The sequence below is a fragment of the Malaclemys terrapin genome, chromosome 3, assembly GCF_027887155.1.
Source record: "Malaclemys terrapin pileata isolate rMalTer1 chromosome 3, rMalTer1.hap1, whole genome shotgun sequence".
NCBI classification, from domain to species: domain Eukaryota; kingdom Metazoa; phylum Chordata; order Testudines; family Emydidae; genus Malaclemys; species Malaclemys terrapin.
In genome coordinates, this window is record NC_071507.1 from 142,179,492 (window position 1) to 142,251,580 (window position 72,089).

Genomic DNA, 72,089 nt, shown 5'->3' on the forward strand with positions numbered 1-72,089 from the left:
TCTTCCTTGCTAAGTTTTCAAGCTTTACAGTGAGCTTTTGTGTGGGAAATCCTTTATATTTATAGTGCCATAAATTTCTATGGCGCCTAATTGACACAAAACAGGCTGAAATCCTGTCCCTCTTGAAGTCAATGATCATATTGACTTCCATGTGGGACCAGGATTTCACACACAGTTCCTGCCCTGAACTGCTTACAATTAAGCCATGGCTTGTGTTGATGTGCAAAGTGTGTAGGAGGGACAAAGAAGCCTCTCACTGATGCAGGAACCATCCAAAATTGTTATTTATTGAAGTATCGTTACTGAGTGTGGGACTGTATACATACAAAATATAAAGAGTAGGGAGTTTACACTCTAATAAGGCAAACAGAATACCTGTACAAAGGTCCCACTGGTGAGTCCTGAGATGGGAATGACCAGGATGGTTGCAGGTTTTTTGTTGTTAATAAAATTATAAGTAACACACTTGAAGGTATCAAACCGGAAACGAGTGTACAGGGGGGATTTGAATGAAGAGAGTTGGCAAATGTGAATAGAGAAGGAATTCCACATACATTATGTTGATCATGGGAGTGAAAAGCCTGGGTAGAAGAGATCAATGAAGCATTGAGGATGGATCATTATTTACCCTCCTCTAAATCTCATAGCACAAAGCACTGTGACAAAGTCCAAAATCATCATAATTTTGATGTCTCTTTGAATGGGTTTTTTTGTAGGTAATTAGAAATGGATAAGACATGCAAATGTAGAAGAAATGTAGTGATGCTTGTTCCTGTGCAAGGCACCTTTAAATATGAGACACCATGCCTGTTTCAGTGGAGGGCAGTGCTGTGAGTCAATCCAAGACAGTTACCAGAGTAACACATGGTCCCTCCCAGGAAGACCTTATTTTGTTTGTTTCATTTACCTCCATCTGAGCAATTTATTATAGGTTATATGGTTCCTTTTTGGGTATGGAAAACATTAATGGCTTAACAAAATAAACACAAATAAAAAGGGAGCAAGGAACTCTTCTTTATGCAAAGCAACCGTTACACACTTATTTATTGCACTCCCTGTAACTGCAGTTTCACCGGCTCAGCTTCGCCACACCTGACAGTAATACAATCTCCAGTGATGAACCCAATGAAAGGATTTATTACAAAAAGAAACCTGCAGCCATTACTCATAATAACTTAACTATTGACTGAAAAGAATACAATTCTATATCAAAAGAGAATTGGAAAACAAGTTTAAAAATAATTTTGTCATGATTTCAGTCTCCCCTTAACTCTGGATGGTCTCAGAGGAAGCTACTACTCCACTTATACTACCTAATTGGGACTACTGCCTGGTGGTACAACATAGGAATCAAGTAACAAAGCACTATTGACATGCCTGTGGAAGTAGGGGTGAGAGTTGTGTTCTAATAATTAAAGAAGAAGTCATGGAACTTGTCTTACGGTAACTTGGAAAGATCCTGGTTTCTCATGCAATCAAATGAGTTGGTTTTCCTGAGTTCTACTCTACTATCCATCAGACTGTCAGGATGTCAGCTTCCGATTTGATTAATACATTCTTCCTCCTAAAAAGAGTCTACTTGTAAGTGTGCTGTACCCTCTTGCTTGTTTGGCATGTTTCAACTATCAGCACTGTGTGTACCAACACTGCATGGTAAATATTAATAAAAAGGCACATCATTAACTGGAGATAGAATGCAAATCAATTGCTAATTATGCACTCTGTTTCCACCTAAATTCCATGTCACTCTCACAGCATACTATCTGATTCAAAACCAGCACTACAGTACTCCATTACAGAAACTAATTTTGCTTTGTGAACATTCATCTTGCTCAGAACTGGGACAGCAATTTGTATCTATTGCTCAAAGACAAATATAGGGAACTGAGAACAAGAGAGAACCTTTCTATTTTTTTCTGCTAGGAATCATGCTGCTACAGGATTATAATATTATTTATTTATATTGCAGGACCAGTCAGAGGCTTAATCAGGATAAGAGCCCTAGTGTGCTAGCTAATGAACACACACACAGGAAGACACTGGTACCTAGAAAAGTCAAGGCCATATGATGTTTTTTATCTATGTATGTAAAAGGAGAGGTCTGGTGACTCAAACTGTGTAATACAGTCCTGCATGAGACCTGGTTTTAGACTAACCTCAGAGTTCAACAGCTCTGGGGATGTCTACATTGCAGGTGTGAGTGCAGCAGGTGTAGACATACTTGAGCTAGCTTGATCTACCTAACTCAAATAACAATAGCAGCAAACAGGGTCAGTTCTAAAGTCCTATTATTGTGAGGCAAGTGCGTATTTTGTGGCCCCTGAATGTCACTATTTAAAATACAAACAACACTCCAGGAGTTCAGGGGCTAGTTAGATCCCTGGAAAATCTTTGGTTGAGAGTTTTAAAAAAGTAAAATTTGGCTACTGTCAATATTTTGCTGTGATTTAAAATTTAGTTAAATGATGAAGACTCTCCATCCTGATCTATTCCGCTGCTTAGCATTTGATAACTTTGTACATATTTTGGCCTGACAATAATTCGGGCCCCTTTAATTTTGTTTTCAGGAGAGGACAAATGTCTGCTTTGTTATTTGACCTAGCTAGGTCAAAGGTAACTCAGGTATGTCTACATATGCTGCATTCACACCTTTGTTGACAGTACTCTGATGACGATGTAGACAGACCCTTTGACAAGAGCAGGTGCTGGGAGACATCAGAGCTACTTTCTATCTCAAGTGCATTGTTCATATCAATGTTACATAACTCATGCACACCTCCTTAATCAACAGTTTAGAATCCCAATCTCAGATTCAATTATCTTTTTAAAATCTTTAAAATTATTTGGGATCATTGTCATAACTATAAAGGGAAGGGTAACAGCCCTCCTGTGTACAGTACTATAAAATCCCTCCTGGCCAGAGACTCCAAAATCCTTTTACCTGTAAAGGGTTAAGAAGCTCAGGTAACCTGGCTGACACCTGACCCAAAGGACCAATAAGGGGACAAGATACTTTCAAATCTTGGTGGGGGGAAGGCTTTTGTTTGTGCTCTTTGTTTTGGTGGTTGTTCGCTCTTGGGACTGAGAGGGACCAGACATCAATCCAGGTTCTCCAAATCTTTCTGAACAAGTCTCTCTGTAGTGGGTCCTAGCCGGGGCTCGACCCTTCCGGGCAGGAGGGGAGCCACACCGACTCACTACTCTGGGAATAAGCAGTCAGTTAGTCCTGAAACTCCGGCTCTTTGGTGCAGAGTCGGAGCAACCACAGTTAAAGCTCAGGAGCCCAGGCCCTGGATCAGGGCGGGGCAAACACAGTTAGCTCAGACCCTTGCTTGCTGGGCTGAGCGGGCAAATAGTTCAGAGCCCAGGCCCTGGATCAGGGCGGGGCAAACACAGTTAGGCTCAGGTCCTTATGGCAGGGGCTGAGCGGGTAAATAGTTCAAAGCCCAGGCCCTGGATCAGGGCGGGGCAAACACAGTTAGGCTCAGGCCCTTGTTGCAGGGGCTGAGCGAGCAAACAGTTCAAAGCCCAGGCCCTGGATCAGGGCGGGGCAAACACAGTTAAGCTCAGGCCCTTGTTTGCAGGGGCTGAGCGAGCAAATAGTTCAGAGGCCAGGCCCTGGATCAGGGCGGGGCAAACACAGTTAAGCTCAGGCCCTTGTTGCAGGGAGCTGAGCGAGCAAATAGTTCAGAGCCCAGGCCCTGGATCAGGGCGGGGCAAACACAGTTAGCTCAGGCCCTTGTTGCAGGGAGCTGAGCGAGCAAATAGTTCAGAGCCAGGCCCTGGATCAGGGCGGGGCAAACACAGTTAGGCTCAGGCCCTTGTTGCAGGGGCTGAGCGAGCAAATAGTTCAGAGCCCAGGCCCTGGATCAGGGCGGGGCAAACACAGTTAGCTCAGGCCCTTGTTGCAGGGAGCTGAGCGAGCAAATAGTTCAGAGCCAGGCCCTGGATCAGGGCGGGGCAAACACAGTTAGGCTCAGGCCCTTGTTGCAGGGGCTGAGCAGGCAAATAGTTCAAGGCCCAGGCTTCTGTAGCCGAGCGTTGGGTGAGGGGGAAGCCTGCCACCCGTACGGAGGGTGGCAGGGGGGAACGCAGGCCCACCCACTCCACTGCGTTCCAGCCCGGGGCCCTAACAGCGGTTGCTGCCGCTGCTGGTCAGTGGGGTATCCAGGCCGCAACACACTGACATAGGCTCACACTCAGTTGCAGCCGGACCGGGGTCGGCTATCCCCGGGCTACTTCCGTGATCCCCCTCACAGCCTACCTCGGTCGTTGCGCCGGGATCGGGCCAGTCCACCTGCATGGGCTCCTCTCTGCCCGGGCTCGGCGGCAAGTCTGGTAGCTCTGCCGGGAAGTCCGGCCAATGGTCCTCAGGCGGCTCCTCTGGATAGCAGCAGGGGCTGAGGGGTTCGGGTCCAGTCTCACCCTCAGGGTTAGCGGGGTTCGGTTCCCAGGGGTTCTCCCAGTGGCGGGCGTGAACGGGCTCCGGCGGCTCCGCCTCGTAGCGGGCCCGGGGTAGCTCAGGCCAGCTAGGGTCTTCGACGGTCTCCTGGCCGGGAGCTCCCGGCCGCACGTCTGCTCCCTGTGGTGGCTGGCCGCCAACTGAGCTCTGGCGGCCGGCCTTTATACTTCCTGTCCCGCCCCTTGACTTCCGGGGGGCGGGGACAGGCGGTGGTGGTCCCACCCACTCTGGTGCCGGCACGTGGGCTCCCTCTTCTGGGCAGGAGGGGAGCCACACCGACTCACTACACTCTCATATTTCCAACTTGTAAGTAAACAGCCAGGCAAGGTGTGTTAGTTTTTATCTTTGTTTTCTCAACTTGTAAATGTACCTTTTTGCTAGAGTGTTTATCTCTGTTTGCTGTAACTTTGAACCTAAGGCTAGAGGGGATTCCTCTGGGCTCTTTAAGTTTGATTACCCTGTAAAGTTAGTTTCCATCCTGATTTTACAGAGATGATTTTTACCTTTTTCTTTAATTAAAAGCCTTCTTTTTAAGAACCTGATTGATTTTTCCTTGTTTTTAGATCCAAGGGGGTTGGCTCTTGATCCACCAGGAGTTGGTGGGAGAAAGGAGGGGGGATGGTTAATTTCTCCTTGTTTTAAGATCCAAGGGGTTTGGATCTGTATTCACCAGGGAATTGGTGAAGAGTCTCTCAAGGCTACCCAGGGAAGGGAATTAGCACTTTGGGAGTGGTGGCAGTGGACCAGATCTAAGCTGGTAGTTAAGCTTAGAAGTTTCATGTAGGCCCCCACATTTGTACCCTAAAGTTCAGAGTGGGGAAGCAGCCTTGTCAATCATCAATTCACCCACAAATGCTGCGGTAACAGGGTTGTCGTTTACTAGTGCTCCCTCATGGCAAAAGGTGCCTCTGCCATACCCTATCTCTCTCTGCTCCCCCTCTTTGGGACCCCATAAGAACTCCCACAGTGTTTCTTGGGATCATTAGCAACCACTGCCTAGTATGGATTTAATAGCTGAAAGCAGTTCAAATTAGTTCTCAACATCCCAAACACAAAGTCCGTCATAGCAACACAATAGTTCATACTCCTCTCCAGTTCTTCTGACACAGCAGAGCTCTTATTCTGCACCAGACTGGTCTTCCCAGCATCGTCAATCCTGTCCTTCCCAGCAGATGCTCACAATCTGACTCTGGCTTCCTTCTCTCTGTTTTGAGTGAGAAGACAGCACATATATGCCCTCCTTTGGAGAGCTTCCCCCCAGTTGATTAGGAGAGAGAGGGGAACTCTGCCTCACCTTACGTGACAAGGATCCCGGGCCTTAAAGGGACAGTATCCTGGTTTTCCTGTCCAACTAATTCTCCAAGATGGCTTCTTCTCTTCCTGCTACAAGGCCATTTCTGGGTCTTTATTTATTTCAACATCCCCGGAACAGGGTCTTCTGGACCCCTTTAGTGTTAAAGGGCCAGTATACTCCATTATCTTCTCTGTAACTAAATGTTCTTATTATTGTTAACTTTGATCTCCCTGCTTTCCTCCCCATGATAGTTTGTTATACTGACTTGTTACATCTTGTCTTAAATTAGGTTGTTAGCTCTTCAGGACAGGAATTGGGTCTTCCTATGATTTGGAAATGTTTATGGTGGAAGCTTGGTCAGTAGTTACTGGGATTATGAAGATTATGACTTTTTATAAGAAACCCCAGAAATCCCATTTTTGAGATGAAAATAATAATGAAGCATAACTCTTCAAATCAGGTTGCTGATGTGAATCCTCACCATTATGGATTCAGAATTTGCTTTCTGCATCTATTCTATACCTTTTAGTTAGAACTCCATGTTGTGGCAACCGTTCCTGCCAGTACTCAAATTCACTAGACTATTCCCAAAACAGTGTGAGAGCCCAACTGAAGTGAAGAAAGAAAAAATTCACACAACTAGTCATGACAAGCTGTTTGCTTCCAGATCTAGTCATGTAGTTTGTGAGAATCCTCTCTGAATACAGCCTAGAGAGTGTCAAGTGATAGAAGGGAAAACACACTCTTAGATGCCTGGATTTGGCTGGTGCTGCAGTGGCAATAGGCAATGAACTGAATCACAGCAGTGTGAATCAGAGCTGAGGACATAAATTGGGTGGAGTCTCCTGCATGGGCATGTAGGGAGGCGTGATATTTCGCTCCCCAGTGGTATTGCCAAAAGGCTGTCTGAGTTCTGTGGGAACAGTGCCAGCAAGTTTTGGCTCTGCAGACCCAATCAGGCTTTTCAGGAGTAAGTGTGGAAATCTTTGGCAAGTCTTCAGGGCCAAAACTGCAGCAGAGGTGCATCCAAGTATTAGAAGGAACAGACCCCGGCAGCTGGCAAATGGATATTCCAAAGCCACGGTCATGAGATTCGAACAGAACATGAAACAACATTTTAGTTGCTGGCAAATAAACCGTAACAGGTTGTGTATGAACAGTGGTTCTGTCTCTTTGAATGACACAGCTGTCACTACAGCATCTGTAGTGGGAGCCCAAGATTATTAGTTACACTGAAAAAGTAAAGGTGAGGGACAAAAACATCCAGTTTAATGCCACAGCAAAGGGCACAGCTGTAACAGGCTGATCAGGCAAACCCGGCTGCAGCTCAGGCTGGCTAGTGCTTGCTACTCGTGGGAGCATGGGCACACACACACAGACCGGCCTGCGGGCTAGCCACACCCCTTTAGCTGCTTGTGTTAGATAGGCTATTGGGATGCTGTGCCCTCCCCCATGTTAAACACCAGCATTTGGGGTTGAATTCTCAACTGCCGACAGTAAGCACTGGGTGCAGCTGGGGGGCAGCCACAAAGGAGCTGTTTACAGCTCTCTGATCCTGGGCCTGATTTTCTGCTGGTCCAATTGCCTGTGTAGTTTAGAGCAGCCTTAGAGCTGCTTCCTTGTAATGGTTCCCAACAGGCCATGCTCTATCTGATGCTGGGGTGGGTATGCCCCAGCTGCACACTAGCTGTGGGTTCACTCCTTGCCAAAATAAAATGGTAGTTTTTAACACCCACATTACATTCACTTTGCACAAACTCACAATGGCATGAGCTTGCAAGCCCATAATCTCTGCAGGAATTAAAATGTGTTATGTCTACCAGGATGATTGGATCACATTTAAACACAGATTTTTGTATGTAGAACATTTGTGTATTTGCCAATAAACAACCATCGATCTGACTCTTACCTTTGGTATCAACCTCCAACCTTCAGGCATTCAGGCACAATGGAAGACTGGTCCTTATCAGGATGATTAACCATTGGAACAAATGACAACGGGAAGTGTTGGCTTCTCCATCTCTTGATGTCTCCAGATTACAACTGGGGGCCTCTCTGGAAGAGATGCTTTAGCCAAACAGAAGTTATGCTTTAAGCTAACCATCCCTTCTGGCCTTAACCTCTATGAATCATCCTTATGTAACCCTTATGCCAGGAGGTGTTGGCAGTAGCAAGGCCTGAGTTTAATATCTAGGGTTTCCTCTTAATATTACAAAACGGGCTTGAGTACCCAGCCAGAAATCTGGGTAAAGCGAATACCACTTCTGGGCACCTCTAGTACGCAATAGTTCCCTATTCGCTAGCACTGAACCTGTGTATAATAAAAGAAAACTTTTAGTAGGGGAGAGGAAACACTGCATTGATTTGGGAAAACACTTTTAATGACTCAAATACACAAACAATAAGTAAACACCTGCCCCATAGTATCTTGGGCAGTGTCCTTTGCTTCACTTTCCACCTTGCAGTGTGAAAGTCCAGTGGATGAATGTCCTTTTAACACACCACTCCCCCTTTCCCTCCACTGAAGCTCAGTCACAGTGGGTTGTCCCAGCAATGCCCTAGAGTCCAGGGCTGCATTCAGGTGTGGTCACTTCCAGCTGAGGAGGTGGGAGGGGAAGGTGTGGGAGGCAATTGATGCATTTGTTGCTGCTGTTGCTGCTATGTTGTCACTGCTACCTCTGCCATTTCTACCTCCACTTGCTGCTCGCCTCTGCCTGTTGCTCATGCCTCTGCTGCTTAGCTGTGTCATTGGTCTGATCTGGTCCTATAACACCATGACCACCTTAGTAATCACAGCTGTAAGATTTGCTGATTGTTTTTTAAACCAGAGAGTATATTAATTTGTGTTCTACCTTGTGAAGCATACTGGTTTCTGTTTCAATTACAGTAATTGTAGTCCTTCAGAGTATCAAATGAGAACATACACACAAAAGGCATTCAAAGACTTATCTTGTACACTTCATAAGAGCTGTGTGGAAGTTTACAGAAACTGCAGAATGCCTGTAGAACTGAACAAGAGATATAGACAATATGCTTCCTGTTATTGTTTGTTTCTAATACTGTGCTGTAATCTGGTACTTCAGAAGAAAATTCAAGCAGCAATCGCTCTTTCAAACTTTGGGTTTTGCAGCTAGCAAGGCAAAGGAAAAAAATATTCAGCCAAATTTCTTTTATAACGTCTCATCCCTCAAAAGAGAAAAACAAAACTAAGCTGACCTGGTAATTCAAATGAAGTCTCATGTTTTTTCTCAAGCCGGATCGAAATGACATTTTTCTTCTCACATAACTTTCTGAATGTAAATAGTTTTAAAAGAGAACGAATGAATTGTGAGCAATATTAACCCCCCAACCCTGATAATCTTTCATTGTCCAACCCGAACGATACAAATTTTGCCTGATTTCATGTTTACCAATCATGCTTCACTTTAGCCTTATTTCATATCTGCAAATTTTTAAGATGAAACATTTTGCTCTATCTAGAGAGTCATTAAGCTTTGAGAGACTGGGTTTTGATAGCTCTTTTCTGCCTTGATTTTAGGTTTATTGAGTATCATTTAAATTTTGGTTTATTGGTGTCGGTCACGTGATAGGTCTTGTGGGTGCCTTATTGGCTAAGCCTATTCCATGTGATTGGGCAGCCAGTAATACTCCCTTAGCAGTTGCATATTGCTGGAGAGAAGAGGTGTTCACTTGAGCTCTGTAATTCCAGTTTACAAGAAGACACTAAGGAATTTCAGATACAAATGGTGTACATACTGTTTATAATATCTGTTTCATAAAACTTTCTTATCTCCCCCTCACCTCCAAAACAAGAAATTCAGCATGAGAAATAGACCTTTCATGCACAAAAGCGCCCGAAACAAACACATCATACATGTGAGTAATTTTACTTGTTTAGGATTGAAATTCAGGAATACTTTAATTAGAACCGGGCAGCTTTCTGCAAGGGATTGGAGCCCAATCCTAAGGTAGAGGTGCAGCAAAATAGTGGCAGACAGAAGCTTATAATTTTCTTTCGCCCACTGAGTAAGAGGCAGTGTGTAGCCATGCCATAACAGGAGGAGGCCAAGGAAAGAATTGCTACTGTCAGGCCATGTGTACCCTACAAACGTTGACCGATGCAAGTTATGTTGGCATAAAACCACTGCAGTTAGTATATCACTTATGCACGTGAATACTTGGGTCCTTGTGTTGGCGCTGCGTGTACTCACCAGGAGTGCTTGTGTCAATGCATGTTGCAGTAGGCATCTCTCTCTGCAACTCCCTACTCTCCAGAGCCCTGTCTTTTGGGAAGTTTTGGCAATGCATCATGAGGCAGAAACAAGTTGTGCAGGGGTGACCGGGAGTAAAGGGTCAAGTTCCCAGCATGAAACTTTCTCTCTCCCATAATGTTAGCCACAGCTCATAAATTTTGTGCCTTTTTAAAAAATCCCATGAACCTGTGCAGCCCTTATGGCTGTCCACCATCTTTGACAGAACCATGGATCCCGCACAGCTCTGCACTATTGTCATGAGCATTGCACAATCCTCTGGTATTTACAGAGCCACAAGAAGACCCACATCAGTGGAGAACATGAAAATTTTGTGGAAGACAGATTGTTGTGGGATGTAGTGAAAACCAGTTGAAGGTTGTTGTTGGCATTCACGGCACAGCTGCAGACGTTGCACTGTTTCTAGGCCCAAGAATTGAGCACTGACTGATGGGATTGCATTGTAATGCAAGTTTGGGACAATGAGCAGTAGCTGCAGAACATTTGCATGTGAAAGCCTACATTCATGGACCTCTACGCTGAGCTTGCCCAGCCCTCCACTGCATGGACACTTGAGTGAGGGCTGACAGTGGCGAAGTGATAGGCGATCGCACTATGGAAACTTGCAATGCTAGATGGCTACCAGTCAGTGGGAAATCATTTTGGAGATAGAAATCCACTGTGGGAACTATTGTCTTGCAAGTGTGCATAGCTATTAATTGTCTCCTGCTATGCAGGACAGTGACTCTGGGGAATGTGCAGGACATAGATGGATTTGCAGCAATGGGGATCCCGAACACTGGTGGAGCAATAGATGGAACACCTATCCCTATTTTAACACTAGCCCTCCTCGTCCTGAGTATATCAACAGAGAGGCTACTTTTACTCATAGACTCATAGACTCTAAGGTCAGAAGGGACCATTATGATCATCTAGTCTGTCCTCCCGCATGATGCGGGCCACAAAAGCTGACCCTCCCACTCCTGGAAGAATTCTCTCCCTTGACTCAGCTGTTGAAGTCTCCAAATCATTATTTAAAGACTTCAAGTCGCTGAGAATCCTCCAGCAAGTGACCCCTGCAAGTGACCCCTGCCCCATGCTGCGAGGAAGGCGAAAAATCTCCAGGGCCTCTGCCAATCTACCCTGGAGGAAAATTCCTTCCCGACCCCAAATATGGCGATCAGCTGAACCCCGAGCATGCGGGCAAGATTCTCTAGCCAGACCTTCTGGAAAAGTTCTCTGTACTAACTTTTAATATCCCATCATTGACCATTGTTATTGACTAAAATCACTGTATCCCATCAAACCATCCCCTCCATAAACTTATAAAGCTTAATCTTAAAGCCAGAGAGGTCTTTCGCCCCCACTGTTTCCCTCGGAAGGCTGTTCCAAAACTTCACTCCTCTGATGGTTAGAAACCTTTGTCTAATTTCAAGCCTAAACTTCCCGACGGCCAGTTTATATCCATTCATTCTAGTGTCCACATTAGTACTGAGCTGAAATAATTCCTCTCCCTCTCTGGTATTTATCCCTCTGATATATTTAAAGAGAGCAATCATATCCCCCCTCAGCCTTCTCTTGGTTAAGGTAAACAAACCGAGCTCCTCGATTCTCCTTTCGTACGACAGATTTTCTATTCCTCGGATCATCCTAGTGGCCCTTCTCTGTACCCGTTCCAGTTTGATTTCATCCTTCCTAAACATGGGAGACCAGAACTGCACACAGTACTCCAAATGAGGTCTCACCAGTGCCTTGTATAACGGAACCAGCACCTCCTTATCCCTACTAGAAATATCTTGCCTAATGCATCCCAAGACCGCATTAGCTTTTTTCACGGCCACGTCACATTGCCGACTCATAGTCATCCTGCGATCAACCAGGACTCTGAGGTCCTTCTCCTCTTCCGTTACTTCCAACCGATGCATCCCCAGCTTATAACTAAAATTCTTGTTATTTATCCCTAAATGCATAACCTTACACTTCTCACTATTAAATTTCATTCTGTTACTATTACTCCGGTTTACAAGGTCATCCAAATCTCCCTGCAGGATATCCCGATCCTTCTCCGAATTGGCAATACCTCCCAACTTTGTGTCATCCGCAAACTTTATCAGCCCACTCCTACATTTGGTTCCGAAGTCAGTAATGAATAGATTAAATAAAATTGGACCCAAAACCAAACCTTGAGGAACTCCACTGGTAACCTCCCTCCAACCTGACAGTTCACCTTTTAGTACGACCCGCTGCAGTCTCCCCTTTAACCAGTTCCTTATCCACCTCTGGATTTTCATATTGATCCCCATCTTTTCCAATTTAACCAATAATTCCTCATGCGGTACCGTATCAAACGCTTTACTGAAATCGAGGTATATTAGATTCACCGCATTTCCTTTATCTAAAAAATCTGTTACTTTCTCAAAGAAGGAGATCAGGTTGGTTTGGCACGATCTACCTTTCGTAAAACCGTGTTGTAATTTGTCCCATTTGGCATTGACCTCAAGGTCCTTAACTACTTTCTCCTTCAAAAATTTTTCCAAGACCTTGCATATTACAGATGTTAGACTAACAGGCCTGTAGTTACCCGGGTCACTTTTTTCCCCTTCTTGAAAATAGGAACCACATTAGCTATTCTCCAGTCAAACGGTACCACCCCCGAGTTTACAGATTCATTAAAAATTATCGCTAACGGGCTTGCAATTTCCCGCGCCAGTTCTTTTAATATTCTTGGATGAAAATCATCCGGTCCGCCCGATTTAGTCCTGTTAAGCTGTTCAAGTTTGGCTTCTACCTCGGATACGGTAATGTCAATCCCCACTCCATTATTCCCATCCATCTCGCTTCCACTGTTCCTCAGCCTTTCATTAGCCTCATTAAATACCGATGCAAAATATTCATTTAGATATTGTGCCATGCCTAGATTATCCTTAATCTCCACTCCATCTACAGTCTTAAGCGGTCCCACTTCTTCTTTCTTTGTTTTCTTCCTATTTATATGTCTATAAAAGCTATTACTATTGGTTTTAATTCCCCCCGCAAGGTCCAACTCTACTCGGTTTTTGGCTTTTCTCACTCCATCTCTACATGCTCTGACCTCAATAAGGTAGGTTTCTTTGCTGTTCCCCCCCATCTTCCACTCCCTGTACGCTTTCTGTTTTTTCTTAATGACCCCTCTGAGATGCTTGCTCATCCAGCTCGGTCTAAATCTGCTGCCTATGAACCATTTTCCCTTTCTTGGGATACAGGCCTCTGACAGCTCCTGCAACTTCAACTTGAAATAATCCCAGGCGCCTTCCTCCTTCAGATCCCTAAATATGTTAGTCCAATCCACTTCCCTAACCAGTCCCCTTAATTTATTAAAGTTAGCCCTTTTGAAATCGTAAACCTTAGTCTCCGATTTAATTCTGTTAATCTTTCCATTTAGTTTAAACAGAATTAGCTCATGATCACTCGAGCCAAGGTTGTCCCCTACAGCCATTTCCTCAACGAGGTCCTCACTACTCACCAGAACCAAATCTAAAATGGCATCCCCCCTCGTCGGTTCAGCAACTACTTGATGAAGGAATTCATAAGCTATCACGTCTAGGAAAATCTGAGCCCTATTATTGTTACTAGCATTTGTTCCCCAATCTATATCCGGGAAGTTAAAATCTCCCATGATTACACAGTTCCTATTAGTATTTACTTCCCTAAAAACGTTAAAGAGTTCTCTGTCCATATCTAGGCTAGATCCCGGCGGTCTATAGCACACCCCAAGCACTATCCCAGGGGAGGCTCTAGTAGTTCTTTTACCCAATGTGAGTATTGCCCAGACAGACTACGTCTTATCCATTCCATCAGTTATTATTTCTTTACAGTTTACCTCATTATTGATATACAATGCTACTCCCCCACCTTTACCTTTAATCCGGTCTTTCCTAAACAGCACATACCCTTCCATACCTGTACTCCAGTCATGACTACCGTTCCACCACATTTCAGTTATTCCTACGATATCCGGTTTCATTTCTCGGACCAGGAGCTCCAATTCCTCCATTTTGTTACCTAGGCTTCTCGCATTGGTGTAGAAACATCTTAATTTATGCCTTTTGGCCTTTTCTATGGTTATGCAAGTGTTATGCAAGTGTTGATGGGTCACCAGGGTCACCAGGGATGCTTCACCAACATCAGTGTGGGCTGGACAGAGAAGGTGCATGATCCCACATCTTTAACACAGCAGGACTGCTCAGAAAGCTTCAAGAAAGGACTTTCATTCCTGACCAGCGGATTACCACTGGTGATGTTGAAATGCCACTAGTGATCCTGAGGGACCTTGCCCCTTGCTCTCCTGGCTCATGAAGCCAAACAGCAGCCACCACAACAGCACCAAGGAAAGATACAGCTGCCATTCTGCTTTTGGTAGATTGAAGGGACAATGGCATTGTTCACTCACAAGAGTGGATCTCTGCGAGAGAAATATTTCAATCGTTATAGCTGCTGTATCCTGCATAATATCTGTGAGCCAAACGAGGAATATCTGCCACTGGGGTGGATGGCATAGGTGGAGCAGCTGTCTGCTTATTTTGAACAGCCAGACTAATATTAGGGCTATAAGAAGAGTAAAAGCGGAGCTATACAGCTGAGGGAAGCTCTGAAAGAGCACTATAACAGCAAGTTGCAGTAATGTGTTGTGGAGTACTGTGCCCAACCTGGCTCTGCAGTTTGGGGCCTGTTAGGAATTGTGCAGTGCTTGCTTTGCATCTATTGATTTTTGGGTGCTTCTTGTGCATTTATTATCATTAGACTGTGTTTGTCACTGACCGTATGAGTTGCGTCACTCTGCACAATAACATGTAAGTGGGCGCTTTCAGTACCACTAGGCACTCTGCAGCAAATGTTATGAAGTAATAAAGATTAGAATTTTATTGCGTAACAAAACCAGTGGAAAGAAAAACCTGTGCAATTTAAAAGCAAATACATTAAAAACGTAATAAACGAATGGAACAGAATTTAACAAGGGGAAGGAACATTCATGTCCATTTTGGCTACACATAGAAGAACTCTGGCTCTCACAGGTCAGTGTATATGAAGCTGTAGTTGTTCAGACTGTCTCTTGGTATGGAGTGGTAGGGGTGGGGATGTGACCCTGTGATGGGGGTACAAACCCCACACTGGGCAACAAGGGCTTATGGGCTCATTTTGAGCTGAGCCAGCCCAATCCTGCCACACCTGCAGCAAATGCTCCATCTGCTGGAGGAATTAAAAGGCAGCGAATTAGCTCAGTTAGGAAGCAGTGCTGAAGGTGAGCAGACCTGCAGCCCACAGCTTGAGCAGAGCAGAGTGAAATCTAGAGGCTCTGATGCAGCTGCTCTAAAGGGGTTTTCTATGAGGAAAGAGAGAACCCTCTGCAGAGACAAGCAGAGAGGGAAGTATCCTGTGGCCCTGGACAGTGGCGGCTTCCTTGTGATTTGGATTTTACCACCAGGCAAAGGCCTTGAACTGAGGTGACCCCAAGGGGGAAGATGAGAGGGGTATCACTGTCAGTGTAGTCACAATGGAAAGTGAAAATTAAGCTTCAAAACTTTCTTCCTTTTCTCCACTAAAGTTTTAAACAAAACATGCTTATTGACACTTCTGCTTCAGAGTGCTTCCACATGGCACCACTCACAGCACCCACCATGGTGAGTGTGGCTGCCTGGGGCAAGGGAAATGAGGAAGGAATTGTTCAGTTGCATGAAACTGTGAGTATAGGGCAATGGCATTGGATACTGGCACCATTTTCTACAGTTGATGATGATTTTAGCTGATCTCTCACTCCTGAGGGTAACAAAGGAACAGAAAGCACAACTGCTGCTGGTGTCCCAAAGCCTCTCTGCATGGGTGGTACATATAAGAAGCTTGAGGAGGGTTAGCCTAAGCCTCCCCAAAATAAAAAAGGCTGGCCATGCAGGGGACAAATGCCAGATGTGGGTCACCTCCCTTTGGAGGCATGCTGGCCCACTGCCCACACTGGGAGGAGGAGTGCCAGAAGCTCCCTAGAAGCTTCCCCCCATTCCACTTCTCCTCCCCCAAGGCCCTGTCCATGCTCAGCGCCGAGGCACTGCCCCTGCTTGGCCTATTCCCCTGAGGCCCCACCCTCACTCCACCTCTTCCTGCCCTCGCTCCGCCTCTTCCCCCAAAGCCCTGCCCACCGCTCACTCCTCTCAGCTTCCTTCCCTCTTCCCCCATCATTCGTCCTTCAGGCAGGAAAAATGTGGGCAGGCATACCCCTCCCACTTTTAAAAGTGATGGACCATTGCCCCATGATCCCTCCTGTTCCAGTGCCCCTGGCGATGGCCCCATCACTTTTAAAAGTGGGAGAGCTATGTCCTTCCACTTTTTTACTGCCTGAAGGCTGAGCGATGTGGGGGAGGGGCAGAGATAAGCAAGCAGCAGGTGGGGCCTCGGCAGAAGAGGTGGAGCATGGGCAGTGCTATGGGAGGCGGGGCCATGGGGCCATGGTCTGGGCACTAGTGGGCCCCCCCACTTCTAGGGAGCCTCCAACACTCCTGGAAATATCTTCCCCAAACAAAAAACCTCACGCCTATGCTTCCCAGGCCTATATATTGCTAACCTGCTTATTGCAGTGATGCCTACCAAAGTTATTGCTGTCTGGCATGGGGAAGTGTGCTACCGTGGAGGATGAAATAAGATAGCTATCCCTAGAAACCTTTGGGAGAGGACTGCAGAGTACCCCCTGAAAAGTTCACTGAAATCTTTTAGGAGGATTCAAGAGACATCCTTGTGTATATAAACAAACTGCTCCTTATGCTCCCCCCTGCCTAACTCTACAGGGAAATGAAAAGCAGATAACAACATTGCCTCTCTTTGTTATATAGCTACCTCTTCTAGTACGAGTAAAGCAATGAAAAATCAATAGCTGTGTGCATCATTGTAATGGGAAACACATTTATATATGTACCTGGTGTTCCTTCCCCTGCATCACGCTCGCCTGTGCTCAACTGCTGGGACTGTCTGGACTATAGTGGAATCTCAAACAAGTCCTGGCTTGCAGCATGGTAGACCTCATGATTGCATGTCCCCCAGCCTCCTCCTCTTCCTCCTCCTTGCTGTTCAAACCAAAGGCCTGCAACTCAGACTCCTCGGAGGTGATCACAGTGGTGTGTGGGGTGGTGGTGGTATCTCCACAAAGTTTGGCATGCAGCTCTTTGTAAAAGCAGCTGGTCTGCAACTCAGCACCAGATTGACTGTTGGCCTCCCTGGCCTTCTGTTATGCCTGCTGCTGTTACTTTGTTTTCGCATGGCACTGCTGCTGATCCTTCGCGTACCCCTTCTCCTGCATCCCCTTCTCCTGCGTCCACATTTCTTCAGCTTGTCCGTAGCTATGGTTGCACAGCCTCTTCTCCCCACAGGCTCAATCCAATATCTCTTGCCTACTCTAGGCTGGAGCGTGTCTGGAACTGTAGTTGACATGGTTGGCTGGGCAGTTACACACAACAGCTGCCAGGTGTGCTCACCAAGCTGGACAATCAGAAAAAGGCATTTCAAAAATGTGTGGAGTTTTAAAGAGGGCGGAGGGGGTGGTGGTGGTTCTGGTCTCTGTGATCCCTGGGCAGTGGAGTTCACAAATGTGACCAGAGTGGTCAAGGTTGGCCATTGTGGGAGAGGTGCTGGAGGATTGTTAGGTTTGACGTAGGTAATACAGTGTCTACAGTTGCACTGCGTCTACCTTAGTACATCGACCTTGGCTCAGTTCTCTTTTGGAAGATTGTGTTACTGCATCCCCATAATGGAGCACTTACATTGGTGGCAGACAAAGTGTAGACACATGCACAACTATGTCGATGGCAAGGTGACTTATGTTGACCAAACTTTGCAGTGTAGACCAGATCGTAGAGTGCCAATTCCCACCCTGGTTCCCTCTTGCTCCATGGAAGGGATATAATTTACACTGGATGGGGCTTGGCAGTGGAGGGAATGGTAAAATGACTAGAGAAGAGGCCAGATAGAAGCAGTGATTACCTATGCTTCATGGATGTGCTAATGATGTGCTTACCTCAGATTGAAGTCTGAACAGTGATTTTCTTTAAATGGAGAAAAGAGAGAAAGATCGTTTTGTCACTGTAAATAATAGTGCTTTAATAGAGACTTTATTAGCATAGGTAGGCAGCTAAACTGAAATATAAATGGGAACAAAGGACTAAATAAAAAAAAAAAACCTGGGCTACAAAGTAATTGATAAACCATTCTATAATTCACTGTTGCCATGTGTCGTGGCACTTCCTATAACAAAGGCCTCTATTGTTTGTGCAGAAACCCTGCCTGCTACTACAACAAAAAGAAAAGGTGCATTTACATAAAAATGCATTACAAAAGAATTCATGGGCCAAATTCATCTTGGGAGAAAGCTTCTTTGAAGTCACTGGAGATGCACCTGGAATTCTTTTGTCCTGAGGGGTCAGAATCTTAAAGATTGTAAATGTCTGGTTTTTTTGGCTGCCCTTCTGAAGATTAAAAAGCTGATTACAAAGTCAGTGTTAACAGTATGGACATTTAGTTCTCATTTGCGAATTTCAGTTAATCACTTTTCACCAAAATTTGACTTTACAGAAAATGTGACTTGATGAAGGGTTTCAAATAGAAACTGAACCTACAGTTCTGATTGAAACTGCCCAAGAATTTCTCGCGCAGATCTGATAGTGGAAAATTTTTTGCCCTGTAATTAGAATGAAAATAGGTTAACACAAGAAATGAAAGAGGAACATGTTGTTAGAAGAACACAGAGGGAATATTTCAAATATCCTTGCAGCCTTTCTTCAATAATATTGCAAAGTTTAAATAACTACCTTAAGAGATTGATTGTACATCAAAGGATAGCCATTAAATAAGAACGTTAACTGCCGTAGATTGGCAAATTCTGTTTCTCCTGGTAAACACTCCTCCCAAAAGAGCTCATGAAAAATATGTTCTTCTATTCTGTCCAGCAATAGACTTCCACATAGATTTCCACTCTTTGTTAGAAGTTTACTGTCTTTGGTTCAAAGTGCAGATAATGTTAGCAACATCTGGTTGGACTCAAATTTGGGATTGCAGCCAAAATATCCTTTGCAGCTTCTCCATTTCAGTTTGTTTGCTTATACTGCCATTTGTTTATTTGATACCAATATTGTTGATTGTCCTGCTTTACTTGTTTTTGTTTAACTAAATCACAAAGGTGTCATTCTCTGATAAACTTCCAGACCGCGACTGACTGATGATCCATCACTTGTTGGGGTGTGTGATGGGGCAGCTACGCCCCGCATTAGCCCCAGTGACGTCAGACCAGTAGCTCTGACAGAGGAAGTCCCGCCCCGTTCGAACTGGGCATGCTCCAGATGCTCACTGAGTATAAAAGGAGGGAACTCAGCTCAGTTGGAGCTGGCGGCCGCAAGGGAAGGACCTAACTGGGAAGCTCCTGCAGAGGACCAGCCGACGCTCTTGAAGCTGCCAGGAACAGAAGCTTCTACAGGCCGGCACGAACCCCTACTGCGGGAGGAACCAGAGGAGCCGACGGATCCTGAGAACCCTGGGATCCGTGGGGGACCCCAACTCCCCAGCTGGTAGGGAGCAACCCAGGGGAGGTGATGGACTGGTACCTTGACCCCGGTAAGCCTCAGCGTGTTTCGGTAGGACCCCCCCGCTGAGCCAGTAGTAAGGTCCTACGGCCCTGCAACCCGGGGCGCTTATATGGACTCTGGACTTTAGGCCGCGCCGCCCCGCAACCAGGGGCGCTCATATGGACTCTGGCCATTAGGCCGTGCTGCCCTGCAACTAGGGGCGCTTATATGGACAGGTTCTTTTTATTTTCTGACACCACAAGGTTTAGGGGAAGTATCACTAGGTGGGGGTGTGAGTCCTTTTATGCAGATGGAAAGTATCCTTTGGGTGTGACCAAGGGAATATTGTTATCACTTGAGCCCATCCTTTTCTACTGTTCAAAACACCTAACAAAAGATTTACCCGAAAAAAGGAGATTATCCAAATACTTCAGGAGTACAATGCTTCCCTCACATCCACCAGGATTAGTACTCATGAACTCCAAGACATGCGCTACAGCTATGTCTACACTGCCCTGCGCTTCGGGTTACAGGAGTGTGAATAGCAGTGGGCACCAAAGTGCTGAACTGCAACTCGCGTGTGTAGATGTTGCAGGTGTGAACTAAAAGGTTCCTAGTTTGCATTAATGTAGCCCTCTGAGAGGGCAAACTAGGAACCTTTAGTTCCCAGCCCTCTCAGAGGGCTACATTAATGCAAACTAGGAACCTTTTAGTTTACAGCCCACAGCATCCACGCAGGGGAGTTATGGCGCAGCACTTTGGTGCGCACTGCTATTCATGCCCCTGTAGTCTGGACTGTGGGGCAGTGGAGAAAAGCCCTAAGTCTCTCTATCCTTCGTAATATTTTTAAACTATTTTTATTTTTCCATGTGTAATTTCACATGGTCAGAGCAAAACTGGTTTACATGACCAGAGCTCACTCTCAGATGCAAAGGTGTGTTCCTGGAAAAGACTGATAGTACACACATGCATGCATTTACAGGAGCTGATTGAACAAGCTGAATCATGAAAGTCATTGTTCACCTCTATCGAGAACAGAATCTCAGCATCAAACAGTATCCTGTTCCCACTGAGGTCAGTGGAAGAAGACGTGTAAACTACTTTTGCTTTAAGACATCCAAAAATAACCTGCTTTAAAAATCAACATAACCAGTATGTGTAATATATAAGAAACAATGGATACATTGGGGAGTTTGTTACAGTGTGTTTTTCCTATCAGAATATTATGCATCGATCAGATAGTTAATATACACTAATACTAAAATAAACACCTCTGAACTTCTTAACTAAGCAAAATCTTATCTTTGATCTACTGAAGCAAACTTTATTCAAGTGCACTCCCAAGTTTGCTAATCAGTGAAATAGTTCATCATCTGCAGACAAATTTATTATTCCAAATGACTGCTTTAAATTGGAGGAGTCATTATTTATAGGTGACTTTAGAGTAATTTCTGAAATCACTTTGAAGTTTAGTTTCCCAAAGTTAATCCAAATTATTGTAGACCATGATTCACAGTGAAGTTATCATGACAGAATATTTTTACTTAGACCATCACACACTCATTAGAGAAAATAAAGTATATTTCTCACAATCTATCACATTAATATAGCTGCAGTTACAATAATTAGTCATTCATTTTTCCACTAAAATTTTCTTTGCTGCCACAAGATGGCTGCTACTAACTAAACCTGTCACATCTCTGCTCTTCCCTTTCAGACATAAGGACCCAATACACCACTATATCATCCTAGTGTTATGCTGGTGTAGCTCCATTCACTTCAGCAGAATTGTACCAGAATAAAACTGGAGCAAAACAGTAGTGAATCGAGGTCTAAGTCTTTAGAAACAATACACATCTTTTCCAGCCTTTTTACAAAAAGAAGAACAGGAGTACTTGTGGCACCTTAGAGACTAACAAATTTATTAGAGCATAAGCTTTCGTGGACTACAGCCCACTTCTTCGGATGCATATAGAATGGAACATATATTGAGGAGATATATATACACACATACAGAGAGCATAAACAGGTGGGAGTTGTCTTACCAACTCTGAGAGGCCAATTAATTAAGAGAAAAAAAAAACTTTTGAAGTGATAATCAAGATAGCCCAGTACAGACAGTTTGATAAGAAGTGTGAGCATACTTACAAGGGGAGATAGATTCAATGTTTGTAATGGCCCAGCCCTTATTCAAACCGGAGTTGATTGTGTCTAGTTTGCATATCAATTCCAGCTCAGCAGTCTCTCGTTGGAGTCTGTTTTTGAAGTTTTTCTGTTGTAATATAGCCACCCGCAGGTCTGTCACTGAATGACCAGACAGGTTAAAGTGTTCTCCCACTGGTTTTTGAGTATTTTGATTCCTGATGTCAGATTTGTGTCCATTAATTCTTTTGCGTAGAGACTGTCCGGTTTGGCCAATGTACATGGCAGAGGGGCATTGCTGGCACATGATGGCATATATCACATTGGTAGATGTGCAGGTGAATGAGCCCCTGATGGTATGGCTGATGTGATTAGGTCCTATGATGATGTCACTTGAATAGATATGTGGACAGAGTTGGCATCAGGGTTTGTTACAAGGATAGGTTCCTGGGTTAGTGGTTTTGTTCAGTGATGTGTGGTTGCTGGTGAGTATTTGCTTTAGGTTGGGGGGTTGTCTGTAAGCGAGGACAGGTCTGTCTCCCAAGATCTGTGAGAGTAAAGGATCATCTTTCAGGATAGGTTGTAGATCTCTGATGATGCGCTGGAGAGGTTTTAGTTGGGGGCTGAAGGTGACAGCTAGTGGTGTTCTGTTATTTTCTTTGTTGGGCCTGTCTTGTAGGAGGTGACTTCTGGGTACTCGTCTGGCTCTGTCAATCTGTTTTTTCACTTCAACAGGTGGGTATTGTAGTTTTAAGAATGCTTGATAGAGATCTTGTAGGTGCTTGTCTCGGATAGAGTGCCAGCAATGCCCCTCTGCCATGTACATTGGCCAAACCGGACAGTCTCTACGCAAAAGAATTAATGGACACAAATCTGACATCAGGAATCAAAATACTCAAAAACCAGTGGGAGAACACTTTAACCTGTCTGGTCATTCAGTGACAGACCTGCGGGTGGCTATATTACAACAGAAAAACTTCAAAAACAGACTCCAATGAGAGACTGCTGAGCTGGAATTGATATGCAAACTAGACACAATCAACTCCGGTTTGAATAAGGACTGGGAATGGCTGAGCCATTACAAACATTGAATCTATCTCCCCTTGTAAGTATGCTCACACTTCTTATCAAACTGTCTGTACTGGGCTATCTTGATTATCACTTCAAAAGTTTTTTTTCTCTTAATTAATTGGCCTCTCAGAGTTGGTAAGACAACTCCCACCTGTTTATGCTCTCTGTATGTGTGTATATGTATCTTCTCAATATATGTTCCATTCTATATGCATCCGAAGAAGTGGGCTGTAGTCCACGAAAGCTTATGCTCTAATAAATTTGTTAGTCTCTAAGGTGTCACAAGTACTCCTGTTCTTCTTTTTGCGGATACAGACTAACACGGCTGCTACTCTGAAACCAGCCTTTTTACAGTAATGAAATGCCCTTATTTGTATGGTCATCGACCAGTGATATTCTCTGGTGTGGCCATGATGCCATCTCTCCTCAGTAAACCCCATAGTGTATTTGGTAGTAGATAAGCCATGACATTCTTGATCACAGGGTAATTCATTGACGTTTCAGAGTCTTTACTCTCTTAGTTTCATGCCTGCTGTGCCTTTACAACTACTTTTTTTCTTGTGACTGGCTATAGATGACATTCTGTTGCAAGTTCTTTCTGCTGTGATACCCTCCAGGAATCAGTCCTTAGCTCCCTTTTCTTTTCTGACTCTCCTCCCTAAATTGCCACCTCTTTTGCTTATTGAACTTGGGTATCACTTCTGCACAGATGCTGCACAAATGTTTATATTTTGGTCCTTTCTATGCTTTCCATTACTTCTATTTTATCACCTCCTGGTTCTACAACCCTATTTCAACTCAGTTGTTTCCTGTTAACTGAGAAGAAGACCCTCCATCACACTCTATCACTAGTTTTTTTTCTACTAGACTCAAATCTCACCCTTCTTAGCAGGATGGAACCTTATTTGCCTTTCACTCTATCCCTTGTATCCCCTCTCCATCTCACACATTATGTTTACTCTTACATCACACAAGACTGTAAATCTGCCTTCTTACACTCATATTGGAGCCGTAACACTAGGGTGATCAGTCCTTTGCCAAAATTATTATTCATGCCTCAATTTCTTCTTGTTCCAGCTACTGAGTGTGATCCAAGGACCTCTTGATGAAAACTGGCAGAGGTCAGAGGGTTAAAGGGATCCCATAAGTTTACAAAAGAATGTCATATAAGGTCTGTAATGAAAGCCCATGCCTCATTGGTAATTATAGCCATTGAGAGATAAATGTGTGGAAAATATGTGAGGAGTTATGAATACATGCTGAAAATTATGTTTTCTGGCTTGTAGTTAAAAGCAGGTGACTCAAAGGTAGCGTGCCTTGAGCCAAACTTCCAGACTGGAGGTGGGAGACCCTTGTCTTCCTGGTGAACTATCATGTATTGTGAGTCTTACAATAGGGGGTTTGTTAGCATTCTGAGTCAAATGCCAATGAAGAGCTTGCAAAGACTTCAGAAGGAAATTCATAGGAAGAGCAACACAGTGGTGGGGGGTGTTCAGGTGAAGATCAGAGATCTTGTCTGGTATATCTGGGTCTCAGATAGACACCCTGCCATCCTTTAATCTGCAAAAACAAGCTGCTAGGAGGCTTAATCTCATGACGGGGGACCTCAGCCATCTTGGTTGAAAGTGCTGGGAAAAGGACTTGGGGGTACGTTAACCTGTAGAAAACTGGAATGTCTTGTGAGTTAAGCTGAGGCACTAGAAAGCATGTTATGGTTTTGTTTTATACATAACCATTTGTTTCCAATATTCTCACTAACTATCAATTGAATCTCTGTTCTTTGACAATAAATTTATTCTTGACTGCACTATAAATAAGTGCTATGTGTTAAGTGGAGTGGTTATCCTGAGTTAAAACTAGTAAGCTGGTGTCCCCTATTCTCTTTGGAGTAGTGGATCTGAGAGTTCTGTGCGTATGTAGTGGATCAGGGGCTGGGCACTACAGAGGGTCACTCCGAAGACTTGGGGGTTGGGAGTGTGCCTATCGCTTATGTGTACTGAGACAGCGAGGCCTGCGGAGGCCCAGAAGGGAGCGCTTGTGTTGCCAGAGACTGGTAGAGTCAGGGAGCTGATCCACAGCAGGTACAGACCAGGGTTCCTCATGCTAAGAACAGGTGGTAGGTGAGGTGCCTCACAACCCTGGATACCCCCAGGAAGTGTCACTCTAGGATTCCCGCCTCTTATCTGTCAACTCTCCAAACTTGAGTTTGTCCCAGATATAGTAGTTTATTCCCTTGTCTCTATGCTAAAGCAAAATTACATTAAGCTCCCACTTCAGAAACATTCAGTGCCTTCCTACCCATCCAGAATCTAATACAAAATCCTACTGTTTGACGTAATCCAGCTAGAATGCCTTGTCCACCCTATCTCGCCACTGCTTCTGATGTGATTATTTTCTGTTCTCCAGCTTTTGGTTATTATTAATTATTTGTACTGAAGCAGCATCTAGAAGTCCTGATTAGCGTACAGGGCTTTGCTGCACCAGACACTGGACACTTTTCTCTATGCTTTAAAGTACTACAATCCTTTCCACACCTAGAGTCCCCTCAGCCATCCCCTGAGCTCCAGCTGAACTGCACATGGTGCAACTTAGTGCTGCTCTGTGACGTTTAGAACAGACTAAGGCTATGTTGAACTATGTAGGGTAATGATGAGTCCAAGGTGCTGAAAGAGCAGCCAGAGATTCCCACCTACACACACTGATGCATCCTCTCCTCCTTCAAACCTCTCCGTAAAGCACCCCTCTTTTAAATGGTATATAAACTGTCCTCCCACTTAGATGGTAAGCTCTCGGCAGCAGAGATTGTCTCTTTGTTCTGTGTTGGTACAGTGCCTCGTGCAATGGGGTCCTGGTTCATGGCTGGGGCTGTCAGGTACTACTGCAATAAAAATAAGAAACCACCTCCACCCTCTTGGAGAAATGTTAACTATGGAATCTGAGGGAGAGCCCTCCAAATTTTAAAATTCCCCACTCATTTGCACTGCTTTTTAATTGCTTCACACCCTCTCCCTTCTTCCTTTGCTTTTTTTATTCTATTTATGTTATATTGATTGGTAGGTCTTTGGGCAGAGGCTTTCTCTTTGTACCTGTAAAGTGTATCGTCTGTAAAGTGCTTACCACACTGTTGGCACTAGTCAAAGAAATGCTAATAATTTGCCCCTGCAGAAGGATTCTCCCTCTAGAAATGTGTGTGCGCATGCAAGGTTAATAGATACAGAAAACTACAACTGACTGCACTGTCAGACATCTAGAGGGTTGGTGGGTTGTGTGTGTGGCAAATGTATCTGGAAATGAAGGGATTCAGGGAACCTATTAGGGGACAATTGCACTAGGGGACTGAAAAATCTCCAGGGCTTTGAGGATGATATTGTTTTTTAAAACAAGGTTGGGTGATACAAAGCGTCATTTTCATTAAGGGTACAAATAGAGGGACAAATAATGGCCCCACTAGTTCGATGCATCACAGAGAGCAGAATAGGAGAAGAAATGGGCTGTGCAGAGCCACACCCCCTCCTTGTGCAGGTGGTCAGAAGAGCAGTGGGTGGAGTCTCAGCTCCACCTCCCCCACCACCATGGTGCTCAGAGGTGCAGCTACACCAGTGTTGTGCTGTGTTGCATGTACAGGCTCATCATGGTTTACTTCCTCCTTGGACCATCGAGAGACCCTGAGTCACAACCTTGCTCTCGGGCTGCACCTGGGGCAATGCATCAACACCCTGCCCCTTACACTGGGCAGACTGTAATGTCACTATCTAGCCCAGAGTTTTCTTATTTATTTTCAGTGCATTTGATTATGTTCCCTGCAGATTTACCAATAATTTCTAGGGAATTGGAAGGAAAATAATTGGCAGCATTTTCTCCCATATAGCCTGTCACCCTAGTGGATACTGTAGATCACTGAGCAGCCATGAGATAGAAACAGCTTTCAGAGACTCATAGAAATGTAGGGATGGAAAGGACCTCAAGAAGTCACCAAGTTCTGCTCCCTGTGCTGAGGCAGGACCATGTAAACCTAGACCATCCCTGATGGGTGTTTGTCCAACCTGTTCTTAAAATCTTCCAATGATGGGGATTTCACAACCTCCACTGGAAGCCTATTCCAGAGCTTAACTACTCCTTCAGTTTGAAAGTTTTTCCTAATATCTAACCTAAATCTTCCCCACTGCAGATTAAGCCCATTACTTCTTGTCCTACCTTCAGCAGACATGGAGAACAATTGATCCCCATCCTCTTTGTAACAGCGCTTAATGTATTTGAAGCCTGTTCTCAGATCTTGCCTGAGCCTTCTTTTCTCAGACTAAACATGCCCAGTTTTTGTAATCCTTTCCTCATAGGTGAGGTTTTCTAAACCTTTTATCATTTTTGTTGCTCTCCTGTGAACGCTCTCCAATTTGTCCACATCTTTCCTAAAGTGTGCTGCCCTGAATTGGACTCAGTACTCTTGCTGAGGCCTCACCAGTGCTGAGTAGAGTAGGACAATTACCTCCTGTGTCTTACATACAACACTCTTATTCAGACATCTCAGAATGATATTAGTCTTTTCTGTAACTGTTGACTCCTATTCAATTGGTAATTTGCTGTAACCCCGAGATCCTTTTCAGCAATACTAGCATCTACCCAGTTATTCCCCATTTTGTATATGTGCATTGGATTCTTTCCTTCCTACCTTAGCCCTTGTCTTTAATTAATTTCATCTTGTTGGTTTCAGACCAATTCTCCAATTCTCAGTGACTACTGACCTTAGTTCAATTCCTATCCATGACCTAATAGTGAAAGGTTCCGCTATTCATTATCAGTCCCAAGCAGGAAGTCTTTCCCTTTTTATTTTCAAACAAATCAACACAACCTCTTCGTAGTCATTATAAGCATTACACTATCCAGCTCCAGGTCTGCTTAATGTGCTATATATAAAATGATCCCCCAGTCCATTTGAAAAATTACTGTATATTTTCTATCAGCACTTTCATATGGTGTGCACAGAACAATTAGGGAATCTCTTATGCAGGGGTGCTGGTACTAGGGTTCCTGGGGGGTGCTGCAGCATCCCCTGGCTTGAAGTGGGTTTCCATCATATACAGGGTTTACAGTTTTGTTCAATGATTTTCAGTATCCCCACTATAAAAAATGTTCCAACACAAGTGCTCTTATGTGATAGTCTAACTATAAATAACCCATAGGGTAACCATCTGGGGCAACTGAGGGCCAGATTTGTAAAGGTATTTGGGCACCTAACTATCAGAGTTAGGAGCCAAGATGCTTTTGAAAGTCCCATGAGGCACCTACCAGCATCTTTAGATGCCTGAATACCTTTAAAAAATTGGCCTTTAGCTACTGCACATACAACATGACTCTTGATTCTGCCAATGAATATTAGTGATTCTGCAACTGTTCAGAAGTTGCTTGTGCTATTTCCCTATCACTTTATGATTTACAGAACCTCTCTTATGAATTATACGATTGGGAGCCATATAATGCTATAAATAATGAACCATCACCATCATTAATTTTAATGAAAATGAATAAGCAATATAAATGATCTTCCTACCTTTTAATGGGATCATAAGGTTTGAAGGTTTATCTTGTGTGCACAGAATAAAACTGAACACTTTTTGGATTGTGTGAGTGTGTCACTGCTTCAAAAAATGCCAATTGCCTTGCAGGCAGATTCCATAGCTATTTAAGGATGCTGTCCACTGAAAATAGTTATAACATTTACCATTTCAACATTTTCTTCTGCTGACATGAGGACTTGCTACAATTTCTTGTGGGGTATAATGATATCTTAATAGATGCACTGGCAGAAGGGGGAGTGACTCCTTTAAGGGAGTTAAATGTAGCCCTACCTACCTCTCTTACCACTTGGGAAACAGCTAATTTATCAAAGATGGGGCTATGCACAACTTCATTAAAAGGGCCCACCCATCCTGTGACTTGCACTCTTTAAGGAGCAATTATCCCTCTAATATGTACCCGCATGGCCCCACAGTATGCCAACATTTTTATGGCTGACTTAGAACAACGCTTCCTCAACTCTCGTCCCCTAATGCCCCTACTCTACTTGCGCTACATTGATGACATCTTCATCATCTGGACCCATGGGAAGGAGGCCCTTGAGGAATTCCACCAGGATTTTAACAATTTCCACCCCACCATCAACCTCAGTCTGGACCAGTCCACACAAGAAATCCACTTCCTGGACACTACAGTGCAAATAAGCAATGGTCACATCAACACCACCCTATACTTGAAATCTGATGACCTCTATACTTACCTACATGCCTCCGGCTTTCATCCAGGCCGCATCACACGATCCCTTGTCTATAGACAAGCTCTAAGATATAACTGCATTTGCTCCAATCCCTCAGACAGAGATAAACACCTGCAGGATCTCTATCAAGCATTCTTAAAACTACAATACCCACCTGCTGAAGTAAAGAAACAGATTGACAGAGCCAGAAGGGTACCCAGAAGTCACCTACTACACGACAGGCCCAACAAAGAAAGTAACAGAATGCCATTAGCTGTCACTTCAGCCCCCAACTAAAACCTCTCCAGTGCATCATCAAGGATTTATAACCTATCCTGAAGGACAATCCCTCACTCTCATAGACCTTGGGAGGCAGGCCCGTCCTCGCTTACAGACAGCCCCCCCACCTGAAACAAATACTCACCAACAACTACGCACCACACAACAAAAACACTAACCCAGGAACCTATCCCTGCAACAAACCCCGTTGCTAACTCTGTCCACATATCTATTCAAGGGACACTAGGGTGACCAGATGTCCCGATTTTATAGGGACAGTCCTGATTTTTCAGTCTTTTTCTTATATAGGCTCCTATTACCCCCCACCTCCGTCCCGATTTTTCACATTTGCTGTCTGGTCACCCTAAGGGACACCATCATAGGACCTAATCACATCAGCCATACCATCAGGGGCTCGTTCACCTGCACATTTACCAATGTGATATATGCCATCATGTACAGCAATGCCCCTCTGCCATGTACATTGGTCAAACTGGTCAGTCTCTACACAAAAGAATAAATAGACACAAATCAGATGTCAAGAATTATAACATTCAAAACCAGTCGGAGAACACTTCAACCTCCCTGGACAGTCAATAACAGACTTAAAAGTGGCAATTCTGCAACAAAAAAACTTTAAAAACAGACTCCAATGAGAAATTGCAGAACTGGAATTGATTTGCAAATGGGACACCATCAAATTAGGCCTGAATAAAGACTAGGAGTGGATGGGTGTAGCGGGGTCGTCACCCTTTACTGCCTTAAAAGGCTTAAAACAGCCTGGGGAGAGGGCTGTGGCAGGGAAGGAAAAGCAGGGCTGATTGGGGAAAGCAACCTCAGCTGGGGGCCACACCCCAATCAGTCCGAGGCTGGCTTAATGAGGGCCCAGCTGGCCCTTATAAGAGGGCAGTGGGCCAGGAGCAAGCAGTCTCCCTCTAGCAGAGGAGGGAGACGGACCTAGCTGCCTGAGTGCTAAAGGGAACTGGAGTGAAGCAGGGCTGGGGAAAGGCCAGAGAAGCTGGGGAGCTCTGGACCTGCAACTCCCCAGGCTGCAGGGCCTTGTACAAGGCCCCTGGAGGTACTGGGCTGCAGGGAAAGGCAGCAGGTCAAAACCTCCCTTGCCTATGATGACTGGCTTACACAGACTGCAGTTAGCCCCAGTGAAAGGGGGCTAGATGGTGACTGGCAGTAGCCCATAGGCTGAGGCAAGGTGGGGATAGAGGGTGGGGGTTCCCCGGGGAGGGGAGACCCAGATCTGTGGGTAATGCCTAGAGGGGTAACACCCCAGGTAAAAGGGCACTGGGGTCCGGGAGGGACACAGGGGCCAGCGGCAAGCGGGACACTGCCTGCAGAGGGAGCTCCAGAGCTGGAAAAAAGGCTAATTCCCAGGACACCAGCAGGAGGCTCCGCAGGGGTGAGTCATGCACCGTTACATCGGGTTACTACAAAAACTAAAAACTAATTTCCCCATGCTAATTTCCCCCTGCTGTTACTCATACCTTCTTGTCAACTGTTTGAAATGGGCCACCCTAATTACCACTACAAAAGTGATTTTTCTTCCTGTTGATAATAGCTCACTTTAACTGAATTGTCTTGTTAGAACTGACCCCCACTTGGTAAGGCAACTCCCATCTTTTCATGTACTGTGATCTATATATCTTTCTACTGTATTTTCCACTCCAGGCATCTGATTAAGTGGGTTTTAACCCACGAAAGCTTATGCCCAAATAAATTTGTCAGTCTCTAAGGTGACACAAGGACTCCTTGTTGTTTTTGCTGATACAGACTAACACGGCTACCACTCTGAAACCACAGAAAATATAGTTTTCAATACATAAAATACTTCCTCTCCAAAATCCAAAATGCTTATAGCTATTGAAGTATTCTGTTGACAGCCATTTATTAAGTATTTACTCATTGCTTCCATTAACAAGTTTAAAATGCTGACTTAATTTCATTCCTAACCTGTAGTTTTTAATAGATTTTGGAAGGATCTTCAGTCGAGCTGGTCAAAAATTTTCTGATGAAACATTACGTGGTTGGAAAATGCCATTTTGTCAAAATTGAAACTCTGTGGGAATGTGTCAATTTCAACAAAATTTCATTTGGGAAAGAAATCAAAACAAAGCATTTGGATAAGGGGGAAACATTTCATTTTGAACTTCTCTGAATAGAAAATTTAAATTTTTTCTTTCAAAATGTATTTTATTTGATATTATAAATCATAACACAATTTTAAAATATCAGAATGAAACATGTTGGTTGATCCAAAATGATTTTTTCCCCTAAAATTCCATTTCATTGGAAATTTTGAAATTCTTTTTTTGGTTCAGGTTTAGGTTTTATTTTTTTTCCTTTCAAAATCATGGAATTTCTCACCAGCTCTACTGCTAAGGTGTTCCACGGTGTCTGTGTTATTCATAGTATTTAAAGAATGAAGGGCAAGGAAAAGAAACAGTAATGAAATGAAGAAGCAATACATCTTTCTCCTGAAACATTCAGGTGGCAAATCACAAAACAGAGAACAGAAAAGTCACTGGGAACGTCTTTAAATGCTGTAATCCACCTTTAATAAAATCCCCAACCCCGCCCCCCCAAAAAAAATTAAAAAAGGAAAAAAAGGTCAATTGAAAAATAGAAAGATCATCCAAAGGCCAAACTAACCTTCAAAAATGATATTTTTTTAATCTTAAATGACTGCAAACAGCAGAATGATTGAAATATCTGCCCATGTACATGGACACGTAGGAAATGAACTTTCTTCAAGGGTTGAATGTAAAGGTCGTGGCTGTACATTCTGTTGTCAATACCACATGCAGGTATTCTTGTTAGGTAAATGCTTAAAGATTATTTTTTTTTGCCATTTTTGAAGATGGATTATTATGTGGGTTTGGGTCCAAAGTGATTTGTGTCTCTGTAGTGTTGTTACTATGGCTACCTGTAGAAGTTTGTTAATTTGTTGAAGTTCAAAGCTACAGTATGTGACAAATGCATCATTTAATTTTTGGCTACTTATCTGGTGCTTTCTTTTTGTTTTACTCTTTCCCTTATTAAAACAGCATATTTAGATGCTTGACATTTTGGAGCATTTTTAGGACAGGTTTTCATGAGGAGGATTGCAATTTACAAAGGAGTTGTTAATCAGAGGTCAAAATGGAACTAAAGAGTAGTAATGGGACACTGTTACACTGTGTGTACCCACTGGGGCTGCCAGCATGAGATGCTGTTTGTAGTAGATTGTGCAGATCTTCATAAAACAATCGTCTCTCTTCTTCCTTGTGATCTTTGGTCAGCAGTGAAATAGTGCTATAAGCTTACCCGTAAATTTTCATTAGGCTTCATTGTCAATGCTCCATTGAGATTAATAGGAGCATGTCAGAGCTATTGTTTCAGGATGTCTGCAGTCTAAGACAATTTACACTTGGTTCAGAGGGTTTTCTTCTGGAACATAAGGGGTAGTGAGTTAATTTATATGTGTGTATATATGTGAAAGAGAGAGCAAGAGGTTGGATTTTAGAATACTAGCCTTAGAGGAAAAAATGCACACTGGTTCTCTGAACCGCTACTCAACAGTCCAGTCCAATCTCTGGCTGTACTACGGAGCCATAAAAGAGGGATCAGTAAGCAGCTTTTTGTTTGTTTGTATTTTTAAACAGATGGTTTCATAACGGAGAGGCAGTGTTTCTGTGTCTGGATCTTCTTCTTTTATATATTCTGACAAGTTATAAATGCCTTTAATTAAGATATTATTTTTTGACAATAAATATGCTGCAAATTGTTCACTTAGTATGTGAGGAAAGACTTGATTTGCTCATTTTTATGCTTACACTATGTGGGGTGGCATTTAAGAAACCTGTATAAAGAATGAGTAAACAGACTGTTTGGGATGGAAATCCATTGTCACCTGACTCGTGGGCAAGCTGTCAGGCTGCAGAGCTGTCACCTCCGACTTACATTCTAGCCTATGAGATGGATGAAGCCTGGTAGGCCCCAAATCTACAAAATTTACAATGCATGGGCAGATTGCTGCACCTGCAGAGAGCCACATTGTCACTGGGCCTCTATATGGCTCCAGTGGTTTGCCCCAAGTGTTATACATTGTAGACTCAGGTCCTTTGTGTACAAGACTTTTAAAGCTCCTCAGTGGAATCCCTAACTAGATTTTTTTAAATATATATATTTAGCTTCATAGTTATGCATGGCACTGCACAGAATAAAGAAAGACAGGCTGCCTAAGCAGAAGAGCTTGCAATCTGGGGCCCTGATCCTGCATGCTGGTCTATGTGGATGGAACCTCATTGACTTCAATACATTGGCTGCAAGCACCCAAGTAATCTTACTTGTATGTCTAGTTCCATTGGATTGAACTGAACCAGACATGTGTAAAGCTGATCACATGTGTAGAAATTTGCAGGTTCAGGGTCTAAGAAAAGACCAAGACAACAAGAGGAGATAATAAAGGGCTGGAATGGGAAAGCATCAGACGAAGACAAGAAAAACATTACACCCACAAGTAGGAGGGGAGCATACCCACTTGGTCATTACGAGGGTATTGTGAGTTATTAACTGTTTGGTTTTGAGCAATAGTTTACAGACAAGTTTGAAATAGTAAGTCTGAGATGGGACCTCTGAGAAGGAAGAGCTAGTTATTCTTTATGGCTCACTTTAGCATGGGGTCAAGGTTAGATCATCTATCTGACCTGTTAGCTGGATTTTGTTATGGGGATGAAGTTGAATGTGGATTTGGCTTTATAGTTTGTATTTTTGAATAAACAATGTATGAAAGTACGCAAGAGCCTGGGCCTGTTAGGTAGGTGTGTCCTCTGACAAATAAAACTAAATAAAATTAATGAATATATCTCTAAGGAATGTAATAAAATAAGTATAATAAAGTGGATAGTTAAAGAAAGTGGTTGAACCCCCATCATGTGACTCATTTTCAACTGGGTTCAGGTGGTGCTCCAGAATATACTATTATGAAGATATTTTTAAAGGCAAGAAGGACCTAATAGGTCTCTTCAATTTTTAACATATTGATTCTATGAGATAGTACCCTGGAGCTCAATTAAGGTCATAGGGGTTTTTAGTAATGGTTTGTCTCAATCAACAGTACTGAGCATGTGTCATAGAATTATGCACATTTCATATATATTATATCTATTTTGAGTTAAATGATATTTCTTTTAACTTGGTGCCATAATTGCTATATAGATGAAACCCTTCTAAATCAAGTTTATATCATGACATCTTATTTGAATAACTTGAGCTGAATCTGAAAATATTATATGCCTTACAAAGCATAGTTTAGAAATTAAAGCTTCTTTATATTTCAAATCCATCAAAATTAATTCTGAAAGGTAGACACAGAAGATATCCACAAAGGAAGCATATTTTCAGGTGCTCCTTACACAGCTCTACATAAATCTTCACTCAGCTTTATTAATATTCTGCATTTACTCATCTTTTCCTAGGCATACAACCAGAACTTATTTTACACATTTTCAGTACATAGGGTCTGCTTTTTCCACAACAACTGAAAGCGCCAGCAAAAGGGAGTTCATACTTCTCATAATAGTCTGCAGTGCTTATACAAGAGTTAAATGTTAGCTTTTTACATAGCACTTATGCTCTTTTGGTTTATAGTGTTGGGCGAAATCTCACCACGCTTGGAGACTTGGGTCAGCTATGCACCCATAAGTATGTGTACCACAAAGCTTATCCAAACTATTTCGACTGCCGGAGTCTACAAAATAGGGCTGCAAATCTCAGAGAAACAGACTCTGTATTTTGGCATTTCTGCTCCCACTTCTGAAAAGAAATTAAAAATAGGCAGGCATGGGGGGGAAGGGGCAGGAGGAATGAATTAATTACATTTTTTAAACTTCCAAAAATATTTAGGCAACAACTCAGTGCTCAGTGTGCTTCTTATTTTATCTCAACTAGCTTATCTATCTCTTATTTGCAAACTGCTCTTTTGTCTGCAAGAGGTGTAATATTTTCCTCCAAGCGACTAATTTTATGCAAGCTGTTGGAAGCACTGAGCAGGGCTTGAACAGGAAAACAAAAGTAGTGGTTCTCTAAAATGCTGTGTCCACAAGCAGTGCCAAAATGAGCAGGCATTCACTGTAGAGCATACAGATATTCAAATAGTCATCATGCAGGCATTTCACATCTGAGCACAGGTATAAATGACTACACAAGGGCCGAGGTAGTGGAGAGTCAGGCTCTTGTGATTCAGGAAAATATCTACACAGGTCCTTAAGTCCATTCCTTTTCAGGACAGTTCTTAAGCATGTGCTTGGCTTTAAGAATGACCTTCAGAATGTGTACACCTGTCCTGCATATGGATGCTTTCCCGGTCAGGGCCTAAAAGAGCAAACAACAAAAAATAGACTTTCAGAGCAATGCCCTCCTACTGGACCAGAAATCCACACAAATCTGAATTAGTGTAATTGGGCTTCTTGCTGTGGTCAGATACTTTGGGGCAGATTCAGTCCCTTGCTAAGGCCACTTATTGCTGGCAGACAAAATAGCACCGGAGAATTTCCCCCAGTTCAGGAGGGGCATCGGGTGTAGACAGCCCTCTGAAACCGCCTCACGGCCCCTGGCATAGGGGTTTGCGTGGGGAAGGGCTGGAGGCAGGAGGTAGTGTGTTGAGGGTGCAACTCCTCCACTTCCCACTCCTGACACACCTCCTTAGTCTTCTCCTATGCCATGGGCTGCAAAGGGGCAACCTAGGGGGCCTTACATAATAGACTGGGGCCATAGACTTTCCCTTGGGGCTGCTTTAATTTATATCAGGGACCACATCAGTCCCCTGAGCAATTCAGAATCTGGCAGGTGCTAAATTGGCTTAAAGTCAACTTTGCAGGCCCAGCCTCTTCCCTCATGGGCTACACCTTCTGTGCTGTGCATCCTGAACAGTGCAGCACAGAAACAAGCCTTTTCTACTGGAATGACTCCGTTCTTCAATACTTAGCTTTCCTCAGAAAATGTTATGAAACCACAAAAACTTAAAAAAAAATCCCTATATTTTAATGCTGTAATAATAAAAACTAGTTTGCGTGCTCCCTGAGGTGACTCTGTGGTGGCTTTCAGAAGAATGGATGCTGAAAAGCAGCTTTCTGACAATTTTATTTAAGGGCTTTTGTAAGGCAGGAACTACTTTAATAATCACCTATTCTTCCCAGCATTGCTGTTATGAAATATTTCTTTGTGGAGGCCGTCAGGAGACAATGGACGTGACACAAATATTAGAAAAACTTCTAGCAATGATAACACACACAGCCAAACTGGTGTGAGCTAGGGTATTGTTCTTTCATGTTTTAGGTTGTAGTGGTGTTATTAAACATTCAGCTGGTTAATTAAGGCAGAGCCAATGCTTTCTTCAACCTCTCCTAGGAGACACTGACCTCATCACAGTTCTCTATGCTTTTGTGACCTCTAGACCTGCTTACTGTAGTGTGCTCTACATGGGGCTACAGCTGGTTACCACTTAGAAGCTTTATTGAGTGTAGCATAGAACAGCCAGTTCACTTGGTGGTCTTGATCACATATTATCCCTGTGTTGCAGAGGCTAAAGTGACTTCCAATTAGTTTCTGGATGCCATGATATAAAGCCATTTTATATGCTGTGTATTGGGTATTTTAGGCCTCATTTCTACAGACACTTAACTTTATACATGTGAGTAGCCCCACTGAAATCAATAGAATTACCCACATGCACAAAGTTGAGTTTGAGGATTGGGACCATAGAAATGGCTTCTTTTTCCAGGCTATAATACAGCAATTGAGATTACCTGGAACACTTGGGCTAACTGTCTAATTTGTCCCTGTGATAGCTAGATTTGTATGACTAGAGAATGGGGACAGGGCATTCTCAGTGGAGGGCCCTTGACTCTGAAATCCTCCTACCCCCATTGCCCGACACATCCCAGATCTGTTTCAGGGCATGCAAGACTTTGGCCTAACTCCTCAGAAAGACACTTGGTAGATAACGAGGGGCGGTTTGCTTTTCATGCATACTTGTGTTTTAAATGTCACATTGTATGAATTAAAAACAAACCCACCATGTAAGCTGTGAAAAGCTACTAGTTAAAAGGATGGGGAGGGAGGGAGGGGATTTGTCCTTGATAAGTTCCATTGACACAAATAGGATTTCTGTGCATGGAAGTGAAGTCCATCCCAATGACTCTTCAGGGTCAGTCCATGGGGCCGTAAAGGAACTATTATTACCACAGGGAAGAACCAGGCTTCAAGAGATTCCCACACCTGCAGCCTCTGACTGGGCTTTGAAGAAAGAGAGAAGCAACTAAAGCTATTGAGGGAAAGTGGAGGACCAACAGGAAAGGGATTACATTGCCAAATTCCTGCTCTCTTGACTGATAGTGCTTCTATCCTACTTATCTGCTACCTCTTCCACATGTAGGAAGGCAGCCACTCATACAAGGCTGTAGCAGGGACTGGAACATCCACACAGGGCAGGTCTACACTTAACTTGCTGCGGCGGTACAGCTGCGCTGCTGTAGCACTTCAGTGAAGATGCTGCTACGCCGATGGCAGAGCTTCTCCCAGGGCTGGCCTTACCATGAGGCGAACTGAGGCGGCCACCTCAGGTGCCAGACTGTGGGGGAGAGGGAGCTCCACTAGGACCCTTCCACTGAGTGTTGAGAGCCACTATAGCTGGCACAGAACAGCAGTCATGAGTGAAAGAAGAAAACGCCCCTCTGGGGCAGCATTCAGAAAAAGAAAGAAAGCAAAGGAAGCTTTTCTATCTAAGCAGAAAGGAGCTCTTCTGAGATACATAGACACAAATGTTCACGGTGAGCCTTCTGGCCCCAGTGAGGATGTGAGTAGTGAGGAGATGCCTGATCTTCCAGTTAGTCAGAGTGCAGGTGACCTGGCAGCTACTGCAGCATCCGTATCTCCATCTCAAATGGATGTAACTATGCACATTCCTGAAGAAAAGTGTAGATCAGAGAAGAGTGTGGTGGAGGAGCAAGAAACAGCTCCTGCTGAGTTTAGTTCCTTAAGTCTAGATAATCCAGGACTGTGGACCCACTTGAGCAGTAGCCTGAGGGACTTCCTTGTACTGCATGAGCCACAGCAAGTGAAAAACTTCATGTTCCCCAATGACAATGAAAATAGAAGTTTCCATCCAACACATTACTGGCATGAAATCCCCAGTGGTGACAAAGTGGAGAGGCCATGGCTTATGTACTCAAAAAACCCAGAATGCTGCATACTGTTTTTGTTGCAAACTCTTCCAGTCTAATGTTCCAGACACATTAGATTCTACAGGAACAAAGGACTGGAAAACTCTGGCTAGAAATATGGCATGCCATGAGATGGCAGCAAATCACCAGAGAGCATTCCAGAGGTGGAAAGAGCTTGAGATGAGACTAAGGTTAAAGGCCACCCTAGATGATCAGCATCAAGAGAAGATTGCATCAGAGTCTCTTTACTGGCAAAATGTTCTGAAAAGGCTCATTGCCATTGTGAGAATGCTTGCTACCCAAAACCTAGCACTGCGTGGCACTTCAGATCAGCTGTATGTGCCAAACATTGGAAACTTCCTTAAAATTGTGAAGCTGATGGCTGAGTTTGATGCTGTACTCCAGATGCATCTAAGAAGAGTCACCACCCAAGAAATGTACATACACCACTACCTTGGAAAAACGATTCAAAATGAGATCATACAGTTACTGGCAACAAAAATCAAACAGAAGATTGTGGCAGATCTGAAGTCAGCAAGATATTACTCTGTTATTCTGGACTGCACACCTGACATCAGCCATATGGAACAAATGACTTTAATGGTGCGTTTTGTAACAACAGAACCTAGTGAAAATGTCCCTTCAATGGTGACTGTCAGAGCATTTTCTAGAATTTATTGACGTTGCTGATACAGGAGCTGGTATGACAAACGTGCTTCTTAAAAAGCTGGAAGATACGGGAATTGTGATAGCTGACATGAGAGGTCAGGGATACGATAATGGTGCTAACATGAGAGGAAAGAACAGAGGAGTGCAGACATGGATCCGAGAGTTAAACCCTCAAGGTTTTTTTTGTCCCATGCAGTTCTCATTCATTGAACTTGGTGGTCAGTGATGGAGCATCAGTTTCTAGTGAGGCTGCTGAATTTTTTAATGTAATTCAAAGCATCTATGTATTTTTCTCCGCATCAACTCATCAATGGCAAATTTTGAAGCAACATCTAGGAACATCCTCTTTGACACTGAAACCACTGAGTGCCACATGATGGAAAAGTCGAGTGGAGGCGATAAAGCCTATCAAACACCAAATTGGGAAGATAGATGATGCCATAGTTGCCATTATGGAGGATAATGCTATGACAGGAACTGTTCATGGGAGAACAGTGGCAGAGGGAAATAGAATCACAAGAAACATACATAACTTCAAATTTGTGTGGCTTAGTGTTGTGGCATGACATACTGTTTGAAATAAATGTTGTAAGCAAGAGACTCCAAGGTGTTGACCTTGATATATCTGGAGCAATGGAACAACTGGACAAAGAAAGTCATACCTACAGTCTTACCGGTCAGATGAGGGATTTCAAAACGTTCTGAAGCGTGTACAGAAGTTGGCAAAGGAACTTCACACTGAAGCTATTTTCCCACCCATTCAAGAATACAAGAGTCACCGAAGAAGAAGACATTTTGATTACAAGGCACAGGATAATCCCATAAGAGACCCCAAACAACAATTCAAAGTTGAATTCTTTAACCAGGTGCTAGATTGTGCAATACAGTCAGTTGAAGAACGTTTCATGCAGCTCAAGGAACACAGCAGTATATTTGGGATGTTGTATGATATTCCAAAACTCCTCACTATACCTGAAGAAGACCTACTCCAGCAAAGCAGGGCACTAGAGACAGTGCTGACACATGATGACATGCGCGATATTGATGCGAGTGATTTAGGCGATGAACTGAAAGCCCTTTCAAGATACATTTCAGCAGGATCAGCTCCAAAGGCTGTTCTGGAATATATGTGCACAAATGATGACCACCCTCTTTCCAAATGCTTTTGTTGCTCTGCGCATACTTCTAACATTTCCTGTAACAGTTGCCAGTGGAGAATGCAGCTTCTCCAAGCTGAAGTTAACAAAAACACATCTACACTCCACAATGACACAGGAGAGGCTGGTGGGCCTTGCAACCATCTCAATAGAGCATGAGCTGGCCCAGACTGTGGACCTTCAGCAGGAAGCAGTTCAAATCTTTGCAACCAAAAAGGCACCGAAAGCACCACTTTGATTATTCAAACAGATAAAAATGCCAGTGTTTACTTTGCAGACAAGAAAAGTTACATTTGCTGTTCAGGCATTTGAAAGTTAAGTGTTACTTAAAATTTTTGAACAAGGCATTTTAAGTTATTAGTTCTCCTTTATTGGGGTAGGTAGCAGAGCAGTACCATAAGAGGAGTAGAACAGGAAGGAGGCAGAATTGAGACCTTTAAAAGTTTTTGCCCAAGTGAGGGGGCATGGGGATGTCATTTGAGCTCCCCACCTCAGGTGCCAAAATGTTGTGGGCTGGCCCTGGCATCTCCCGTTGGAGTAGTTAGCTACCACCTCTCGCGGAGGTGGATTATCTCAACAGGAGAAACCTTCCCACCAGCATAGCGCTATCTATACTGGAGAGGTAGGTCAGTATAACTGCATCGCTCTGAGGGGTGGATTTTTCACACCCCTGAGCGACGTACTTGTAGCAGTGGAAGTTTGAGGTGTAGACCTGGCCACAGTGTAAGAACCGATAGCAGAGGTGGGGCAGGGTGGAGAGAATGACCGGCTCCATGACTGGGTGGGAGAGGAGAAGGTGAATAGAAAGGCAACAAAGAGTCTGGTGGCACCTTAAAGACTAACATCTGTTAGTCTTTAAGGTGCCACCAGACTCTTTGTTGTTTTTGTAGATACAGACTAACACGGCTACCCCCTGATAATAGAAAGGCAGAAACACTGGGGACTTAGAACATAAGAATGGCCATACTGGGTCAGACCAATGGTCCATCTAGCCCAGTATCCTGTCTTCTGACAGTGGCCAATACCAGGTGCCCCAGAGGGAATGAACAGAACAGGTAATCATCAATTGATCCATCCCCTGTCACCCATTCCCAGCTTCTGGCAAACAGAGACTAGGGACACCATCCCTGCCCATTCTGGCTTATAGCCATTGATGGACCTATCCTCCATAAACATATCTAGTTCTTTTTTGAACCCTAAACTTAGTGAGATAGTGGGAAGGTGAGAGGGGCAGAGCCAGCAGGGGCATGGTACAGTGAGTGACATCAAGGTAGTGTGGGGTATTTGGGGCATTTGGGGTAATAGGCAAAGGGATCAGGGCATAGGAAGGGGGGTCAATTCAAAGAATAGAGCACCCTCCCTGCCCTTTGAATTTATGCTTTGCACCCCATCAGAATATGTTATGCTGTGACTGAATCACGGTGTGATTAGAATCCCAAAGGAGGAACTAAGTTGTTGGGCCTGCTTTTGGAGGAGATCGAGGGGTTTGAAAGACAGTGCTGTAATAACACATGATGAACTTTCATTTCAAGCACTTTGCTACTGCATTCAGACAGTGCTGGTTTATATTAAGGGCTGTAAAACAGCCACTATACTTGGAGATGAGGGATGGGAGGGGTTGTTATAACTAACAATATACATAGTGTTAACATTTCATAAAGATATGAAGTTTAATTGCATAATGTGATGTATCAACATAACTGTGCTGCTTGATGTGCTGTCTTGCTGACAGGATAAATCTAAGAAATGCAAAACAGGGCATCACCACAAGTGCTGGTTGATATAATGATGTTTTCACTTAAACACAACTCCCACTTCAAAAATCTTTTTAAAACAACCAATGCGAACTTGGAAAAGTTTGACTTCAGATGTCAACAGCTTTTCCCAGTGTATCCAGATCACTAAGGCAGTGTAAAATAAAAGTAAAAAATAAGAGTAATCAATGGGAACTTGACTTTGTGGAGAATTATTCATTAGACAAATGGCAAATGTAGAGCACTGTACTTCCCTTGGTTAACACGCCCTCCCCCGCCCCAAAAGCAAACAAACAAAAAATAAAAATTACCTCCTATTGATGACAATGGGAGAGCTGCATGTGAACCAGAAATATTCTAGCCCTTATTGAGCAAAGCTAAAATACTTTGAGAGTTTGCTTCCTTTCCATTCAGGTAGATTAATCTCATTAAGATCTTATGGAAAAAAGGAAAGCATTACAGGGACATCAGTATACAGTACATGGGAACATAAAAGCAGGCTGGGAATTATATTCATGCCTTAAATGGAATATTTCTCTCTTAAAGCATTTGCATTATCTTTTAAAACATTTAACTCCCTTATGACAAATATGCCACACCAAGAGAGTACGAAAGAGAGAGATGTGTTGAATATATAGGTGCCAAGGAAATGGTTTCGCAGCAACAGCAACTGTGTGAAGACTGTGACAACTTGAAATGTGCCAAAAACCCTCTTTAGGAATGTCATGGTCCTTCGTAATATGCCAAGTATTTGTCTGGCCTGCTAGTTCAACACTATACATATCTTTTAAGTGGCTTCAGTTGCAAAACCCCTCATCTTAGTGTCAATATGGACAATTGTTTCCATTTCTTTTCTCTTTACATGAAGAAAAGAGATGAGGAATGCAGGGAAAAGGAAAGGAGAGATGCAGGAGCAGAGAATGAAAGGAAAGTAGTACATAAGAATGGCCATCCAGAGTCAGATCAGCAATCAATCTAGCCCAGTATCCTGTCTTCTGACAGGGGCCAATGCCTGATGCTTCAGAGGGAATGAACAGAACAGGGCAATTATCGAGTGATCCATCCCCTGTCTTCCAGTCCCAGCTTCTTGCAGTCAGAGATTTAGGGACACCCAGAGCATGGGGTTGCATCCCTGTCCATCTTGACTAATAGCCATTGATGAACCTATCCTCCAAGAACTTATCTAATTCTTTTTTGAACCCAGTTATATTTTTGGCCATCACAGTATCCCCTGGCAATGAGATCCACAGGTTGACTGTGTTGTGTGACGAAGTAATTCCTTACGTTAGTTTTAAATCTGCTGCCGATTAATTTAATTGGGTGACCCCCTGGTTCTTTTGTTTTGTGAAGGGATAAATAACACTTCCCTATTCACTTTCTCCACACCATTCATGATTTTATAAACCTGTCATATACCTTCCCTTAGTCTCTCTTTTTCAAGTTGAGCAGTCCCAGTCTTTTTAATCTCTCTGCATATGGAAGTTGTTCCATACTCCTATTATTTTTGTTGCACTTCTCTGTACCTTTTCCTAATGGTGCCTAACATTCTGTTAGCTTTTTTGACTCTTGCTGCACATTTAACAGATGTTTTTTTGAGAATTATCCATAATGACTCCAAAGTCTCTTTCTTGAGTGGTAGCAGCTAATTTAGACTTCATCATTTTGTGTGTATAGTTGGGATTATATTTTCCAATGTGCATTACTTTGTACTGACCTTACCTGAATTTTATTCACCATTTTGTTACTCAGCCACCCAGTTTTGTGAGATCCCTTTGTAACTCTTCGCAGTCTGCTTTGGACTTAATTATCTTGAGTAATTTTTGTAACATCTTCAATTTTTCAAAGTTCACCTCCTTGTTCTGATCATTTATGAACATGTTGAAGAGCACTGGTCCTGGTACAGATCCTTGGGCGACCCTACTATTTATCACTTAGAAATTTTCTCTCTGCATCCCATCCTGAGGTGACATATATATACCCAGGCAATATGGAGAGTTGAAATACTCCATTATTAGTGGGTTTTCTGTTTTTGCAGCCTCTCTCTCATGCCAGGGTACAAAATATATCGGAAGGACAGAACAGGTCATGCGGGGGGGGAGCGGCACTATATGTGAAAGAAAATGTAGAATCAAATGAAATAAAAATCTTCTTACGTGAATCCACATGTTCCATAGAATCTCTATGGATAGAAATTTCATGCTCTAATAAGAATATAACATTAGGGATCTATTATAGACCATCTGACCAGAACAGTGATAGTGATGATGAAATGCTAAGGGAAATTAGAGAGGCTATCAAAATTAAGAACCCAATAATAGTGGGGGATTTCAATTATCCCCATATTGACTGGGAACATTTCACTTCAGGACAAAATGCAGAGATAAAATTTCTCGATACTTTAAATGACTGCTTCATGGAGGGGAACCCACAAGGGGAGAGGCAACTTTAGATTTAGTCCTGAGTGGAGCGCAGGAGCTGGTCCAAGAGGTAACTATAACAGGACCGCTTGGAAATAGTGACCATAATACAATAGCATTCAACATCCCTGTGGTGAGAAGAACATCTCAACAGCCCAACACTGTGGCATTTAATTTCAAAAGGGGGAACTATGCAAAAATGAGGGGATTAGTTAAACAGAAGTTAAAAAGTACAGTGACTAAAGTGAAATCCCTGCAAGCTGCATGGGCGCTTTTTAAAGACACCATAATAGAGGCCCAACTTCAATGTATACCCCAAATTAAGAAACACAGTAAAAGACTAAAAAAGAGCCACCGTGGCTTAATAACCATGTAAAAGAAGCAGTGAGAGATAAAAAGACTTCCTTTAAAAAGTGGAAGTCAAATCCTAGTGAGGCAAATAGAAAGGAGCATAAACGCTGCCAGATTAAGTGCAAGAATGTAATAAGAAAAGCCAAAGAGGAGTTTGAAGAACGGCTAGCCAAAAACTCCAAAGGTAATAACAAAATGTTTAAGTATATCAGAAGCAGGAAGCCTGCTAACCAACCAGTGGGGCCCCTTGATGATTGAGATACAAAAGGAGCGCTTAAAGATGATAAAGTCATTGCGGAGAAACTAAATGGATTCTTTGCTTCAGTCTTCCTGGCTGAGGATGTTAGGGAGATTCCCAAACCTGAGACGGGTTTTGTAGGTGACAAATCTGAGGAACTGTCACAGACTGAAGTGTCACTAGAGGAGGTTTTGGAATTAATTGATAAACTTAACATTAACAAGTCCCTGGGTCCAGATGGCATTCACCCAAGAGTTCTGAAAGAACTCAAATGTGAAGTTGCGGAACTATTAACTAAGGTTTGTAACCTGTCCTTTAAATTGGCTTCTGTACCCAATGACTGGAAGTTAGCTAATGTAACGCCAATATTTAAAAAGGGCTCTAGAGGTGATCCCGGCAATTACAGACCGGTAAGTCTAACGTCGGTACCGGGCAAATTAGTCGAAACAATAGTTAAGAATAAAATTGTCAGACACATAGAAAAACATAAACTGTTGAGCAATAGTCAACATGGTTTCTGTAAAGGGAAATTGTGTCTTACTAATCTATTAGAGTTCTTTGAAGGGGTCAACAAACATGTGGACAAGGGGGATCCAGTGAACATAGTGTACTTAGATTTCCAGAAAGCCTTTGACAAGGTCCCTCACCAAAGACTCTTACGTAAATTAAGTTGTCAAGGGATAAAAGGGAAGGTCCTTTCATGGATTGAGAACTGGTTAAAAAAACGGGAACAAAGGATAGGAATTAATGGTAAATTCTCAGAATAGAGTGGGGTAACTAGTGGTGTTCCCCAAGGGTCAGTCCTCGGACCAATCCTATTCAACTTATTTATAAATGATCTGGAGAAAGGGGTAAACAGTGAGATGGTAAAGTTTGCAGATGATACTAAACTGCTCAAGATAGTTAAGACCAAAGGAGACTGTGATGAACTTCAAAAAGATCTCACAAAACTAAGTGATTGGGCAACAAAATGGCAAATGAAATTTAATGTGGATAAATGTAAAGTAATGCACATTGGAAAAAATAACCCCAACTATACATACAATATGATGGGGGCTAATTTAGCTACAACAAGTCAGGAAAAAGATCTTGGAGTCATCGTGGATAGTTCTCTGAAGATGTCCGCGCAGTGTGCAGAGGCGGTCAAAAAAGCAAACAGGATGTTAGGGATCATTACAAAGGGGATAGAGAATAAGACTGAGAATATATTATTGCCCTTATATAAATCGATGATACGCCCACATCTCGAATACTGCGTACAGATGTGGTCTCCTCATCTTAAAAAAGATCTACTGGCACTAGAAAAGGTTCAGAAAAGGGCAACTAAAATGATTAGGGGTTTAGAACGGGTCCCATATGAGGAGATATTAAAGAGGCTAGGACTCTTCAGCTTGGAAAAGAGGAGAGACTAAGAGGGGATATGATAGAGGTATATAAAATCATGAGTGATGTGGAGAAAGTGGATAAGGAAAAGTTATTTACTTATTCCCATAATACAAGAACTAGGGGTCACCAAATGAAATTAATAGGCAGCAGGTTTAAAACAAATACAAGGAAGTTCTTCTTCACGCAGTGCACAGTCAACTTGTGGAACTCCTTACCTGAGGAGGTTTTGAAGGCTAGGACTATAACAGCATTTAAAAGAGAACTGGATAAATTCATGGTGGTTAAGTCCATTAATGGCTATTAGCCAGGATGGGTAAGGAATGGTGTCCCTAGCCTCTGTTTGTCAGAGGATGGAGATGGATGGCAGGAGAGAGATCACTTGATCATTGCCTGTTGGTCCACTCCCTCTGGGGCGCCTGGCCTTGGGCACTGTCAGTAGACAGGATACTGGGCTAGATGGACCTTTGGTCTGACCCAGTACGGCCGTTCTTATGTTCTTATGTTCTTAACTAACACTGTTTATACAGGTTTGGCATATACCTGCAACACTAAGATAAACCTAAAAGTCATATGTGTAACTATAATATGCTCCCTACAGCCAACCCTCTATAAGAAGTCAGCTCATTGCATTGTGCACAAGCTGTAACTTGTGGGCTTCAAGGATAGTTCCATGTGAAATGCAATACAGTTATCCACTCTGGAGATCAAAAGGCATGGATAATGGTGGTGCAATACTTCTCCTTTGAGTGCAGAAATACTGGCAGGTTTATGATTTGGTTCTAATGAACTAATTGTGGTGAGGTCCACCTAGGAAAGAAATAATCACAATAGCTTAGCCAAGCACAGATGGATGGAGGAGCTTCTGGCCATCTCAACATCCAGAAGCAGAAGAGTGCAGATGTGGTTGCTCCATCTCAAAAAAGGTATATTGGAATTGGAAAAGGTTCAGAAAAGGGCAACAAAAATGATTAGGAATATGGAACAGCTGCCATATGAGGAGAGATTAATAAGACTGGGACTTTTCAGCTTGGAAAAGAGATGACTAAGGGGAGTTATGATAGAGGTCTACAAAATCATGACTGGTGTGGAAAAAGTAAATAAGGAAGTGTTATTTACTACTTCTCAAAACAAAAGGACTAGGGTCACTGAATGAAATTAATAGGCAGCAGGTTTTAAAAAAAACAAAAGGAAGTATTTTTTCACACAATGCACAGTCAACCTGTGGAACTCCTTGCTATAGGATGTTGTGAAGGGCTAAACTATAACAGGGTTAAAAAAAGAACTAGATAAATTCATGGAAGATAGGTCCATCAATGGCTATTACCTAGGATGGGCAGGGATGGTGTCCTTAGCCTCTGTTTGCCAGAAGCTGGGAATGGGCAACAGGGGATGGATCACTTGATGATTACCTGTTCTGTTCATTCCCTCTGGGGCACCTGGCATTGGCCACTGTTGGAAGACAGGATACTGGGCTGGATGGACCTTTGGTCTGCCCCAGTGTGACTGTTCTTATATGATACACAAGAATTCCATGATTGTGAACCTCCTTGATAAAGGGTGGACAAATCCTCTTAATAATGAGGCAGGCTCCACCACCATACCAGGCCTCCTACACTTACAGTTCCTGCTTCCCAGTATCAGTTTTGCCTTGCAGGGATTGAGCAGGAGTTAGTTCATTCTCACCCATGTTCATACCTCAAGCATTTGATTGCATAAATAGGCAAAATTTGAGTAGGACTAGAGAGGTTATTTTATGTCTGCATTTGGCACTGCTGCAACTGCTGCAGGAATACTACGTCCAGTTTGGGTATCCACAGTTCAAGAAAGACATTGATAAAGAACCATGAGAATTATTAAATGATTAGAAAACATGCTTTGTTGTGATAGACTTAAGGAGCTCAATCTATTTAACTTGACCAAAAAATCTTTAAGGGTTGACATGATCACAATCTGTAAGTACCTACACGAGGAACAAATATTTGATAATAGAGGGCTCTTCAATCTAGCAGCAAAGATATAACATGATCAAATTACTGGAGTTGTAGCTAGTCAAATTCAGACTGGACATAAGGTGTACATTTTTAACAGTGAGGATAGTTAACTACTGAACAATTTATCAATGGTAGTGCTAGATTCTCCATTGCTGGCAATTTTAAAATCACAAGGAATTATTTTGGGTAAGTTCTATTATACAGTTCTGTTATGCATAAGGTCAGACTACAATGGTCCCTTCTGGTCTTGGAATCTATAAATTTATGTGCAATAATGGTTCTTTTCCTTAGAGTGATCATGTACATTCAGTTCCCAGTAGTATCACTTGAATGTAAATATACATAGTGCGCTCACTGGTTTAATCAAGTTTTCTTCTGTTCTACTTGTCTTCGCAAGTATTTTCTGAGATTTACAACAAAACACTTTCTTTGGGAATTTAAAGTGTATTCATAAGCATTACTTAATGCCTAATTTCATTCTGCATATGTTCAGGTACTAGATAAAATCCTTGTTTCAAGCAGAGAGAAAAAAGATCCTTGTATCAGGAGAGTTTCTCTATTCGTGTCCAAAAGTCTTGTTAGATTCTTATCAAGTTGGCTTGTAAAGAACAGATTCAGGACATAATGACAAATAAATGTGCTTAAACCTTATGTAAAGAAACATTTTCTGTATTCCAGGAAAGCTACTAGAAAGGAGATTTGTGATCTGAACAATCATTAGTTGTGAATAAAGGATTAAAATGCTATTAAAATAAGATCTGAATATAAATTTGAGGTTATTGCTTATTTTAATAAAGCAGGACACCAATTTGAATGTGTTCTTGCAAATGTGCAATTGAAATTGCTGGCTTCACAGACTCTTGGGTTTGTTAATCAAGTGCCAGACAATTTAAGGACATAATGCCAGCCCAGACATTTATAGGAAAACAATTAGGGCTATCAAATGATTAAAAAAATTAATCACAATTAATTGCACTGTTAAAGAATAATAGAATACCACTTATTTAAATATTTTTGGATGTTTTCTACATTTTCAAATATATTGATTTCAATTACAACACAGGATACAAAGTGTACAGTGCTCACTTTATATTATTTTTATTACAAATATTTGCATAGTAAAAAACAAAAGAAATACTATTTTCAATTTACCCAATACAAATAAAGTAGTGCAATCTCTTTATCATGAAAGTTGAATTTACAAATGTAGAATTATGTACAAAAAATAATTGCACTCCAAAATAAAACAATGTAAAATTTTAGAGCCTGCATGTCCACTCAGTCCTACTTCTTGTTCAGCCAATCACTCAGACAAACAAGTTTGTTTACATTTGCAGGAGATAATGCTGCTCCCTTCTTGTTTACAATGTTACCTGAAAGCGACAACAGGTGTTTGCATGGCACAGTTGTAGCCGGCATCACAAGACATTTACGTGCCAGATGCTCTAAAGATTCATATGTCCCTTCATGCTTCAGCCACAATTCCACAGAACATGCATCCATGCTGATGATGGGTTCTGCTCGATAACTATTCAAAGCAGTGCAGAGCGACGCATATGCATTTTCATGATTTGAGTCAGATGTCACCAGAAGGTAGATTTTCTTTTTTGGTGCTTTGGGTTCTGTAGTTTCCACATAGGAGTGTTGCTCTTTTAAGATTTCTGAAAGCATGCTCCACACCTCGTACCTCTCAGATTTTGGTAGGCACTTCAGATTCTTAAATCTTGGGTTGAGTGCTGTAGCTATCTTTAGAAATCTCACATCGGTACCTTCTTTGCGTTTTGTCAAATCTGCAGTGAAAGTGTTCTTAAAATGAACAACATGTGGTGGGTCATCATCCGAGATTGCTATAATATGTAATATATGGCAGAATGCAGGTGAAATGGAGCAGGAGACATACAATACTCCCCCAAGGATAGCAGTCACAAATTTAATTAATGCATTTTTTTAAATGAGCATCATCAGCATGGAAGCATGTCCTCTGGAATGGTGGCTGAAGCATGAAGGGGCATATGAATGTTTAGCTTATCTGGCACGTAAATTCCTTGCAATGCCAGTTACAAATGTGCCATGTAAATGCCTGTTCTCACTTTCAGGTGACATTGTAAATAAGAAGCAGGCAATATTATGTCCCGTAAATGTAAACAAACTTGTTTGTTTTAGCGATTGGCTGAACAAGAAGTAGGACTGAGTTTTACATTGTTTTGTTTTTTTGAGTGCAGTTATGTAACAAAAAAAATCTACATTTGTAAGTTGCACTTTCACAATAAAAAGATTGCATTATGATTCTTGTCTGATGTGAACTGAAAAACACTATTTCTTTATCATTTTTACTGTGGAAATATTTGTAATAAAAAATAATATAAAGTGATCACTGTACACTTTGTATTCTGTGTTGTAATTGAAATCAGTATATTTGAAAATGTAGAAAAGCATCCAAAAATATTTAATAAATTCAAATTGGTATTCTATTTTTTAACAATGCAATTAATCACAATACATTTTTAAAATTGCGATTAATATTTTTGAGTTAATTGCATGAGTTAACTGCGATTAATCGATAGCCCTAAAAACAATGTAACTTTCTTTCATTGTGTAGTTTGCTTCTTTCCCAGTCAGTCTGGTTTATTCTATATCTGACCATTTCAACCAAAATATTGGTTGCTTGCTAGTTATTTGGATAATTCCATTTTAATACTTTAAATTCATCTTATTTAAGGAAAATTGAGTATCACTCACACACACTGATAGAAGAAAAACTTTTTGTTAACTCAAATTAACATTTAAGTATTCCTTGTGTTAGAATATGACTCTTAGAAGATTTTCTGCTTGTTATGATTGAAAACAAAGCAAACTTATGCTACAGGAAGCTGATTATTATCTGCTGAATCCAATTTTATTTAAATATCTTATTGTCAACAAGCACACTGTTGTCAGTATTACTGGTGTGGCTCTAGTTTCATATCCTTTTAAAAAAAATGAACAGAATTTTTGTTTTTCTACCAGGAAATCTGTCTATGGATTAAACTTCTACTGGCTTTCAATATGAGGGTCTGACATTAAGCAAAAACAAACTTCAATTATATTCTACAGTCAAAATCACAATCAACACTTACCACTGTTTTAATGCGCCCGTAATCTTTCCCCATAACTGTTACCATAAAACTGAGGTGTGGTAGCAAAATATCTGTAGCAAACAAGAACATTATAGGTGAAATCCTGGCTCTCTTGAAGTTGATGGCAAGACTCCTGTTGGCTTCAGTGAAGCCAAGATTTCACCTACAAGTATGAAGACTCCTGACCATGAAATACAAAGAGCCTGGTTTTCAGAAGTGCCTAGCACCCAAAAATTGAGTTGAAACCAAGAGGAGCTACAGGTACTCAGCACCTCTGAAAATTAGCCCCCAAACCACGTATTTGTGCTTAGCATTGTTAATAAAAGGGCACCACACAACACTTCGTAGCAGATTTGACCCAATAAGATTGCCCCCTTAAAGTTTATCTGATGCCTCCCTTTGGTAGAGACTCTACAATGTCCCTTCTTAACAGAAAAATGAGCAATAGTTAGGGCCAGATTTTTAAAGGTATTTAGGCACCTGACTCCCATTTACTCATTTGTGTACGACCTTAATGCATCTTTCTTGATAGCTTGTTCTGGCTATTCACACATGTTGTAGACCTGGATCCTTTGGCGTCCACAGGGGATTAGTCACTGTCTTCACTGGAACCAGACTGGTCTGTAAAGAATAATGAAAAACTGTAGTCCTGTCTGACTGAAACAGAAGTGAACAGCCAGGGCTGGCCTTTGGGGCCCACAAAGCCTGCAGTTGCAGGACACAGGATTTCAGCACCCTGTGAATTTTATACTAGCCTCAGCTTTCAATTAAAGTTTCTAGTCCTCTTTCTTCTGGCAAGTTAACCATCAACATGTACACTCCTCACTAGGGCTGAACTTTGACTCTGCCTAAGAGTGGTTTGTTATTCCAAGACCCCCCTATTGCCAGGCTGTGTGCATTTGGGCCCACTGAAACCCATGACTATGGATTCTCCAATTCTGAGGGAGAAACCTGCCCCATTTCAGCTGTAATATAGCCATCTTAGCTTCTGCCAATGGAACCAGATCTACTTCACGACCCCGCTCAGCTGCTGGCAGGCTGGCTGCTTGCAGCCGATCTAGCTCCTCCCCTGAGGGTTTACGTAGGATTTAAGTGGTACAGTGGCCTTACACAGCCCCACTGCACTGAAATGAATTTCACCCATTGCTTTTGGGAAGAGATTGGAAATTAATTCCAATGCATACTGAGGTAATGTGCAAAAGGTGGCAGAAACAGATGTAACTCAAATTACAGGTACTTAATCACTGACAGACTAATTAATAGTTACAGATGAACTGTCTCTCATGCAATTCCAGTTTGCCTGAGGAAGATCTGCATGCAGTAACAACTGTTTACATTCGAGACTCCCAGGCATAAAGTCCAGGTTTTAATTTCTCTTCTGAAAGTTGGAGAACCATTTTGCACAGAGGGAGATTGCTATTCATCAGCATTTCAGATAAGCTGGTTTTATTTTTCCACAATCAGCAGGACTATGCTAAATAAGAAATAAATGCTAATAAAACACAAATGAAGCACTACCTGTTTTTGATTCATCACAGGACCAAATCATCTCCAATTAAAGTTCCAATGGGGGTCTCCAAAAGTTGCCAGGAAGATTTATCAGAACCAAGTAAATCTCATCATGCATTTATTGGATCTGTTGTTTCCCCCCACAGTATATTTCCCTCATAGACCCTTTTGTTTCTCAACTACTATTACTACATTCACCTTACAGTGAGCTCTCCTACTCTATCATTCATATTTCTGCATTTGTTGACAATCAGGAATAATCAAAATGCAAGCAGAACCTTTCCATCAAAAGCAAGAGCATCATCTTTGCAAGCCTTCTGTTCTCCCACTGGCTCAGGCAAGGAACGAGAGCCCTAGAGCTACTTTCAAAACATTCTTTCCCAAATGGCTTCTGCGCCTCAGAGCCATTCATATTATTTGTCTGAAATAATAATTCATACCAAATGCCTTGCATTCCATTTTAGATCATTTATCATTATCCAGTGTGGTTTGCTTCTAGTGTTGATAATGTCTTGAACAAAGATGCACGGGGATAAAAATATCCATGTTCAGGAACATACAGTACTTTACCTCCTCTTGTAATGTGTTCTATATAAATAATAGATCTTGACTTGATTTGTCACATTGTGATTATATGTGGTGGAGATAGACTAGGATTTTTTCTGTTATTTTAAAAATGTGTTATTTTTAATAATGGCTTGTGAATTTTAGGAACTTGCATTTGAAACAGAGAAAGCCCTAAGCCATGTGTTTCAAATTACTGCATTGCAAACAGCCCTATGATCATTTTTGTTGCTCTTCAATGAATTTTCACATTGTCCATATCTTTCTGGGATAGAGGGGCCCAAATCCAGCAAAGCATGTGAAAAGTCCCATTGATTTCCTGAGAGGGGGTGGGCCTTAGGGCGGGGCCACACTCTGGGCACGCACAGCCTCCCCAAATGGAGAAGTCCCACACCACCCATGTGTGTAACCGTGTACAGTCCCAAGTGTAGACGCAGCTCTAGAGCGATATTATTTCATTCCACTTGATGTGGTTCTTTTGGTAATACTTCAGTTACTAATCTTATTGTTCTAAATGCAACAGTCTGCTGCTCTACCAACATGGCAGGCTATTGGTTTGCGAATACTTTTCAGGAAATACTAACACTGGATTCCAGCACAGCTAAAGCTTTGGTTTGGGAAAGACAGGGGTAATATTTTAACCAATACTACTACATTTTTCTCTCTCAGTACATTATGAAATAAAAATGGAAATATGAAACCGAGAGAAACTTCATAATGCATGTTAGGGGTGCCCAACCTACAGCCCACCAGAGCATTTCATAACGCCCGCAGCCTACTTCAACACAATATCCCAATGGCCGATTCGTTAGCATTGTGTCATGTTTACATCATTTTAGTTTACACAAGTGTGTAAATAGACAATACTATACATAGGTTGTTTCCATCTAAATACATATGAAACAAGCTGAACATTAATTTTAAGTCACCTGTCTTGATTTATAGTCTTATTAAAATATGTAGAATCTGTTTGGCCCATAAAAGGTTGTGCTTAGGTTAATGTGGCCTTCCTGTGTAATAAGGCTGGGCACCACTGATGTATGCAATTTCTTCATTGGAATTACAGGACTGTAATACCCCTGTGGTTTTAGTTTGGGGAATTGTTCTTACTAATGTGAGTGATGTGCCCAATTCCCAACAAAGCAATTGCAAATGTACCTCTTTGCACTGTGCTTTGTTACTAATAGAGAATGTCACTTCTCTTTGTTGTAGGCAGCGTTGTTGTAGCCATGTTGGTCCCAGTATATTAGAGAGACAAGGTGGGTGAAGTAATATCTTTTATTGGATCGACTTCTGTTGGTGAAAGAGACAAACTTTTGCGTTTACACAAGCTGGAAGAAGAGCTCTATGTAAATTTGAAAGTTTGTGTCTCACCAACAGCAATTGGTCCAATAAAAAATATTATCTCACCCACCTTGTCTCTTACTTCTCTTTGTTGTCATATACAAAGGCATTATCAGCCTTTTAGAAACATTTATAGCTAAGAACATGACAAAGGTACATCCCTGGGTCATGAATAAACTAATGCTGGAGTACCATAATTTTAATTTCAATGATGACCCAGTGGAGTTCAAAGTTTGCAGACTGAGACATTGTTTTCTAACCTGATTCAGAGGAGTATGTAGTTCAAATACAGAGTTTGCCTAGTGTCCTACAGGTCACTGTCAGGGCCACCGAGAGTGGGTTCGGGCCCTGGTGACAAAAAAATTTCGGGCCCCCAAGCAAGGGTGGAATCCCTTTCCGGAATTTTTTGGGCCCCCCAGAAAGGGGACCGGCTAAACAAGGCCGACAAGAGATGGGGAAGCCAGGGAAGCTGGGCCCCAGTAATTTGTACCGGCTTCCCCCCCCATCTCGTTGGCCCTGATCACTGTAGATCATTGTGTCAAGTATCAGAGGGGTAGATCATTGTGACTATTATAAGTCGACATATAGGTCTGCATCCAGTTCAGAACAAATGCTTTTGCTTTCTTAAACTCAGCACATCACATAGTACAGAGAAGTGGTGGCTCCTCTCCCTGACCTCTTTGGACACCCATTTATTAATTTAATTTTAAACTTGCTTACAAGGCAAAAATAAAAATGCTCAAGCTTTTTACCTTAATGGAGTCTCTTAATGTAAAAAAGTCAGATACTCGCTATAGGTCACAACACAGTTGGGGCAAAAATTGACTTTTGTTTTTAAAATGCAGATTTGGGTCAGTTGAAACTTTTTGTGTTGATTTCACTGAATTTTGGGGTCAACCCCCTCTGCCCCCCCAAAATACCTAACAATTTAAATGTTTCTTTTTGGCATTTACAAAATGAAATGTCTCAATTTTTTGATTCAAAACAACTTTTCATTTTGAAATTTCCTTTACATTTTAGTTTAAAAATTTTTAAACAAAAAATGCTCAAAATGAAAATGAAATGTTTTGTTTGATTTAAAACAAAACTTTGACATATCGATTCACCACCATTTCATTTTCAGGTTGATCAAAAATATTTTTTTGGAATTGCCAGTAAACCAAAAAAAATCCATTATTCACACACTGCTACTCAATAAAATTATATCCCCATACCTGCAAACATGGCATCACTGGTGGTAATGATAAATCGTATTTCCTAGAGGATAAAGTTCTACTTTTGTAATTGTGCCACTAGACAGGGCTTCTTTTTCTCTAATTAAGTGTAGCTGGAGATATTTCCCAGACACTATTGCAAGAAATCACTCAAGATCATCAGACTGAAGCTTTAGAAGTAGTACCAGAAAGCTATATTCATTGGCATGACCTCAGCCTTTTATTCTCAATCCCTACGTTAACCAGGGTTAACTAGCTAGGCAAACTTGGAACGCACAAGTATCAGAGGGGTAGCCGTGTTAGTCTGAATCTGTAAAAAGCAACAGAGGGTCCTGTGGCACCTTTGAGACTAACAGAAGTACTGGGAGCATAAGCTTTCTTGCATCTGAAGAAGTGAGGTTCTTACCCACGAAAGCTTATGCTCCCAGTACTTCTGTTAGTCTCAAAGGTGCCACAGGACCCTCTGTTGCTTGGAACGCACAACCACCCAGCTGTTCCAGGGAGATGACTTAAAGGACCAGAACGTAACAGAATAAAGGGATTGACTGGCAAAAACAGTACTGAACAAAACTTTTTAAATATCCTGATGCTGTTTACAAGAATGTTTCAAACCCTCTTTCACCAGAGTTCTGTACCAATGAAGGATGATGAATTTTGGTTTGTGTGTTTCCCTGAGGCCATTTAGTGGGATAACAAAATTAGCAGTTCAGCTCCCTGGATCCCCAATGCGTGAGATCTCATCACAACAGGAATAGAATCAGAAAAGCTGCTATCACTCTATGTGGCCTCCTCAATGCATTTATTGAACTCTTTGGGCTTCCTGTAAAAATGGGGGAAAAAATCATTCCTCCATACTTACTCTGCACAATTTAAATGATTTACAAGTTATAAATTGTAATTATTTTTAAAATTCATATTTCACTCCTAAAAGCTCAATTTCTGGGCTGCATGGTAGATACTAGCATTCTGACTCTATATATTGCCTAGATGCATAGATCTAGATACATAGGTGAAGGGAATAAGTTATCAATAAAGTCCTAAACGGTTTGAGACCTTCCTACTTAAGAAACCATGTCTGTTCTCTTGCGTTACTTGCACAGGTGTGATCAGCAGATGTGCTTGAGCTTGATCGCTTTTGATTTAGGAAAGTGGGGGCTGCAGGTAGGGAGTTTTCTATATGGGGTTCTCAGCTCTGGAACAATCTTCCCTTGTCTGAAATAGCCCTGGTCTATAGGTTTATAGTTCCTCTGTAGCCCTACCCTATCCTGAGGGCCGTGCAGTTTTACAGAGGACTGGAAAGATGCTTCCGATTAGCAAAGAAAGAGAGCCTCCAGTTGGAATCAAGCCACTGATGGTGCTGAGCCACCTGTCGGGACTGGATGTGATGGGGAGGAAATCCCCTCCTGCTGGCAGGGCCGGCTCCAGGCACCAGCTTAACAAGCAGGTGCTTGGGGCAGCCAAGGGAGAGGGGCGGCACCTGCGGCAATTCCTCTAGGAGCGAAGGACCTGCCGCTGAACTGCCATCACGGCTTTTTTTTTTTTCCCAATTGCCGCAGTTGCTTTTTTTTTTTTTTTTTTTTTTTGCTTGGGGCGGCAGAAATGCTGGAGTCCCTGCCTGCTGGAACCCCATTCCTTTCTGGAACTGGCTTTAAGTAAGCCTGATTCTCCCTTATGTTACTGTGATGCAAATCAGGAGTAAGTTCAATTAAGTCAATGGAGTTATAATGGTGTCATACCGGTTTAGCTCAGAGGAGAATATGGGCCAGTTGGCCTAACTTGTGAATTAAACAATGTGTGTCACAGTATTTCTCTCTCATGTGTTGACTATTTTTATGAATTGTTTTCTTTGTTTCCTATCTTATTTTTCCTGTACTAGGGAAAAGCATATGCTAAGGAAGGAATAGATAACACCATGCATACTTAAGTACTTAAGTATGTGAAGCATTTAATGTTTTGTTTATAAATCAATATAAGATAAAAAGAGACAAACTATATTTCTAGAAGAGCAACCTTTCTTCACTACTTGAATCAGTTACACACTGAAATTGCACAGAATATTTTTGGGATACAGATAATGATAACTGGATCAGAATAAAAAGTCAAATTATACTAAAAACACTACAAATATTGATTGAACACATTCTTTAACAGTGTGTTTATACAAAAACTGCAAAATTCATGGTCAGTAAGAGCAGTATTTTTTGTTTTGATTTTCAGATCGTTATGGATGAATATGAATAAGAAATTGTACTTGTTGTAGGTTAAACATATTTGTCATCACTAACTAGAAAGAATGTTAACTTAGTTTCCTGCTTAGAAGAAAATGGGAAAATCAAGAGATTTATTTTAATGGAGGACTACAACATGAAATGAAGATTTGAGTTTTGGAGAAGAGCCCTACATTTGGAAAATGTAAAAATAAAATTCACCTGTAGGATGTTATTTTTAAAATGACCATTGCTGGGTTGTTTTTTAAATGAATTAATTTGCAAACTGGACACCATTAAATTAGGCTTGAAGAAAGACTGGGAGTGAATGGGTCATTACACAAAGTAAAACCTATTTCCCCATGCTAATTTTCTTCCCCTACTGTACTCACACCTTCTTGTCCATTGTTGGAAATGGGCCATCCTGATTATCACTACAAAAGTTTTTTTTTCTCCTGCTGATAATAGTTCACCTTAACTGATTACTCTCGTTATAGTTAGTATGGCATCACCCATTTTTTCATGTCTTCTGTGTATATATATCTTCCTACTGTATCATCCACTGCACTTACAGGAGAGGAAAGTGATCAGGAACAGTCAGCATGTATTCACCAAGGGCAGGTCATGCCTGACTAACCTAATTGCCTTCTATGAGGAGGTAACTGGGTCTCTGGATGAGGGGAAAGCAGTGGATGTGTTATTCCTTGACTTTAGCAAAGCTTTTGTTACGGTCTCCCACAGTATTCTTGCCGGCAAGTTAAAGAAGTATGGGCTGGATGAATGGACTATAAGGTGGATAAAAAGCAGGGGGATCATCGGGCTCAATGGGTAGTGATCAACGGCTCTGTGTCTAGTTAGCAGCCAGTATCAAGCGGAGTGCCCCAAGAGTTGGTCCTGGGGACGGTTTTGTTCAATATCTTCATTAATGATCTGGAGGATGGCGTGGACTTCACTCTCAGCAAGTTTGCAGATGACACTAAACTGGGAGGAGTGGTAGATACGCTGGAGGATAGGGATAGGATACAGAGGGACCTAGACAAATTAGAGGATTGGGCCAAAAGAAACCTGATGAGGTTCAACAAGGACAAGTGCAGAGTCCTGTACTTAGGACGGAAGAATCCCATGCACTCCTACAGACTAGGGTCCCAATGGCTAGGCAGCAGTTCTGCAGAAAAGGGCCTGGGGTTACAGTGGATGAGAAGCTGGATATGAGTTGACAGTGTGCCCTTGTTGCCAAGAAGGCTAACAGCATTTTGGACTGTATAAGTAGGGGCATTGCCAGCAGATCACGGGACGTGATCATTCCCCTCTATTCGACATTGGTGAGGCCTCATCTGGAGTACTGTGTCCAGTTTTGGGCCCCACACTACAAAAAGGTTATGGAAAAATTGGAAAGAGTCCAGCAAAGGGCAACAAAAATGATTAGGGGTCTGGAGCACATGACTTATGCGGAGAGGCTGAGGGAACTGGGATTGTCAAGTCTCCAGAAGAGAAGAATGAGGGGGGATTTGATAGCTGCTTTCAACTACCTGAAAGGGGGTTCCATAGAGGATGGATCTAGACAGTGGTACCAGATGACAGAACAAGGAGTAATGGTCTAAGTTGCAATGGGGGAGGTTTAGTTTGGATATTAGGAAAAACTTTTTCGCTAGGAGAGTGGTGAAGCACTGGAATGGGTTACCGAGGGAGGTGGTGGAATCTCCTTCCTTAGAGGTTTTTAAGGTCAGGCTTGACAAAGCTCTGGCTGGGATGATTTAGCTGGGAATTGGTCCTGCTTTGAGCAGGGGACTGGACTAGTTGTCCTCCTGAGGTCCCTTCCAACCCTGATATTCTATGATTCTAAGTGGGTTTTAGCCCATGAAAGCTTATGCTCAAATACATTTGTTAGTCTCTAAGGTGCCATAAGTACTCCTTGTTCTTTTTACATATATTCATGTTACATTTGCTGCCAATATATCTTAGTTGTATTAATTTCCCACACTTTTAGATATGTCCAGTTCTTCTAAACTTTTCAGCAACTGAAATTCATTAGTAATTCATCCTTTGAATTGACTATTCAAACTAATCTCTGCATACAGTATTTGTATATATTTTAGCTCATCAGCAAAAACAGTTCTGTTGTCTGAGGAAGCTCCACATCTCCTGTCATTAAATAAAAACCAGTATCACTTTCTTGAAAACAAAAATCTTTTAGTCCTTCAGACATACATTCGGATACTGCTTGTTATGCAAAAGGAACTCATTTGAAGTTGTTTTTTTAGCAAGACTTCACATCTGTGTACAAGACCAGGACTTCTATATTAGTCCAATTCAGAAAGAACTATTTTCTGAATTGATCAGCACAGTAAATTGCTTTTATCTCATTTCTATGAACTTATTTCCTATTCTGAACATTTCGAGAAAAAAGTCTAGCCTAATGATTAGTTTAGAAGAATAAAAAGTGTTTAATGGTAGCAATTGCAGAACGGATTTCTGTCTCCGCTTGGCCACTGCAGCAAGTCCAGAATCATGCCAAGGAGGCAGAAAAAGTGTACCAGAAAAGACACCTAAGGAGGACCTCAGTGCACTCTGAAAGCAGAGATACCAACGTTTAGAGCCAGTATGGTCTGTAGCATATGCTGGAGTGTCCCATTCTTGTAAGATACTATAGGCATAGATGTCATTCTGTTTTTCAATTCACTTACATTATGAAAGTCCCAGCACATATCCGTGATCTTTAAACATTCCTGGTTCCTGCAACTTGGATTGATTGATTTATTTGTTGCCCCTTCAGCTTCTGAATACTTTTTATCATGGTAGTCTTTGGCATTTGGTGTGAACATCAATGGAGTTCAGTCTCGTACAGTTATGATGAGAAAAAATGACCCCCAAAAGGTATTTCTGTGGCAAAAGAACCTCTCCTTGCATTTATTCCTATTCATAGCTCCCTTCAGTGACATAAAATATGAGTTTAACTACTTTTTACTCCTGTTAGCACTCCAGAGCCCAGCCAGCACTGTGAGCATTAGTTGGATTCTATTCTGGCTTGCATGTCGTCTGAAATATTAATTAAATTCCATCTGCTGAATCTCACTCAAGGTGTTCACCTGAAAATAATGGGTGATGGATGTCCTAGAAATACCTCCAGTAGAGTTCAGTTGGATTAGGGATTCTGGTGGCTATGCATGAGAAGGCAGAAAGAAAACAGCTGGCCTCTAAAAATATAGGATGAGTTTTCAGGACCAACAGTGAGAAAAAATAAATAATAACAATATATTAGTATTTGTAAACTCAGCAGGTCAGATTCTGTGCCCTCAGAATCCAGAGGGCCACTTTTGTGAATATAAATCACTTTTAAGAATAGAATCATACTTTGAGACTTTTTTCAAAATCTTTTCATATCGAGTGAATTTCCAGGAAAACCTGTTTTTTGAGAATAGTGACAATAATAATCTTGACAATATTGTTTCAGGCAGCTATTTATTCTTTCGTTCAACATATTTCAGAGGAAGGTTCTGGCAGATTTGTCCCTTCCCATGCTATCAAACAAGAGGACATAAATCCTGTCGCATACAGATAATTGTGAGGATGTAAAAAGTTCTCTGCAAACATATTGTTTTGATTTATGTGTATGATAATTATGTAGCAGATGGAAAGAACGAAAGGCAGTTTCCTGAGACAGGATAATGCCAAGCAGGAATCAAAGTGAAGACTGCAAGCTAATGAATTTGTGAAGGATTTTTGTTAACAGTTAAATGATATCTGGCAAGAACCAGACAGCGTCTGATGGTACTTTGCATTTCAGTAATGTTTTTCATCTGAGCATCTCAAATCAATTTTACCAACGTTAACTAATTTAACCTCACAAAACTACTGGCCTTGTGAAGTAGGACATTTTTGATAAAATTTTCCACCATTGCTACCAGCTTATAGCTCCGCTGGTTGTGATCACAATGAGATCGTAAGTATATACAAGACACTGCTGGCTGTCAGCATTTTAAGCCCCATGACCTGCTTAAGATCTTTCCTTCTACTCACCACTGCCCAGAGTAGATCTTCATGACATTGTGCTTACAAGATCAGCAGCTGCCAGGAATTCTGTCTCCACTGTTTCTATCATCAGTGGAGCAGAAAAGATGGAACAGAAACTCCATAGTATGGACACAGACAGTGAGAGCTAAGTGAATAAGGCATAGACAGGACAAACCTGAACAATATCTGAAAACTTCAGGTAACAGGGGGACCAGTCCTTCTAGCTTTAAAGTCAGTACTCATAGTCAGAGAGCTCATCCAGTTATAAACATCCATCTACTTTCTCCCTTAGTAGCTCCTCAAAACTGAATTACATAAGAGTGCCAGCCATGCATTATTCCTAAGATATGGAGGAGCCGCTCCTGCAGAGTACCTAAGCTAAACAGAGCTCGAAATCTTTGTAGTTCATTCTGTGGAACTTAGGCCTGGTCTACACTAGGCATTTATGTCGAAGTTAGTGCCGTTACATCGAATTAACCCTGCACCCGTCCACACCGCGAAGCTATTTAGTTCGACATAGAGGTCTCTTAAATTCGACTTCTGTACTCCTCCCTGACGAAGGAAGTAGCGCTAAATTCGACATGGCCATGTCGAATTAGGCTAGGTGTGGATGGAAATCGACGCTAATAGCTCCGGGAGCTATCCCAGAGTGCACCACTCTGTTGACGCTCTGGACAGCAGTCCAAGGTCGGATGCTCTGACCAGCCACACAGGAAAAGCCCCGGGAAAATTTGAATTCCTTTTCCTGTCTGGGCAGTTTGAATCTCATTTCCTGTCTGGACATCGTGGCGAGCTCAGCAGCACTGGCAACGATGCAGAGCTCTCCAGCAGTGATGGCCGTGCACTCTCAGAATAGAAAGAGGGCCCCAGCATGGACTGATCGGGAAGTCTTGGATCTGATCGCTGTGTGGGGCGATGAGTCCATGCTTTCCGAGCTGCGCTCCAAGAAACGGAATGCAAAGATCTACGAGAAGATCTCTAAAGACATGTCAGAGAGAGGATACAGCTGGGATGCAACGCTGTGCCGCGTGAAAATCAAGGAGCTGAGACAAGGCTATCAGAAGACCAAAGAGGCAAACGGACGCTCCGGATCCCATCCCCAGACATCCCGTTTCTACGAGGCACTGCATTCCATCCTAGGTGCGGCCGCCACCACTACCCCACCACTGACCGTGGTCTCCGAGGATGGGATATTGTCCACGGCCGGTTCCTCGGACATGTTAGCGGACGGGGAAGATGAGGAAGGAGATGAGGAGGACGAGGCAGTCAACAGCGCTTACAACGCTGATTTCCCCGACAGCCAGGATCTCTTCATCACCCTTACAGAGATCCCCTACCAACCGTCCCCAGCCGTTAACCCGGACACAGAATCTGGGGAAGGATCAGCCAGTAAGTGTTTTAAACATCTAAACATTTATTTTTAACAGAACAGGAATATTAAGAATAACAACAATGGGTTTCTCATGATTAGTTTGCCCTAGGCGCTTAACGTTTCAGTCCTGGGCAGTGCAACTATTGAAAAAAAAATCTAACCATGTCCGGTTTAGCATGATTGTTCTGCCCAAGCCGCTCTACTGTTTAGTCCCTGCCAGTGCAGCTACAGTAAAATGCGGTCTGTATGTCCGGGGATAGAGCAGAAATCCTCCTGGGACATCTCGAGGAAGCTCTCCTGGAGGTAATTGGAAAGCCGTTGCATCAGGTTCCTGGGGAGAGCGGCCTTATTGGGTCCTCCGTAGTATGACACGTTTCCGCGCCACGAGACAATCAAGTACTCAGGGATCATTGCCCTGGAGAGCAGGGCGGCATACGGCCCTGGTCTTTGGAGGCTTTCCCGAAGCATTCTTTCTTTATCACTGTCTGAGATCCTCATCAGGGTGATGTTGCTCATGGTGACCTGCTTTGAATTAGGTAGGGGAATGTTAGTGTTGGGACTGCTTGCCCGTTCCTTTACAGAACTGTAACCGCTGGTTTGCAGCCACGCAGTGGAGGCGGGAGAGGGGCAGCATACAGGGATCGTTCCCGGGGACAGCCGCGAGGGGGTCGGACAGGGGCAGAGTTCCTGCTTGCCAGATTGCTGGCAGCAGGGACTGACATTGCTTTCAATGTGAAAGGAGGCCAGTGCTAATATTAAAGTTTTAAGCTGCCACAAGTCTACGGCTTACCATGTCTGCCTGCTACACAAATTCCGGTGTCCTGCCCCGCTTCTCAGATCTGCTGTGCAAGACCCCAGGCACTGAATGCGAAGGCCGAGAATTCGACCTTGTCCTGAGTGCGCATGTGATAGGTGCTGTGCATGGTCTTGTTCACAGAGAAAGACTATGTTCTTTGTTCACAACTACATTTATCTTTCTGAGGAATTCACTCCCTTTTTCCCATTCCCACAGCCACATCTGCGACTGTCTCACAACCTAGCCTGGCATCACACTCCCAGAGGCTAGCGCAGATTAGGCGTAGGAAGAAGAGGACACGGGAGGACATGTTCTCGGAGCTTATGGGCTGCTCCCGAGCCCAGGCAGCACAGCAGACCCAGTGGCGGGAGAACTTGTCCCAAATGCACCAAGCACACATGGAACGGGAGGAGAGGTGGCGGCAGGAAGACCAGCAGGCGACTCAAACGCTGCTTGGACTAATGAGGGAGCAAACGGACACGCTCCGGAGCCTTGTGGATGTTCTGCAGGAACGGAGGCAGGAGGACAGAGCCCCGCTGCAGTCTATCTGTAACCGCCCTCCCCCGCCACCAAGTCCCATACCCCCCTCACCCAAAGTGCAAAGAAGGAGCGGCGGCAGAGTCCGTGCAAACTCTCACTCCACCCCTGCAGACAGCTCTAGTAGTAGAAGGCTCTCATTCCCCAAAATTTGACAAGTTCTTTCCTTCCCGCCTCACACAAGCCCCCGTCCAAGTTTCACCTCCCAGTTCCATGTGTAGTTGCTAATAAAAAATACGTTTCTGTTAATTACTGTTTCCATCATGTTCTTTTGGAGGAGGGGGGGAAGGTAATTGGACAGGACAGTCACCTTTGGCAGGGTACATAGGCGGGGGCAGGTCCAGCAGCAGGGCACATACACAGTGCAGTCACTAGTTACCCTGGTCAGTCTGGGAGGTGGTTTTCATGTTCTGTGGTGGGGGGTGGGTTGCTCTGTGACTTTGTGGCGGGGGAGGGCAGTTACAGATGTTATGCGGCGGTCCTTATCCTGGATCACAGAGCCACGCAGCAGGGGATCTGTAACCGTCTTCCCCCTGCCACAAAGTCAAATAGCCCCCCCATACACACAGTCCCGATCAGGAGGGGCGACAGGCTCCGTTGAAACAACCAGTCCACCACAGCGGAGCCTGTCAATCCTGGAGTTTAGAAGCGTCATTTGCGTCACTACACTACACCCGCTCCCCACCACAGTCTGCGTCCCAGGTTTAAAACATTCCCGCGAAAACAGTAATAAAGAAAACGGTGTTCATTAACAAAGTAGAACTGATTTTATTTCTAAACGTGTGTTGGAAGGAGATGAAGGGGGTATGTAACTGGAGAGGATAGTCAACATTAACTGGGTAAAGAAACGGGGGCAGGTTCAGCTTCTCTGTACACTAACTTAAAAGTCACAGGTTACCCTGCTCACTCAGGAACCTAGCTTTCAAAGCCTCCTGGATGCACAGCGCGTCCTGCTGATCTCTTCTAATCGCCCGGCTGTCTGGCTGGGCGTAATCAGAAGCCAGGCTATTTGCCTCAACCTCCCACCCCGCCATAAAGGTCTCCCCCTTGCTTTCACAGAGATTGTGGAGCACACAGCAAGCTGCTATAACAATGGGGATATTGGTTTCGCTGAGATCACAGCGAGTCAGTAAGCTTCTCCATCTCCCCTTGAGACGGCCAAAAGCACACTCCACCACCATTCTGCACTTGCTCAGCCGGTAGTTGAAGAGTTCTTTTTCACTGTCCAGGGCGCCAGTATAGGGCTTCATGAGCCAGGGCATTAGTGGGTAGGCTGGGTCCCCGAGGATGACTATAGGCATCTCCACATCCCCAACAGTTATTTTGTGGTCCGGGAAGTAAATACCTTGCTGCAGCGTTCTAAACAAACCAGAGTTCCTGAAAACACGAGCGTCATGAACCTTGTCCAGCCATCCGATGTAGATGTTCGTAAAACGTCCCCTGTGGTCCACCAGTGCTTGCAGCACCATGGAAAAGTAGCCCTTTCTGTTAATGTACTGGCTGGCCTTGTGGTCCGGTGCCAGGATAGGGATGTGAGTTCCATCTATGGCCCCACCGCAGTTTGGGAATCCCATCGCTGCGAAGCCATCTATGATCACCTCCACGTTTCCCAGGGTCAGTACCTTTGACAGCAGTACATCAACGATTGCCTTGGCTACTTGCATCACAACAACCCCCATGGTAGATTTGCCCACGCCAAAGTGGTTCGCGACTGACCGGTAGCTGTCTGGCGTTGCAAGCTTCCAGAGGGCTATGGCCACTCGCTTCTGGACAGTCAGGGCTGCTCGCATCCGGGTGTCATTGCGCGTCAGGGCAGGGGACAGCAACTCACAAAGTTCAAGGAAAGTTCCCTTCCGCATGCGAAAGTTTCGCAGCCACTGGGATTCATCCCAGACCTGCAGCACTATGCGGTCCCACCACTCAGTGCTTGTTTCCCGGGCCCAGAATCGCAATTCCATGGCATCAGCATGACCCATTGCCACCGTGATGTCCTCGGCGCTGGGTCCCGTGCTTTCTGAGAGGTCTGTGCTACTCTCAGACTTCAGGCCCTCACCGCGGTGCCGTAGCCTCCTCGCCTGACTTATCTGCATCTGTCTCAGGGAAAGGTGGATGATAAGCTGCGAGGCGTTGAGAATGGCCACAACTGCAGCGATGGTCGCAGCGGGCTCTATGCTCGCAGTGCTGTGGCGTCCGCGCTGTCACTGACTAGAAAAGTGCGTGAACTGATTTCCTGCCGGCGCTTTCAGGGAGGGAGGGCGGGAGTGATGGACGGATGACAACAGTTACCCAAAAGCACCCTCGACACATTTTTTTTACCCAGAAGGCATTGGCGGCTCCACCCAGAATTCCAATGGGCAGCGGGGACTGCAGGAACTGTGGGATAGCTGCCCACAGTGCACCGCTTCCAATGTCGACGCTTTTCCCGTTGGTGTGGACTCACAAAGTCTAATTACTGTCCTTTGTGTGGACACACACGTTCGACTTTGCAATATCGATTCCAAGAATTCGATTTAAGTAAAATCGAACTACTCTCGTAGTGTAGACAAGGCCTTAGGAACAAAGTGACTTTCAAATAATCAAGATATCCAATGAACCAGGGTTCAGTTAATATAGGATTAACCATCACAAACATGTAACTAACCTATTAGATGAAATGCAGCAGCTGTTCTGAGTGCACAGCAATGCTACGCAACACTTTCACACAAGTAAGTGAAGAACAATATCAGATCCAACTGAAATTGCTGGGGGAATTCAGGTAGATAGAATGAAATTTCCAAATTTTGGTATTTGGGTTAAAATTTCTACCCTCATGTCCAAAAGCCAGGCAATCAGTTTTACAACTCCCTAAAAGATAGTAATTGCCACAGCACAATACCCCTAGTATGACACTAGGGTGTTTGTTCAGTACTGATTCAGAGGGAAGAGTTCTACCTTCTGACTCACTAGCACCACTTATGTATTCCTTATTGGTGTTCCATCTATGTATAGATGTAGCTCTGTTCTTCTGACCTGGTAAAAGTTGACAGGATCACACCACAAAGTGGTACAGTACAGATGCAGGACATCCGTTTAAAAAGTAATGTGGCAAAACACAAAATGTCCAGGAAGTTCTTGGAATGTATTAGGGACAACTTTTTGTTTCAGAAAAAGGAGGAAGTAATGGGGGGGGGGGGGGGGGAGAAGGGAGGAAGCCATTTTAGATCTGATTCTGACCAACGGGGAGGAATAGGTTGCGAATCTGAAGGTGGAAGGCAATTCAGGTGAAAATGATCATAGAACAATAGATTTAATCTCTCTGAGGAAAGGAAGGAGTGAGAGCAGCAGATTAAGGACAATGGATTTTAATAAAGCAGATTTTAACAAACTCAGAGAACTGGTAGATAAGGTCTCATGGGAAGAAAATCTAAGGGACAAAGGAGTTCATTTTATCCAGAAGACAATATTAAAGACAAAACAGCAAACTATGCTGAAGCAAAGGAAAGATAGAAAGAACAGTATGAGGTCAATATGGCTCCATCAGGAGCTCTTTAGTGACCTGAAAATCAAAACAGAATCCTACAAAACAGTGGAAACATAGACAAATTGCTGAGGAGGAGTACAAAAGAATAATATAAGCATGTAGACAAAAAACAGAAAGGCTAAAGGACAAATGAGTTACACCTACAAGGGACATAAAAAGCAAGAAGTTGTTCTATAAATACATGAGGAGGAAGAGGACGTTCAAGGAAAGATCCACTACATAGTGGGGAAGGAGGGCTAATAACATCAAGAAGCCTTATGTGTTTAATGCCTATTTTGCTTCAGTCTTCACTAAAAAAGTTAATGATGACCAGTTACTCAATACAATATTAATAACAAGGAGGAAGGAATGGAAACCAATATAGGGAAAGAACAGGTTAAAGAATATTTAGATAGCTAGATGTACTCAAGCTAGCAGGAACTGATGAAGTTCATCCTAGGGGTGCTTATGGAAGTAGCTGAAGCAAGCTTGGAACCTTTAGCCGTTATCTTCAAGAACTCATGGAGGACAGGTGAGTCCTGATGTCCGATTTGTGTCCATTTTGGGGACTGTCCGGTTTGGCCAATGTACATGGCAGAGGGGCAGTGGAGAGGCCTTAGCTAGAGTACTGTGTCCAATTTTTGATGCCACACTTTTGCAAAGATGTGGATAAATTGGAAAGTCAAGAGACAAGCAATAAAAAATGATAAAAGGTTTAGAAAACCTGACCAATGTGGTTAAAAAAACTGGGCATATTTAGTCTTGGGAAAAGCAGACTTAGAGGTTACCTAATAAGTCTTCAAATATGTTAAGGGTTGTTATAAAAGGGACTGTGATCAATTGTTCTCCATGCCCACTGACAGTAGGAGAGGTAGTAATGGGCTTAATCTGCAACAAGGGAAATTTAGTTTAGACATTAGGAAAAACTTGCTAACTGTAAGGATAGTTAACTACTGGAATAGGCTTCCAAGAGAAGTTGTGACATCCCCATCAATGAGGGTTTTTAAGAATAGGTTGGACAAACACCTGTCAGGGATGGTCTAGGTTTATTTGGTCCTGCCTCAGCACAGGGGCAGGCTCAAAATCCCCTCCAGCCCTACATTTCTATGATTGTATGATTCTATATAAAGTCAACTAGGTGGCTGTCATAGAAACCAGCTAGATTTGTTGCTTAGAGGAACACTTGAAGAGAGCATCAAATAGAACTGAATCATAGTGACAGGTGGAAATTGGTTTGTCAGTCTGAATGGTGTGAATCTAAACTGAACTGGTATTAAATTAATACTTGTGTGTCTACTTTGTTCCTACAGGGAAATGGAAATCAGTAGTAAACTGTTTGCGCAGGGGGGCAAGGGGGGGCTGTCTTGTTATGTGTTTGTACAATAGGACTGTTGCCTCTAGGACAGCACTTAAATTCAGCCACAGCTGTCCAGAGTGGAGCTCTTATAAATATTTTTCAAACCTTGACTCCAGTCTGATGGTGTTGTGTGGTGTAAACCAGCAGTTCTCAACTGGGGTCAATGGCCCTCTGGGGGGCCGTGAGACGGTTTCTGGGGGTCCATGGTGCACACCGTGGGGCTGAATCCCGGAGCCCCTTCTCCTTCCAGCTGGGCCCTGGAGTTTTTAATAGCATGTTGGCAGGAGGGAGGGGGGGAACCTCAGAAAGAAAAACAGTTGAGAACCCCTGGTGTAAATAAAAATAATCATGAGACAATTTATTTTTGTGAGTACTGTGTAATTTATTTTCGTGCTAATTATGACAAATTAACATATTTACATACTGTATATGGAGAGCAGCTGGAGCCCTAGCAGGCTGGCAGACCATGGATATGGGTGGCTGACACAGAATATAAACAAGCATGTTTTTCTAATGTAATAAACGAGGGTCAAGGTCACTGGGTGATCACACCTGATTTGTGTGTAGTTGATTTCTGTGTATAGTTTTCAGTTTCCCAACAAGTCAAAAAAATAAAATCACAATTTTTTTTTTCAAGAAAGAGGAAACTGATTCGGAGGACAGTGGGGACGTTAGTGGCACTGTTGGAAGCAGTGCAGAGCACCCTTGACGAGCAAGAACACAATGAAGAACTGCAATGTGGTGGGAGTGACTTACCGCTGTGTTGGTCAGACAGCCAACAAAAAACGATTTTTGCGAAAAAGTCCCATGGCTGAATGTTAGAAAATGGAAGCTGGGTTGCAGCATCTGCACTTGGTTGCTTTTGCTTGTGGTGGAGCTGCAGTCCTACTAGGTCAGAAAAGCAGAGTGGCTACTCTGATACAGCTGCATATTCCGAAGGTAGTCGTCTGGCCCTGCTCTGCTCACCGATTGAAACTCTATTCACAACGTCATGTGGGACATTTATGGAATCAACCACTTTAAAGTACTTATGGACAAACTCTACTCTCCTTACCATGCCTTCCCTAAAAACGCAAGGGAACGTCAAGAAAATTCAGCAACTTTGCATGTAGAAATCTTGAAAATTGGGTGCGGTCTGGGAACATGATGGGTTGCATTAAGTAGCAGTGCAGTGACAGCAGTCTTGAAGAATTACGGTGCTCTCTTTCTTCACTTCCAGCAGTCAATGGACGCACACGGTAAAGAAAATGACATGTTCAGTGGACTCCAGAAACACCTGACCTCTCCATATTTGTACTCAACCTGGCCATATTTTCTGACACTCAATAAGAGTTGGTGGAACTGTCACTTGAGCTACAGTCCAGGGAAATCAACACCCAAAGTGCACAAGACAAAGTTCTGAGTCAGATTTGTGTTTTTGAACAGAGAATGCAAGAAACGGGAGCAAGAGAGGCTTGCATGAGAAACCAAAGCTGCAATGCAGTTTCAGGGGATTGCCCTGAACACAAACACAAAAGGCATCACATCAATCAACCAATCCCAATTCTACAGAAGTTTGGCAAACCAGCTGCAGCATAGTCTCAGAGACAAAACTAACAAGCAACATGCTGCTGACGTCAAATTTCTATATCCTAGGAACTGGCTGCAGGATGCCGACATACTCCATGGAGAACACGAAGTCCAGGCTCTCTGCCAGAGGTTACAATTGGACAAGATAGCGGTAGTGCGTGGGTTCAGAGAGTACAAGGACAGTCACCAGAAGGCAATGCCAGCCCCCGTAAAATCTCTTGTAAATTATGTGTCAATATCATACTGATGACATCAAGCGAATGTGAACAGGGTTTCTCGCACATGAACATAATCATGATCCCTTTATGATCTATAAAAATGCAGACCATATCAACACTACTTATCATGAGCCTGTTAGGACCACTTCTCTTGATGTTCAATGCTGAGCCATATGTGAGACCTTGGATTGGGAAAGGAAGACATGCCGCAACTGATCTCAGGAGCAACATCAGGGAAGAAAAAAAAAAGTGAAAACATCATGATACAGCTGTGGAGCCTC